This window comes from Odocoileus virginianus, chromosome 13 (genome assembly GCF_023699985.2).
Source record: "Odocoileus virginianus isolate 20LAN1187 ecotype Illinois chromosome 13, Ovbor_1.2, whole genome shotgun sequence".
Taxonomy (NCBI): Eukaryota; Metazoa; Chordata; class Mammalia; order Artiodactyla; family Cervidae; genus Odocoileus; species Odocoileus virginianus.
Window position 1 is genome coordinate 66,668,240 of NC_069686.1, and position 72,089 is coordinate 66,740,328.

Below are 72,089 nucleotides of genomic sequence, written 5' to 3' on the forward strand. Positions count from 1 at the left end.
TTAGTCTGTTGATATAGAACTTCCTTGACAGTATTTCCCTGGATAGCAGCAACCATAGACAATTCCTGAAGATAGGAAGGGCCAACGTCAGCACAAATTCTTATATAATCTGTTAAACCCTCATACTCAAAAGCCTGCTCTTCTAAATCATCTCGGTCTTCAGGGGAGAGTTCTGAATCAGAATCTTGCTCGAGAACAATAGTCTCAGCATTTTTTCTAGGACCTGGAATTATTGGGGAGTCATATATGTGCTCTGCTACCCTCTGGGGAATATTCGAACATTTCAGTGTTATAAGTTTCAAAGCTGTTTCAAGTTTCTTGCTTTCGTGTTCTGGGTTCAAACAAAGTCCATAGGGAATAAGCATCAAGAGGAACCCTATCTGGCCCATGGAGAGTATAAGCAGTTTGAATTTGTTCTCCCACCTTTGCCCAAGTTTCCAAGTTAACAGTTCCTTCCTCCAGGAACCAAGGCCAAGTTTCCTCTATGAAAGCAAGAAATCTTTCCAGTTTCCGTTTAGACACCAAAAACTCCTCTAGCTTTTAACATAATTTTTAACATAGAAACAAAGAACTATCTACTACTATTTTGCCCCATGAGTTTTACTCTCAACTATACCCTCTCCACCCGCAATCATCCACAATGCCTGAACTCGCAAATACCTCCCGCGGGAGAACCTTCGGTCTTCGGGTGGCTGTACGCTGGAATCCGCCCACGTCCCTGTGCGGGCGCCACTCTTGCCGGAGCCTGCCGGCAAACGAACTGGTCGAGAACGCAATTACCAGAGTACCTGAGAAATATAAGACTTAGACAGACTTAGAAAGACTTAGACAGACTTAGAAAGATGGGGTTGAGAGGGACAGAGTCAGCTTGCGTCTGACTCTGCCAACTTTATTGAAGAATACCACACCTATATATATGCTAACAGGAGTTACTAATAGATCAAAGGTTTGCATATGTGCAGAGCTACAGGCACAGGTGTTTTAAATTCCTCCACTTAAGGACAGTAAAGCATCACCTTAGCACCCAACTGAAATCAATAGAACATTAACTGGATAGAAAACAGGCTTCAATCATGACGAGTTTATCAGCAACAGGTGAAAGATCACTACAGCAATTTCCTTGAGGGAGGTGAGAAAGGCCAACCTGTGCTTTAATAAATCAGGGGTGGCGGGACAGAGAGGGACCTCTTGATCTCTCTCAGAGCCAAGAAGGAGCCTGAGCAGTCAGGCTGGCTCCCCGCACTAAGTGTTTATTCATTCGATTATGCCTCTTCTTTCTAGCATTTTCAGTACCTTCTCCCTCTCTTTCTCTCTCTCTCTCTTTTATTTTATTTTATTTTTTATTTTAAGCTCAGGACACCCTAGTCTTGATTCAATGGTAAAAATCATAATTTGTATTTCATTGGTTATTTTATCAACCAATACAATTTTCAACTTGCCTCTTTTAAAGGCATCCAGAATTCTCAAATGTTTATTCTGAAAATAATTTTCTGAATAGTCCAATATCTTCAATACAAATATCTTTAACTGACATTACAACAAAAGAATCTCAGTGTTCATAGAAGTAGTTAGTCAAGCTGGTTTCACATCAGTGTCAATAAAACTATAGCTTTATTTATGTATTTTCTCTATTTCATCAATATTTTATTTCTTAGTAAGCATTGTATATGTTACATTGTTACTAAACATATAGATTTTAACACTGCAAATATTACACTAAATGCTTTAGATTTCAATCATCAAGACTATCAAAATTAAATAGGATATTAGGTAAAGCAGCTAAAGGTGTGCACATAGTAAGGTCTTAGTAAATAGTTGCTATTTTAATTAATATCATTATTTCCTCAAATACAATTATACAATAATGTTCTCAAGAGACTCTTGTTAACTGTTTCATGAACTATGCAGGGAAGTTTAGCCCCAAATTGAATGGATTCCAACATTGGAGGAAACAGTCTTAAATAAAATAGATACCATACTTAAAACAATTGTTCACCATTAACACTTGAAGATCTAATAAGAAGGAAGCAGAAATGAAAGTAAAAGAGAAACTCATGGATAGGCATTTTTCCTGGGGGTTTCCTCATTATTTTCTGCTATCACTGAATTGGTGAAATTTTGTTCTATTTTTACAGATGTTAAAATTGAGACTCAGATATAATAGGTGAGTGATACAGTGAGAAACTGAACTAAGACTCAAACAGAAAGCTCTTATGCCCAAATTCAAAATCATAACAGCCTCTAAGCCAGAACCCACATTTAGCTTGGCAGGGTGACAGCGAGACGAATCTGCGCAAACACTTGCTCAGATCTAGAACAAGAGCAGACGTTTTCAAGATTGACATTTTCTGTCAATCTTCTCCACCTCGGCCCAAATTTCCGCGAGCCAACACACAGGGCGCTGCTAACTGGTGTTCAGCGAAGGGTTTGCTGAGTCTCCAGCGGCAGATGGACAGTCAGTGGGGACAAATGATCAGTATTGGTAATCCCTTTGGAATATAGATTTCTGATTGGAGTCAATGGCAATCACAGTTTCAACTAAACAAAGATCACTCACATTGAACAATGAAACACACTCACTCTGGAAAAAAAAAACAAAACAAAACACTTCAGGACTGTAGATCATTAAGCTGAATGATTAAAATACTAGCTTAACATCACATGTAAAGTCTCTTGGCTCATGATTACTTAATTGTATACATCACTCTATACCATGTAGAGTCCTATGGGCTTTCAGTGGGCACATAGTCATGTTTTCTCACAATGAAACTAGCATTTTAGTAGGTGACTGTGCATGATGTGTATAAATTTTCAGACTTTTATGGCAGAAACCCTTATTAATCATAATTAGGGAATTTATATTCTATTTTTGGAGATAGGGACACCCTTCTACATTTTTTTTATTCTACAGATAAATTTTATTTCTTTTTTTTTTCCTTTTTTACAGTAGGTCTTTGTTGGTTATCTATTGTACATATAGTAGTGTGTACATGGCGTTCCCAAACTCCCAATCTATCTCTCCCCTGGCCTTTCCCCCAGTAATAGTAAGTAAGTTCATTCTCTATGTCTGTTTCTGTTTGGTAAATACGTTCATTTGTATCATTTTTTTAGATCCACATATAGGTAATATCATACAATATGTGTCTTTCTCTGTCTTACTCCACTTAGTATGAAATACATAATCTCCAAATCCATCCACATTGCTGCAAATAACATTATCTCATTCTTTTAAATGGCTGAGTAATATTCCACTGAATATATGTACTGTATCATTTTTATCCATTTCTCCCTTGATGGACACAAGTTATTTCCATGTCCTGGCTATTGTAAACAGTGCTGCAAAGAACAGTGGGGTTCATGTCTCCTTTTAATTCATGTTTTCCCCTGGATATATGCTCAGGAGTGAGATTGCTGGATCATATGATAACTCTCTATTTGACTTAAATGTTTTGATATTTAAATCCTTTATTCTTGTTACAATTATGCTGTGTTTGGATACTATCTTATCAGCGTATTCCAGGAACAGTGTATCCAGGAATCAGTTTATTCCAATTTGAATCTGTCCTGGAGGTGTTTAGTCTGAATAATTTTAGGCTATTTCAAATCAAAATGGAAAGACACAAAGACAGTCAAAGTAAATGAAGTTATCAAAGTTGCAAATCTAAGAGGGACTGAGCTGAAGTTAGATTGAGAATAGAAAGGTAGAACAAATAATCAGAACTATAGTCACAGGAAGCAGACAAATGATCACTGAATCTTTTTGACTGCACATCTTAGAAAGACAAATGCAAGCATCTCCAACAAATACATACTACTGTCAAGTAAGTTATATTATCTGTATTATAAAACATATAAAATCAAAATGGTTTAAATTTGAGCTAAATATTAAATTAGTAACACATATTTTAAAATTTTACAAGTCAATTTTACTTTCTATTATCATTTGCTAACTGTTTCAGGCACAAAATATACCCAAAGCACACTTTGTTCTTCATAACAGTGAATACAAACTTGTATTTCAAACATTCTTCTAGATAATTTTGTCACTTGATAATCAAGTAGCAGTTAATGAGATTACATCAGGAAATGGAAGCATATTCTTCTGGACACTAGAGAGAGGGCAGTCCTGCCGATACCACAATTCCGGATGTCTGACCTCATGAACTGTGAGAAAATAATAGTCCATGTGTTAAGCCAAATTTGAGGCATTTTGTTATGGCAGTCACAGGAAACTAATACTGGGGTCAAGTGTAAAGTGAAAGTCCACTATTTAGAAACCAGAACAAGTAAATGTGGGAAGTAGTGAGCCTGACTGAATGACTTTTCAGTGAGTGGTGAGACTAGACTTCATGAAAGTCTGACAAAAATGAATCGGTTCCCGAAAAGTTCAAGGATAAGCTTTCACATCCTGGGATGAAGTAGATACAAAGGCAACTTGTGTATGCTGAAAATCTTACCAGAGGTAATTCACATTCTTATCATTTTATTTCCTTCTCATGAAAGGTGTCTGAGGTTTAATATACACTTCCCTTCTTACAAGAGGGAAATTGAGGCTCACATATAACAAATAATGATTATGATCCAAGAGCTTGTGAATTGCAAGGTCAATCATGTCCTAGGTCTTCTGACCCCAGGTCATATTTATATGGCATGGCTCACTAGCCTTTGGTTTCTTCTTCTCTAGAGCCGTAACATGAATTACATGTTTTTGCAGGCCCATTGCATATTCATTCTGTTACTGACCTGGGTTTTTGACCTTCCTTAATCAATAGAAATTGGTAAGAGGCCGGGCAGGAAATTCAGGCAGGGTTTTATTGGGTTCCTGCTGTAGCAGGAGGGAGCAAAAGGTAAGAATTTCCCTTGTTCACTTGGCGGCAGGGGTGGATAGGCAGTTCCTTACGTGAGGTGAGCCCGGGGGCAGACGCAGGGTGAGGCTGGAGGGATGGCTTAAGTGGTCTGTGCCCTTGGGTTGTGCTGAGTGCAGGATGCATGCACGGTGCACTGTTTGCTCCTGGGTTTTCAGAAGTGGCAGCTGGGCTTTCAGTCCTCTCACGTTCTCTTGCATAATTTGCTGCAACCGTACATGCATGTGGTCATACTTAGCGCCTTATAGCTTTTTCTTCTTCCTATCATTTTTTCGCTCAAGGAGACATTTATCCAGATGCAAGCACTTCAACAATGGCCCAGGTCTCAGGCGCCAGTCTGTCTTAATCTTATAGACTATACAGATGTGGTGGTAAATGGGAAGATGTTCTTTCACCCTGAGTGGCAGTTTCCCTTGTATACATAGAAAGTGAGAATGATTGGCATTAATCTTATAATTCCCTACACTTAAATGAATCAAGCCTGTGTCACTACTTCTGTCCCCATAGAAGAAAATTTCACACAATCTCTAAAAAAACTAAACAAATATCTTTCAAGATTGCATTGTAATATAAAATGTTTAAAACTGACCCTTAACATTCCCAAAAGTTAAACATCTTTCTTCAAATCCTAAAAGTTTCACATACTATTTTCACCTTTGATATACTTTTCAGGGATGGATTTATGTGATCCCATTAACTAGTGCCAGGCTGTATTGTGAAATTCTGGACTGGGCTGGAAAAATCACAAGCTGGAATCAAGATCGCTGGGAGAAATATCAACAACCTCAGATATGCAAATGGTAACACTCTAAGGGCAGAAAATGAAGGGAAACTAAAGAGCCTTTTGTCAGGATGAAAGATGAGAGTGAAAATGCGGCTTAAAACTCAACATTCAAAAAATGAAGATCATGGCATCTGGTCCCATCACTTCATGGCATATAGATGGGGAGACAATGGAAACAGTGACAGACTTTATTTTGGGGGCTCCAAAATCACTGTGGACCATGACTGGAGCCATGAAATTACAAGATGTTTCCTCCTTGGACAAACATAGACAGCTTATTAAAAAGCAGAGACATTGCTTTGCCTACAAAGATCTATATATTCAAAGCTATGGCTTTTCCAGTAGTCATGTATGGATATGAGAGTTGGGCTATAAAGAAGGCTGACAACTGAAAAACTGATGCTGGGATAGAGTCAAAAAATATCCATCAGAGACCCAGGAAGTGCCACAGCTTTTATCAAATTTCAGAAATCAGCAAGATGTGCAGGTTACATCAGGCACGTTGGAAAGTCACCCAGTGGGAGCACTAGATTTGTGTGCCGGGGGCAGAAGATGCCTATGGAGCCTCTTGAGAGTGAACATACAGGGAAACTGTGATTCAGTGTAATGGTATCTCAGCATCAGGTAGTATGGGCTGGCCATGAGGAGCTTGGTGCAAGGTTATTCTGGCCCATCAAAAGGTGGAAGACCCAGCAAAGATTCAAGAAGTTTCTGATAAAGTGGTAACTACTCAGCTTTTTTGTGTGGAGTTCAGGATTAAGACTTTGAACCTAAAAAAACAACAAATAGACCTTCTAGGAACAACCCAGAGACTCTGTCATAGCTGATCCAAAGAACTTGTAGAAAGATGAGGGCTAAAATACCCTTCTTGGGGCTTGGTTACATTGAAAAGGACCAAAAAGCAAAACACAAAGATGAGGTTAACAGAACAAGCAAGCCCAGTGGGTAGCAAGGAAGACAGTGGTAACGTTCCAAGTTGCTGGACCTCGTTCCCTTCCTTTGTGCCTTGCAGAAGCTGGGCAGAGCTCTGCACCCAAGGAGGATGACTCCGGGTAGTTAGAGAGTGGGACTCCAGGGCAGGGGAAAAGGGTGGATATTATAAAGGTGATCACAAGTTAGAGAGCAGAGAGCTGAGTCCAACAGGACAGCGTCAGGGGCAAGGCATGCTACCATTCAGGGCAGCACTGAACAGCCTATCGAGGGCTGAGGCCTCAGTGGGGCACATCCAGTAGTAGGTATGAGTTATCTAACACCTGAACATAAGAATAATGAACTGATTCACAGAGTATTCATTTGTACCAGGACTAGAGGGTGCAAACACAGAGGCAGATTTCAAGGCATGGACAATAATTTCCCTGAATTTTATTTTCACAGGCCTTCAGACTGATTTTGCCACTCCATCCAAATCAGTGGAACAGAGCATCATCTCCTGTCTCTCCCTGAGTTTCTTCTTTATTCTTAGCCCATTAACCGAGGGAGGAGTGTTTGAGTGCTTCCTTTAACCAATGACTCAGGAATGTGTCTTTGTACCATCACCCCCTCCTGTTTTTAATAAGGCCATTGATTTGGACCAAAAGATTCAACAGGGTCGGTCTCCATGGATTCCTTTCAACTTAAACTTTATATTTTTAAAAAGCTTAATTGTGATCTTTTGAAGTGCTCAATTAAAGATTTGAAGAAATAATGAAGATTTTGAGATGTCTGTCTGCCCTAGATTTCTTTGCAAATGAGAGAACTAGGCTTTTCTTCTTAGCCGCGGGAATACCTGCAACGCTGCTTTTGCTCTTATCCCTGCTCTTCCTCCTCTCCTGTGGCTTCCATATTCCTTCCTCCTCATCCTCTGCTCTCTCACTCCCCAGCTCTGAAGCCTGCTCTGACACCCTCTGACGCCTTGCTTTCTTCTTCACTTGTTCAGTAAGAGCACTGATCCTTTGTAGTAAAAGCAAATCAAAAAATGAAATTCTGTAGTCCATAGATGCTCCAGGTCCTGCAGAGAGAAGGCGCATGTGGTTGACACTGAGCTGACTTGGGAGCCCTTTCAGAGAGAGTTGAAGTCGCCATCGTCTTTGAAGTGGTTCACCTTAAGTGTTACCCTTCCAATGCAAAATTTCCATCCAGAGAGACTGTAGGGACTAAAATACACATCTGTGTGAAATCTTAATGATAGCCACGTCTCAGCACAGGGTGGGCTCACTGTGCCAAAACCATTTGGTGCCCTTTCTTTGCCCGCAGACAGCTCCGTGGTGATTCATCACAGCCTCTATTCCCTATTTCCTGCCACAAAGCAAGTCCCTTAAGATCAGGGGCTCTGCCATTCATGCATTCATTCAATTTTACACTCAACAAACACTCACAAAGTGTTCTCAATGCCTGATATTCTATCAGCAGCTGGGGATGTAGTTATCACTAAACCATAGGCAGTTCTTGGCTATTGGAAACTGTACAGTCTTCTTGGGAAGACAGACATTTAATCAATGATAATATGAATAAATATTTAACTATGGAACTGTGAGCACATAGAGCTATGTGTATAATCTGATGTATTCAGAGAGATTAAGATTTTCCAGTATAGTAGAAAGTTATCTGAGGTCCAAAGTTTAAGTAGAAATTACCTTGGTAAAAAGAGACAGGAAAGGTAACAGCATTGGAGGAACAAGTAGGCAGCCTGTGGTGACATGGCTCATGCACTTCAAATCTGTTCATCAACACAGCTCGTACTGTGCAAGATTGTTGCTTGCAATGAACAATATTTGGAATTTCTGATCTTCATACACTAAAGGCCCAAATCCAAGGCTCAAACCCACCATGATAGTCAAATGCTCCTCCACATTCAGAATCATCTGCAAGGCAGCTCAACATCTCCCACTAAAGCAGCCCCACAGAAATTTTATAAGTCTCCTGTGTTTAAATGCAATGGACAGGTCAGTGGAGTAGACATTGGTATCAAGTGAGCTTGAAAAAGATGGTAATGCCATAGCTTTCAACCTCTGGGGGAAAGAGGGAAAAACATTCCCTAGATATTGATTCCCAGAGTGAATTCTCACAAATCAATGTGCTGAGTGGTCATTCATCTATTGAATATTTATTCTCACCCCATCTTTCTGTTTGTCCTTCATTATGTATTTACGTCTGTGGGTTTTCCCACAGAACAGTTCTGTAGAACTGTGCAACAATTATTTTGGGGCTATAAACAACAGCTTACAAAAACGTAGGGACAAGGATGGCAGAGGAATCCATCTCTCTCCACAGATACATCAGGAATACACCTTCAGACAAAAGTGCGTGCAGAACACCAGTTCAGAGCAGACAGGAGGACCTGACCAAAGGAAAAGAGTGTATAGAACCATGCAGAACCCGGTAGGACGAAGGAACTGGGTGGGGGGGCGGGGATGAGAATGTTCATAGGACTGGACCTGCCTTCAGTGGGTGGGGGGGACTGAAGCAGGGATCCAATCCCAACATGGGGCAACTGTCCGAGTCGGAGGAGAAACATTTAAGTCTGAGAGTGAAGCAGCTGATCTGTGGCAGCCTAAGTGGAATGAGAATCAGACAGTCCTTGCCGCAGCCATACATACCCCAGACAGGGACGCAGGTTCCCTGGAAGGCATAGTAGTTAGGAGCTGGAGCAATCCCAGGATGAGGGCTGCTGTTGACTGCCAAGAGGCAGATCAAGGGGATGTGAGGGAGGAGGCTGTGGTGGGAAATGCCTGTGGAGGAAAGCCAGGCGGTCCTGGAAGCAAGAGGGTGGAGCCATCTCCATAGCCTTTCCCTCCCCATGTGCCAGCATTGGCAGCTGAACAATAGAGCGGCTGGCCCATCAAATGTCTGATGACTGAATACAGAGTAGGACCCCACCCAGGTGCCCCTTTAAGTGACTGATGCCCTAATCTACAGAGTAGGACCCCAGGCAAGGGAGGCTTCTGTGTGCCTGAACAGGTGCAGCTACAGACAAAGACTGGCCAAAGAGGCCTTCTGATTGCAAGCTACAAGAGGTCATAAAAAGACTAATAAGTCCATAACTCTCGGGTTGGAGGCAGTCCATGTCCTGGCACACAGCGCTGCCGGGGTCACCACAAGCCAAGCAACTGTGCCACCGTCAGACTCAACTCTTACTGGGCCCGAGCTGTCACAGCCGGGAAAAAAAAAAAAATTATATATATATATTGTGTCTATGCGTTCAGAGTCGCTTCGGTCGTGTCCAACTCTTTGCGGCCCTGTAGACTATGTCCTTCCCTTCAGGGGGTTCTCCAGGCAAGAATACTGGCGTGCACTGGCCAGTACCGTTCGCCGTATCCTTCTAGAGCATACCCTGCTGCCCTAGCCACCAGCTCCCCTGAGTGCCTGGTGTGGCCAGAACCCCTGCGGCCCAAGCACCGCCTCCACACCCGGCCCTCGCAGGGCAAGCCCCAGCCCTCCAGGGCAGCCTCGGGAGCAATCCCCAGTGCACGACCCACACACAGAGGTGGAAATAAAACCGCAGTTGAAACCCAGGGGCAGGGTGGTTAAGGAACGGGACCCAAAACCTTCCCACCAGCTGTGCGAGCTGCAGGCTAAATCCACGCGGTCAACTAGGCAGATGGTGTCTATGGAAAATATGAAAGGCCGCTGAGAGCGCCCACAAAAGAAAGCGCACTCGTTCTGATCGCCGTGGGCATTGGAGGCGAGGACACACAGGAGTGGGGCCGAATGAGACTCTGAGCCGCCCCCAGAGCAGGTCCAGAGACCCGCGCAGTGTCGGAGGGCATCCCAGGGAGGCGAGCTGGGCTGGGACCCCCAGCGAGGGAAAGGACTCTGACAGCAGAGACTCAGGGAAAGCATTTATTCTTCTTATGTTTACACTTGTTCTATAGAGTTTCTTGGAGAAGGCAGTGGCACCCCACTCCAGTCCTCTTGCCTGGAAAATCCCATGGATGGAGGAGCCTGGTGGGCTGCAGTGCCTGGGGTCGCTAAGAGTCGGACACGACTGAGCGACTTCACTCTCACTTTTCACTTTCATGCATTGGAGAAGGAAACGGCAGCCCACTCCAGTGTTCTTGCCTGGAGAATCCCAGGGACGGGAGCCTGGTGGGCTGCCGTCTGTGGGGTCGCACAGAGTCGGACACGACTGAAGCGACTTAGCAGCAGCGGCAGCATCATAGAGTTTCTTAGACATTTTTATTTTCCTTTTCTTCCCCCTATTCTGTTGTAGTTGTTGATTTTATTGGCACTATGAATTCTAATTAAGCTTTTGAGGTTTTTATTTTTTCCTCAGTCATATTTTTTATTGTTGTTATAAACCTCTGTCTCCATGTTGGCCTTTTACCATTCTGTGGAGTTTTCCTTTTTTTCTCGTTCTTTCTTTTCTCTTTTTTTAATTTTAATTTTTAACTTTTAAACCTATTATTATTTTTTCCTACATTTATTCCCTTGTTTACTTTTCCTACTGCTCCCCTTGCAGTTACTCTTCAATGCTTATGTCTTCTTTATCTACCTCTAACTTTGCATATCTATTCTTTCTTTTCTTTCTTTCCTTTCCTCTCAAAATATTTGTTAGTTTTATTTTCATTGCTTTATTCCCCAATTGGCACCTTGCTTTAGTTTTGTTTTCCAGTTTGTGCTTTAGTTAGTTTTGTTCTTAACTGGTAGACATAATTTTTGGTTTCCTTTGTTTGCTGGATCAATCTATTGTACTTTATTTTTGTTGGACTGTTTTGGTTTTGCTTATGGGTGTTTATGTATATGTATATATTCAGTTACACTTTTTATTATTGTTACAGACCTCTGCCTCTATGTTGGGTTTTTACAGTTCTGTGGAGTTTTCCTTTCTCTCTCTCTTTCTTTTCTTTAATTTTATTTTTTAGCTTATTATTTTTTCTACATTTATTCTTTGCTTTGCTTTTCCTCCTGTTCGTTTCCCCTTGAAGCTACCTTTAATATGTATAACTCTTCTCTCTCTACCTTTATTTAACTTTGCATATCTATTCTTTCTTTCTTTTCCTCTCTACATATTTGTTACTTTAATTTTCATTGCTTTATTCCACAAATAGCAAATTGGCACTTTGTTTTAATTTTGTTTTCCAATTTGTGCATTAGTTAATTTTGTTTTTAACTGGTAGATGTAATCTTTGGTTTCCTTTGTTCACCAGATAAATCTATTGTACTTTAATTTTGTTAGACTGTTTTGATTTTGCTTATGGGTGTATATGTATATTTGTATAACCAGTTACACTTTTTATTTTTGTTACAAATCTCTGCCTCTATGTTGGGCTTTTGCAATTCTGAGGAGTTTTCCTTTTCTCTCTCTCTCTCTCTTATATTTTAAAATGTTTGTAACCTATTACATCTTTTCTTTATTCTTTTGTTTGCCTTTCCTGTTGTTCTTTTCCCCTTGCAGTTAATCATATATATATTTTTTTTTTCTTCACCTACCTCTATTTAACTTTGCATATCTATTCTTTTATTTCTTTCCTTTCCTCTCAACATATTTGTTAGTTTTGTTTTCATTGCTTTATTCCCTACTTGGCACCTTGCTTTAGTTAGTTGTTATTGTTGTTGTTGTTTTCCCCCAAGTTTGTTTTTTAGTTGGTTTTGTTCTTAAATGGTAAACATATTTTTTTTTAATTTCCTTTGTTCACCAGGTCAATCTACTGTATTTTATTTTAGTGGGACTGTTTTGACTTTGCTTATGGGTGTAATGGATATGTGTATATTCCATTATTTTAATTATCATTTGCCTGATTTTATAACTTCCATTTGTTTGGGGTTCATCTTTGGTTTCTCATTTTTGGGTATTTGTTTTAATCTCACTCAATGCCATAACAAACCACTTGTGGAATCTTCATTCCTGACCAGAATGAACCAGGTCAGAAATAGGCTGAACCAGGAAGAAATAGAAGTTATGAACAAGTCAAGTACAAGCACTGAAATTGAAGCAGTGATCAAAAATCCCCCCAAAAACAAAAGCCCAGGAACAGGTGACTTCACAGGAGAATTCCACCAAACATTTAGAGAAGAGCTAATGCCTCTCCTTCTAAAACTCTTTTAAAAAGTGCAGAGGAAGGAACACTTCCAAACTCATTCTCTGAGGCCACCCATCACCCTGATACCAAAACTGGAAAAGACAACACACAAAAAAGAAAACCTCAGGCTAGTACCACTGATGAACACAGATGCAAAAGTCCTCAACAAAATATTAGCAAACAGTATTCAGCAACACATCAAAAAGCTCATACACCATGATTAAGTTGGCTTTATTCTAGGGATGCAAGGATTCTTCAATATACACAAATTAATCAGTGTGATACACCTTATTAACAAATTAAAAGATAAAAGCCATATGATAATCTCAATAGATGCAGAAAAATCTTTGACAAAATTCACCATCCATTTATGATTAAAACTCTTCAAAAAATGGGCATACAAGGAATCTACCTCAACATAGTAAAGGCCATATATTATAAGTCTACTGCAAACATTATTCTCAATGGTGAAAAAGTGAAAACATTCCCCCTAAGATCAGGAACAAAACAAGGGTGCCCACTTTCCCCTCTATCATTCAACATAGTTCTGGAAGTCCTAGCTATGACAATCAAAGAAGAAAAATAAATAAAAGGAATTCAGGTTGGAAAAGAAGAAGTAAGACTCTCACTGTTTGCAGATGACATGATACTGTACATAAAAAACCCTAAAGATAGTATCGGAAAACTACTAGAGCTAATCAGTGAATTTAGCAAAGTTGCAGGATACAAAATTAATACACATAAATCACTTGCATTTCTATACAATAACAATGAAAAATAAGATAAAGAAATGAAAGAATCAATCCCATTCACCATTGCACCAAAAAGAATTAAATATCTAGGAATAAACTTACCTAAGGAGACAAAAAGAACTGTACATAGGAAATTATAAGACACTAGTGAAGAAATCAAAGGCCATGTAAACAGATGGAGAGATATTCCATGTTCCTGGGTAAGAAGAATCAATATTGTGAAGATGACTCTACTACCAAATGCAGTCTACAGATTCAACTCAATCCCTATCAAGTTACCAATGATTTTTCACAGAACTAGAAAAAAAAAATTCACAATTCAAATGAAAACACAAAAGACCCCGAATGGCCAAAGCAGTCTTGAGAAAGAAGAATGGGGCTGGAGGAACTGACTTCCCTGACTTAAGATTATACTACAAAGTTCCAGTCATCAAGACAGTGTGGTACTGGAACAAAAACAGAGACGTAGAACAATGGAACAAAATAGAAAGTCCAGAAATAAATCCAGGCACCTATGGGCACCTTATTTTTGACAAAAGAAGCAAGACTATACAATGGAGCAAAGACAGCCTCTTCAATAAATGATGCTGGGAAAATCTGACAGCTACATGTAAAAGAATGAAATTAGAACACTTCCTAACACCATACACAAAGATAAACTCAAAATGGCTTAAAGACCTAAATGTAAGACCAGAAATTATAAAACCCTTACAGGAAAACATTGGCAGAACCCTCAATGACATAAATCAAAGCAAGATCCTCTATGAGCCACCTCCTAGAGTAACAGAAATTAAAAATAAGAAAAAGAAAAGAAAACAAGTAAACAAGTGGGACCTGATTAAACTTAAAAGATTTTTCACAGCAAAAGAAACTATAGGCAAAGTCAAAAGACAACTCTCAGGATGGGAGAAAATAATAGAAAATGAAACAATTGACAAAGGATTAATTTCCAAATTATATAAGCGGTTCACACAACTCAATACCAGAAAAACAAATAACCCAACCAAAAAGTGGGAAGAAGACCTAAACAGACATTTCTCCAAAGAAGGCATACAGATGGCTAACAAACACATGAAAAGATGCTCAGCATTGCTCATTATGCAAATCAAAACTACAATGAGATATCACCTCACACCGGTCAGAATGGCCATCATCAAAACATCTAAAAACAATAAATGCTGGAGAGGGTGTGGAGAAAAGGGAGCCCTCTTGCACTGTTGGTGGGAAGGTAAATTGATACAGCCACTATGGAAGACAGTAAGGAGATTCCTTAGAAAACTAGGAATAGAACCACCATATGACCCAGCAATCCCACTCCTAGGCATATACCCTGAGGAACCCAAAATTGAAAAACACACATGTATCCCATTGTTCATTGCAGCACTATTTATGATAGCTGGAACATGGGAGCAATCTAGATATGCCCATCCACAGATGAATGGATAAAAAAGTGTGGTACATATACACAATGGAACATTACTCAGCCATAAAAAGGAATAGGTTTGAGTGAGTTCTAATGAAGTGGATGAACCTAGAACCTATTATACAGAGTGAAGTAAGTCAGAAAGAGAAAAAGAAATATCGTATTCTAATGCATATATATGGAATCTAGAAAAATAGTACTGAAAAATTTATTTACAGGGCAGCAGTGGAGAAACATACATGGAGAATAAACATGTGGACCTGGGGAGGGGGGAGGAGAGGGTGAGATGTACTGAAAGAGTAACATGGAAACTTACATTACCATATGTAAAATACATAGCCAACAGGAATTTTCTATATGGCTCGGGAAACTCAAACAGGGGCTCTGTATCAACCTAGAGAGGTGAGGTGGGAAGGGAGATGGGAGGGAACTTCAAAAGGGAGGGAATATATGTATACCTATGTCTGATTCATGTTGAAATTTGACAGAAAACAACAAAATTATATAAAGCAGTTATCCTTCAATAAAAAAAAATAAATTAAAAAAATGCAGGGACAGATCCAAGGTCAGATACAAGAACAGGAGCTGTAGTGAAAGAAAAATACAATAGAAATGCTCATAATTCAGCAAATGACTTTTTGGTAAACTTATTTTCCAACCAATTGGCTAGAACTGCCTTGTACATCATCTTCAGTGTTATTCTGATAAATCAATGGAGAGGTGGAATTGAGGATGTTAACAGGGTAGGTGAGCAGACGGCAAACATTAAGAACAAGGAACACCAGTTAAAAGGTTATTGTAATATTTTTAGTAGTATGGATGACAAGCAATGCTGCTGCTGCTGCTAAGTCACGTCAGTCGTGTCCGACTCTGTGCGACCCCACAGACGTCAGCCGACCATGCTCCCCCATCCCTGGGATTCTCCAGGCAAAAACACTGGAGTGGGTTGCCATTTCCTTCTCCAGACAAACAATGCTAGTTTATACCAACTCGGAGGAAATGGAGATACCTTGAATGATTCAATAAACATTTAGGTGGCAAAATTGACAGAGCTTAATCATACATGAGATGTGAGAGTAACACAGATGTATAAAGCTTGGGTGTAGTTAGATGGATGAAGAGAGAGAATAGTGGAGATATAAACCTATGTAAATGGAAAGTGAAAATCACTCAGTGGTGTCCAACTCTTTGTGACCCCATGGACTTTACAGTCCATGGAATTCTCCAGGCCAGAATACTGGAGTGAGTAGCTAGCTGTTCCCTTCTCTAGGGGATCTTCCCAACCCTGCTATCAAACCCAGGTCTCCCTCATTGCAGGCCAATTCTTTTCTAGCTGAGCCACAAAGGAAGCCCAAGAATACTGGAGTGGGTAGCCTTTCCCTTCTCCAGGGGGTCTTCCTAAACCAGGAATTCAACTGGGGTCTCCTGCATCGCATGTGGATTCTTTACCAACGGAGCTATCAGGGAAACCCATTGTGAATGGAGGAGAGCATTAGTTTGGTTCTGCAGATGTGGTTTTGAAACATCCAAGAAGAGATATCTTGTATAACTAGATCACGAGCTCAGAGAAGAATCTGGTTTAGAAACATACATTTGGGTATCATCCACATATAAACAGTGTATTAGTCTTCTAGGGCTTTCATAACAGAATATTGTAGCCTGGGTGACTTAAACTACAGAATTTTATTTTCTCATAGTTGTCACATAGAAGTCACATAGTTTTGGAATACATTTTCTAAAAGGTGTTTTTCATAAATCAATTCCAAATCTTTCTGTCACTTTATCCTGAACCGTACTAAGATGGTATTTCAGAGAGTGGTGGAGGGAAGACAGGATAATGTGCGAATTGCTGTCTGCAATGAAAGAGAAAATAAGTCAAAAATGTTTAAATAGATGTTGGGAGTGAGATTGAGAGTCACTTCTCAGCTATTTGTTTGTTTATCTGATCTTGCCTCATACTCTCTGTCATTCCTCTTCAAGACAGACCTCTACAAAGGTCAAAATTTAGTCCATTGGCTATACAAAATATTACCATATAGAACCAGTCCTCAAGGAATAAGGGATAACTGCATCAGGAGATTAAAGGGTGAACCACACAGATCAGAACTACTGATTGGCTGCAGGTCTATGAAATATAAAAAGAAAGCAATCACATTTTAGGTGCTCAGCTCCTAAAAGGTGATCTACCTCCAACGAAGCACAGCTTCAATGACAGAAATCTCCTTCTTCTATGTCTCCTTTGTATTCCTCTTTTAAGTCAGTCTGAATGCAGGGGCTGTGACGTTTAGGAAATATGAATAGTCCTAGTCCTGCCACATAATGGGCTTTTGTTAATATTTATTGAAGTGACTACAATAATGGAGTCACTGGGGACAAGTCTTCCTGGGACTCGAGATAAGTCTCTTCCTTGATTTGAATCTCCATTTGCCTATCTTTAACAGGTTATATGAAGAGATAATGAGCTAACCTCTAAAATTCCATCCAAATCTAAGATTTTATGACCCATAGGTGCTACAAGTCTGCCCACACTGAAAGAGTTAGCTGTTGTCTGTGAGCAATTTTCCTGTGGTGACCAAGAAAGGTCCTGAAGATAATTCCAGGAATATCCTCACCATGACAACCATTGATTGCAATGTGGTTGATGAGCTGATTTCCTAGGCAAGTGAACTTAGGGCATTTGAGAAATTAGGTGATAAGCCAAAGTAGACACAGAAATCGACCACTTCTCTTTTTTGTCAGGAGCCCTGGTGGTTTAAGTGCTTTTTAAGTCTCCTTGCTGTCGTTACAAAAAATGTGAACCCCTCTTTCTTCTAGCCCTACTCTTACTTTTCCCAAACTAAGAAAACAACTGTAGTATATAAAGTTACCTTGGTTCTAATGCCATCTTTGTTGATAATAAACTTATCTTATTTAATTAGGACACCCTGAAGTCTATGTTTAAAAAAATGCAAAATAACCAAGATTTTCAACATACAGTGTCACCCAAATAGCTCAACACTGATTTCTCTTGCATGTAAACTGATTACACACAGGCTTAAATGCTCAGAGGTCCATGGAAATACAGCTCCCTTTTTGCCTCTAACCATTTTCTCTCAGTTATGGATGTGCTATTTTAGTAAATTAGCTGAAAAATGTTGTGCTTGCAGTTTCTTCAAACCTGTTTCACAGCCTTTCTTTTTCAACTTTGGTTGGAAGATATCCAAGTGGTTAGGGAAACAAGCAAAATAAATAAAATCCCCAAACAATGAACAAACAGAAAACAAAACACAAATTAGCAAGCTGGAAATGGGGGATGATTCCTCAATAACCACATAGCTTTTTATACACCTTGCCTTTGTATTATTCTGATTTCACATTTCTTCAACGAGTTTTTAGATTCTGTTTTAATATCTGTAAAAAATACCATTATGCATGTGCTTCCCCGTGTATTTGTAAACAGTGCTACAGCAGACATGGGGGTACATGTATCCTTCTGAACCGACGTGTTCTCCAGATATATGCCCAGGAGTGAAACTGTTGAATCATGAGGTAGCTCTATTTTTAGTTTCTTAAGGAACCTACATGCTGTTTTCTGTGGTGGCTGCACTAATTTACATCCCCGCAGAAAGTGTAGGAGTCTTTCCTTTAGTCCACACTCTCTCCAACATTTATTGTCTGTAGACTTTTGATGATAACTATTCTGACTGGTTTGAGGTGGTAAGTCACTGTAGTTTTGATTTGCAGTTCTCCAGTGATCAGCGATGCTGAGCATCTTTTCATGTGCCTCTTGGCCATCTGCACATCTTCTTTGGGGAAATGTCTGTTAAGGTCCATCATTTTCTGCCATATAACTGCTACCAGTTGAAAGAGAAATAGCATCGTATATGTCCATGTATAAATAAATTCATAGATTTATAGGTAAAATAAGCTGAAACTCTTATTTTCCTTCTCTGTCTTTAGATTGTTTTTCCTGCCTCTGCTATTCACTGTTATGGCAAAAAGTGAAAGTTAAGTTGCTCAGTCATATCCAACTCTGCAACCCCATAGACTATAGCTTACCAAGTTCCTCCCATGGGATTTTCCAGGCAAGAATATTGGAGTGGGTTGCCATTTCCTTCTCCAGGAGATCTTTCTAACCCAGGGATTGAACCCAGGTCTCCCACATTGTAAGCTGATGCTTCACCCTCTGAGCCACCAGGGAAGCCACTGTTATGGCAAAATCCACACATTAAACCATTAAGCAATGAACCCACAGCGTGTGTTAGATTTCAACCTAAGTCAACTACATGTTTTATGAGCACAAGCTTTACAAACGCTGTTTTAAACCCTTATTTGGCAGCTTCAGGTTATGTCCAATTCAATATCCTACTGGTATTTATGATAGGCAGATTGGGACCGTATTTGTACCTAGACTTCACTGGTGGCTCAGTAGGTAAAAGCGTCTGTCTATGATGCAGGAGACCCAGGTTCGATCCCTGGTTCAGGAAGATTCCCTGGAGAAGGAAATGGCAACCCATTCCAGTACTCTTGCCTGGAGAATCCCATGAATGGAAGAACCTGATAGGCTACAATCCATGGTGTCACAAAGAGTCAGATACGACTGAGTGACTTCATCTTGACCCACCATTATCAACTATTCCACCTATACCTGTAATGTGCTTCCTGAAATTGTTCCAATTTGATCATTCAGCACGTTTTGTGTGATGCCTCAGAAATTACAGACACTTCATTATTTGGGTTTCCCTCAATGTATAAAAATCTGATTATCCAAGGATTATACTGTGGGCATCTATCATCTATTTTGATTGATTGAATGATGGTCTTTAAATAAGTGATTTGATGTACATTGATTTTTAGATTCCAGGTTTATGGGTAGATTAAGATATATCAGTGAACAGTACATGATCTGCTTAAACAGCCTGACAACTCTTGATTGACTCACAATCTGGATACTGCAGGAGGCAGAAAAGGACCCCTAAATGAATAGGTGGTCAGCAGAAAGGTATACCTGGTCATGAGAAGGAGAAAAAAGTTACCCAAGCCAATGATACAGACAAATGCACTTCAAAAAGCTGCAACGAATGTGGAAAGGGAAGAAGAGAGGAGCAGATGCCCATGGTTGAGTCTGATGCAAGGAATTCCTGATATGGAGAATCAGACTACTTCCCGCTCTGATGATTACGAATAGAAATAGAGATTATAAATGTATATTTCCTTAATTAGGCAGGAGAATGCTAGTCAATCATGTGTCATTCTCCAGTCATAGACAAAGATCAGAGAAAAATAAAACTACTCTTGTGAAGGTTATTCTGTGAAAAAATCTCCCAGCTCATATCCCACTAGACAAAAAGTATTTCTCTGGGTATCCTCATGCTCCATTGAAAGCTGTTACCAAGGACATTGGAAGAGAGAAAGCTTGTACTATTTGATGAGATCCACTGGGCACAGGAGCCCAATCAAGTTTGAACTTTGTTGTGTAGCGTTTTTGAAGAATGTGATTCCTAAAGACAGCCATAATACACAATTTAATGAACCAAATGTGTGTCCTTCAAGTACTTCATTTGAAACGTAATATTATATCTTCTTGACTCTGATAAGATCCGCTTCCTTTGGTCATGACCAATTAGTTTCATGAAGGAAATCTTTCATTGTGTTGAATAGCAGCGTGAAATGCTGCCATCATTCAAACATTATTTTTTTATGTACCGGATCAATAATTGTAACAGGAAAGGGCATGTTAGGGTAACTGCTTTGAGGGAAAGAGTGAGTGAAGATCTGGGAGAAAGAGATCATAAACTCTTCTTTTCTCCTTCTCTGCTGCTTACCTGACAGGTGTCTGCAGGGAAAAGGCTAAATCCCACTTGCCTTTAGGTGACTCCTGGAGAGTCACAGATAATAGAGCATGCCCTTTACCATTCTTTTATTACTAGACTTGTTAAACATGTCAGTGTACTTCTGGACACATAGTATTTTCTACACACTTCTCTTATTATTGGGGAACATGAGGCATGGAAGATTCCAGCATACCAAATCCTGAGCTTATATTTTAAGGCAAAAATAAGCCAAAGTTTCTTAAAGACATTTTTTATTTCCTGGAAAATATGAAACAAAGGCTGAATCCTTTTGAGAGGGGAAGTATTGGTGCCTATGTGTATGCATATTTTCAATAGAGGAGGAGTTGAATGTCTTCACCTTTCAGTCTGACCTCAGAGATAAAAAAAATTCTACAACATGGAATTTATTTAGCATCCGGACAATGAATGCAATCATTGTAAGTGCGGGACACAAAAAGCTAGTAAATTGAGTAAATCTTTTCTGGGAAACCATTATGTATTGTGTATTAAAAAGAAAAAAAAAACACCTTTCAAATAGTTTGGAGATTTCATTCAGTAATCCTCAAGGAATAATTGTATATGAAAATTAAAATGTAACCACAAAAGTTAATTGTGAGGAAAATAGTGCATTCGAAAGCTACTCCTTTCCTTCAGGGTAAAGTGACTACTTGAAACACAGTTATATCATATAGTTTTGTTTGGGTTAAATTTTAGGTTTTTTGTCTTCCTATCTTTGTCAATTTCATCTTATATTTGAAAATATGAGACATGTTAACCAGTTTCCTAAGTTAAAACTATACAAAATATATATAATCAAAGAGACATCTTTCCTCCAACCTCAATATTTATACCCCACTCATATTCACCCTTTATAATTCATCAATCTCATTAACTTGTGGTTTGTTTTTAATGTTTTTTCAGCAAAAATAAGTTCACCACAAATTTCACTTTCAATATTTTCTTACACAAATAATATACTTTTTTAATTTGCAGTTTTTCTTAGTAATTTTATTTCATAACAGATGGACGAGCCAGTTTATTCAGCCAATCTCTTTAAATGAGTATTAAAATCATTTCCAATATTTTATTATGAGGGAAATTGAAGCAATAAATAATTTTGTGTGCATGTAGATTTATAGTTTTGGTGGTGTATCTTCAGAGACATGGCAACGAAGCTAATTTTTCTTTCATTTTCTTATGTCTCTCCAGATTTTCCCTTATAATGGTCATGCTAATCTGTACACCTGGCATATGACTTATACTAGTATGTATTTCCCCAAAGTCACATTACTGAAAATATGTGAGGTGTTAGCATTAGTGTTTTCTAGACTTTTTATTACTGAAGTGGAAGATGTGAGATTCCAGAAGAGCTCATCTCACTGAATTAATCAGGAGTTTTTATACTGAATAGAGTGCTGGGGACTTTTCACAACTTTGACTTTCCTATAGCAATATCTATACATTCTCCTCAGTAGATCTTAAATACATCAAAAGAAGAAAAGCAGAAGCTGTTTGAATTTTACCCAGTGTTTATAGTTAGCTCTCAAAAAGTACTTATTTAGCTACTTCATTGTAAAGAGATAGGCAATAAATGAAATATGAAGGCAAAGTGAAAGGAAAATACATATAAAGTCATATTTTACCCCTTCTGGACTGTATTTACACTTAATCTGATTGCACCACAACTTTCTTTCTTGTTTTATCTGGAAAAGCAAATTGAAGTTGAAACCTAATTAAGAGGTTACTTAGTGAAGGACACTGAAAAACCCCATGAGAAATTACCAGGCCACCTGATGAGAGATTTTGGTTGGAAAATGAACCCTTGATGAGCCTGCAATACAGTATGTCTCTTTTTCTGTGCTCTCCATTTCCTGCTGCCATTTCTTACATCAAGCCCTAACACAGGAGAGTTTCTTGGGGAATTTAAACTGACAGTTTTGTGCTGATTAGAAGCCTTAGGACAAGGCATCTCTGAAATGAGATCAATGTCAGTGCTTTTGCCGGCAGCAGTCATGAGAGGAGAAAAAAATAAAATCAACAAATACTTCACAACACTCTTTATTAGAAGAAAATATGCCTCAGAAGCATGGAGGAGGAAAAGGAAAGGGTTTCACATTGTGTCCTTAAAAGACTTTCAGCCATGCCAATGAGAACAAACTTTCTTTCCTCTAAAGAGTATGAATAAAGGCCTAGATACACACATAAAATGTGCTACAACTAAACATTTCAGATATTCTGAAGGATCTAGGATATATTCAGCTGCCTTCTTTTATAAGACTCAAGGTTTAGGTTTAAAATAAAATTGAGAGGAAGGTACAGAGATTTCCCATATATTCCCTACTCCAACACATGCATAGCTTTCCCTGATATGTTATTAGCATTTCACACCAGAGGGGTGCATTTATTGCATTTGTTCTGTCAACATTGATGTATCATGATCATTCAAAGTCCAGACTTTATATTAAATTTCACTGTTAGTGTTGAACATTCTATGGGTTAGGACAAATGTATAATAACATATGTACATCAACATAATCTCATATAGAGTATACTTCCTGCCCTAAAAATATCCTGTGTAAGGCCCATCTAGTAAAGCTGTGGATTTTCCAGTAGTCATGTATGGATGTGAGAGTTGGACCATAAAGAAATCTGAGCACATAAAAATTGATGCTTTTGAGCAGTGGTGTTGAAGATTCTTGAGAGTCCCTTGGATTGCAAGGAGATCCAACCAGTCCATCCTAAAGGAAATCAGTCCTGAATATTCATTGGAAGGACTGATGCTGAAGCTGAAACTCTAATACTTTGGCCACCTGATGCAAAGAACTGACTCATTAGAAAAGACCCTGATGCTGGGAAAGACTGAAGGCAGGAGAAGGGGATGACAGAGAATGAGGTGGTTGGATGGCATCCACAACTCAATGGACATGAGTTTGAGTAAAATCCGGGAGTCGGCAATGGACAGGGAGACCTGGCGTGCTGCAGTTCATGGGGTCACAAAGAGTCGGACACGACTGAGCAACTGAACTGAACTTAACTGAAAAATATCCTGGGCTGTGCTTGTTTATCATCCCCCTTCTCCCCGTCAATCATTGACCTTTTTACTGTATCCATTGTGTTCCTTTTTCCAGAATTTCATATACTTGAAATCAACAGTATGCTAGCCTTTTAAGATTGGCTTATTTCACTTTAAAATACACATGTAAGATTTCTCATGGTCTTTTCATAGCTTAATAGCTCATTTTGTTTTAGCCCTGAACATTGCTTCATTTCCTAGGTGTACCACAGCATATATTTATCCATTTATCTATTGAAAGGCACCTTGGTTGCTTCCAAATTTGGGCAATTATAAATATAGCTGTTATCAACATTTTTGCCTGGAGTTTTATTCAAACACAAATTTTCAACTCCTTGAGTAAACACCAAAGAATGCAATTGCTGCATTACATGGTAAGAGAATAACTGGTTTCCTAAGAAATGCTAAACTATTTTCGAAAGTATGTGTACTAATCTACTTTCCCATCAGCAGTGTATGAGAGCTCCTATTGTTCCACATCTTCATGGACATTTGGTGTTGTCAGTATGTCAGATTTAGATTATTCTACTAAGTGTTATTTATTTGATAATAAATAATAAATGAAATATTACTAATAGGTAATAGCTCTATGTTGTTTAATTTGAATTCCCCTAATAAATATGATGTTGAGAACATTTTTGTGTGCTTATTTGCCATCTGTACATCTTTGTAGAGTGTTGGTTAAGGTCTTTGGTCTATTATTTAATTGGATTGTTTGTTTTGTTGTTTTGATGTTGAACTTTGTATATTTTGGATAACATTTTTCATATTGAATGTGTCTTTTGAAATTATATTTTCACAGTGGTTTATCTTCTAATTTTCTTGATATTGTTGCTCAAAGAGAAGTTTTAAAATGTTAACTGACTTCAGCTTATCAATTATTTCTTTTATAGATAATGTTCTTGATATTCTATCTTAAAGGATATTATTATTCCAAAGATCATGTAGGTTTTCTCCTATTCTCCTCTAGAATAATGCAATTAGGTCTGTGATCCATTTTGAATTTTATAATTAGTTCTGTGATCCATTTTGAGTTAATTTTTGTGAAGAGTATAAAGTGTGTGTCTAGATTCACTTTTTGCAGATGGATGTCCAGTTTTTTCAGCATCATTTGTTGAAAAGACTATCTTTATAGTTTTGTATTGCCTTTGCTCCTTTGTCAAAGATCCATTGCCTATATTTACATGTGTCTATTTCTGTGCTGTCTGCTCTGTTCCATTGATCTGTTAGTCTAAACTTGTTTCAATATCAAATTATTAATTATTGAGGCTTTAAAGTAAGTCTTGAGTTGGACATGACTTAGCAACTAAACAACAAAAGAAATTAATCCTTAAAGTTAAGTGTTATCAGTCCTCCAACTTCTTCTCTTTAATATTTTGAAGACTATTCTGGATCTTTTGAACTTCCCCATAAACTTTAGAGTCATCTTATTAATATCCATAAAATGCTTTGCCAGGATTATGATTAAGATTGTATTAAATCTACAAATTAAGTTGGGAAGAACTGGCATCTTGATAATATAGAGTCACCTTTTCCATGAACATGATATCTTTCTCCATTTATTTAGTTCTTTGATTTCATTTATTACAATTTTGTGTTTGCCTCATATACATTTTATATTTATTTTGTTAGATTCACCTAAGCATTTCACTTTTCAGGGTCAGTCAGTTCAGTTCAGTCGCTCAGTCGTGTCTGACTCTTTGCAACCCCATGAATCACAGCCTCCCTGTCCATCACCAGCTCCTGGAGTTCACCCAAACTCATGTCCATTGAGTCAGTGATGCCATCCAACCATCTCATCCTCTGTCGTCCCCTTCTCCTCCTGCCCCCAATCTTTCCCAGTGTCAGGGTATTTCCAATGAGTCAACTTTTTGCATGAGGTGGCCAAAGTATTGGAATTTCAGCTTCAACATCAGTCCTTCCAATGAACACCCAGGATTGATCTCCTTTAGGATGGACTGGTTGGATCTTCTTGCAGTCCAAGGGACTCTCAAGAGTCTTCTCCAACACCACACTTCGAAAGTATCAATTCTTCGGTAATCAGCTTTCTTCACAGTCCAACTCTCACATCCATAAATGACTACTGGAAAGACCATAGCCTTGATGATTAGATGGACCTTTGTTGGCAAAGTAATGTCTCTGCTTTTAAATATGCTCTCTAGGTTGGTCATAACTTTCCTTCCAAGGAGTAAGTGTCTTTTAATTTCATGGCTGCAATCACCATCTGCAGGGGTTGTTAATAAATATGATACAGTGATCTTAATTTAAAATTCTTCTTGTTTATTGCTGCTATATGAGAAAGAAATTGGTATTTGTATATTAACCATGTATGTGGTGATATTGCTATGATAATTTGTCTCAGGACTTTTTTGCTTTATTCTTTCAGATTTTCTACATAGATGATTGCATCATCTGCCAGAAAAATAAAAGAAATAAAAAACAACTTCATGTTGCTCTTCACAATCTGTATATCTTTTGTTTTGTTTTCTTGTTGTTTTGTATTTGCAAGGACTTTCAGTATGATGTTAAAAGGCAGTGGTGAGAGGAGACATCCTTACCTTCTACCTTATCAGAATTTGAAAGTTTCAAGTTTCTCACCAGTAAGCATGGTATTGTTGCTGTTGTTGCTTAGTCACTAAAACATGTTCGACTCTTTTGTGCCCCCATGGACTGCAGCCTGCTATATTCCTATCTTGCCTGGGATTTCCCAGGCAAGAATACCAGAGTGAGTTGCCATTTCCTTCTCCAGGGATCTTCTCAACCCAGGGATTGAATTTATGCCTGCTGCTGGGGAGGTGAATTCTTTATTACTGAGGCAACTGAGAAGCCCAAGTATGGTACTAGCTGAAGCTTTCTGGAGATAGTCTTTATCCAGTTGAGAAAATTCTCTATTCATAGTTTGCTGAGAGTTTTTCTCATGAGTAGCTGTTGGATTTTTTTCAAATGCTTTTTATGTGTATGTGTTAATTGATATAATCCTGAGGGTTATTTTTGTTTGTTTGTTTTTTAGACTGTTGATGTGATGAATTATCTTAATTAATTTTCAAATGTTGAATGAGACTTACATACCTGGCATAAATCCCACTTAGCCATGGTATATAATTCATTATTATCATTTTTGGATGGTTTACTAATATTTGTTGAGATTTTTGAATCTATGTTCGTAAGAGATATTGACTTGTATTCATTTTTTTTTCTCCCCCCTTGGGATGTCTTTATCTGGTTTTGTTGTTAAAATATTGCTGGTCTTAGAATGAGTTAGGCTTCCCAGGTGGCGCTAGTGGTAAAGAACCCATTTGCCAATATAGGAGATGTAAAAGATGCCCATTCGATCCCTGCATGAAGCAAATCTCCTGGAAGAGGGCACGGCAACACATTCCAGTATTCTTGCCTGGAAAATCCCGTGCACAGAGGAGCCTGATGGGCTACAGTTCCTGGGGTCGCAAAGAGCGGGACATGACTAAAGCAGCTGAGCAGTAGAATGAGTTAGAAAGTATTTCCTTTGCTTTTGTCTTCTGAAAAAGATTGTAGATAATTGGTATAATTTTATTCACAACTATTTCGTGAAATCCACCATTGTACTCATCTGAGCTTAATGTTCTGTTTTGAAAGGTTATTAATTATTGAGTCAATTTATTTAATAGACATAGGCCTATTTAGATTGTTTCATTTTTGTGTGGGTTTTGGCAGTATTGTCTTTCAAGGAATTGGTCTATTTTATCTAGGTTATTTTATTCCTTTGTTATCCTTTTAATTATCATGTGATATGTAGTGATATCCCTCTTTCATTTCTGTTTCTAGCAATTTGTGTTATCATTTTTTCTTATTAAATCTAACTAGAGGCTTATTGATTTTATAGATATTTTCAAATAACTTTTGCTTTTTTGTTATCTCTTTGGTTTTATTTTTTCAATTTTATTCATTTGTGTTTTAATCCTTTTTATCATGTTTCTTCTTATTATTTTAGAAGTTTTTCTAGTTTCCTAACGTGGAAACTTATTATTTGCTTTAGATATTTTTTCCTCTTTTTTAATATTTGCATTCAATGATATGTGGTTAGATTTTTGAAATTGTTTTTGATTCATTTTCTTCACAGTAGAACCCACTTGCTTAAATTCTTGAGGAAGAAGCTTGGAGTATCATCATATTGCTGCTTGCATGTTCAAGAAAAAAAAAAATGGGCTTTTTACACCTGGTTAGCCAAGCTGTAGGAAAATTGTTTTAATATTTTCTGGTCAAATGGAAAAATGACTGCTAGAACCTAAATTAAAGATGATGCATGCCTATTTCTGCTTCTTATTTCTTTATATTAATATCACTCCATGCAAACTTAAAGTTCTCAAAAAGGGTGGGAAGCAAAGTGCTGGTTTTTTGTTTTTTTTTTTCCTTGTATCTGTTTTCCTAAAGCTCAGTAGAGTATTCTGGTGGTCTTAAGGTTCTAAGAAATTTACAAGTACGAAAATGTAAACCAATACTAAATAATTTAGTGATATGGGCATCTTTTTGAGTGAAATGGGGACATTTATTTAGGAAGCTTTGTCTTGTGAGGAGGAAATGTTAATACCATCACAAATACAGGCTAATAATACTAACATTGAGTATTCAACATTCCAGACTGATTCAACATCACCTTCTCCAGAAAGCCTTTATGACTTCTCTAAAGAATTGAGTACTTGATTCCCTTGTTCCAGAAATTATGTATTCTTTGAATATAAATTTAGAAAATATAAGGCATTCTGCATAATATTTAGAGACACACAGAAAACATAAAATGGTGTACATGTGAAAGAAAAACAGGAAGGGGCACATTTGTATGAGAAGATAATGACTGCAGCCATGAAATTAAAAGATGCTTACTCCTTGGAAGGAAAGTTATGACCAACTTAGATAGCATATTTAAAAGCAGAGACATTACTTTGCCAACAAATCTCCCTCTAGTCAAGGCTATGGTTTTTCCAGTGGTCATGTATGGATATGACAGTTGGACAGTGAAGAAAGCTGAGCACAGAAGAATTGACGCTTTTGAAGTGTGGTGTTGGAGAAGACTCTTGAGAGTCCCTTGGAGTGCAAGGAGATCCAACCAGTCCATCCTAAAGGAGATCAGTCCTGGGTGTTCCTTGGAAGGACTGATGTTGAAGCTGAAACTCCAATACTTTGGCCACCTCATGTGAAGAGTTGACTCATTGGAAAAGACCCTAATGCTGGGAAGGATTGGGGGCAGGAGGAGAAGGGGACGACAGAGGATGCAATGGCTGGATGGCATCACCGACTTGATGGACAGTTTGGGTGAACTCCAGGAGTTGGTGATGGACAGTGAGGCCTGGCGCTGTGATTCATGGGGTCACAAAGAGTCAGACACAACTGAGCAAGTGAGCTGAACTGATGGCTTTTACTAGGTATTTGTTAATAATTCACATTATACTGTAAATATGTATTCATTTGTTATTCCCTTCCTTTTATGAGATTAGAAGGAAAAGGAGATTATAATATTTCTCTCTGAACTGTCAAGACTGAACTCCAAGCCTCACCTAATTTATGTGTTCAAAAACAATTATCACATGAATGAGTAAGAGATGGACTGAATGTGTGAATACACGTATGACAAGGATTTGAGCAAGGCTGAGCCTGAGTGTAGTATTTCACACTCTAACCTGCTTTTCACGCATCCTGATGCCTGCCAACTCAGTAAGGTAATTTTCTCCTTTTCATTGAGCATTTTGGTAATTGCTAAAACAAAGAAATGTGTACATGTGTGTGTGTGTGAATGTATTTGGAATTCTAAATACTTTTTGTGCTGAATATAATGTTGGTGCATTTTTAGAACAGATTTGAGTAGAAAAAAATCTGAAGGTGTTTCCAAAACTTGACCTCTGTCCACCAGTACTTAATAGAAACACAGAGATACAGTTTTGGGTGAAGCAGTAAAGAATAGCTTTATTTCCTTGCCAGGTACAGTGGGCTAATACCCTCAAAGCCGTGTGTCTCACCCTGGAGTGGGTATTGAGGAATCTTATAGTATTCAAGGATCAGGGCATGCCCAGCTCATGGATATTTTTCTGATTGATTGGTGATGGGGTAGTTGGGAGTCAGCATTATCAGCCTTCTGATTCCAACCTGGAGTCCACATGTTTATGGGCAGCATACATTTAACTTCTCCCACATCATAGTTGTTTCAGCATCTGCAAAACAGTTCAAAGGATTTGACTCAGAATATTATCCATAGTTCCTGAGGAAGAGCTAAATGTCTTTGACTTAGTTAATGGATAAAGTTTTATTATTTTGTTTTGCTCAACTGTTTTCCTTTCTTTCTGCACTTCATCACTTCTCTAATTAAATTTATTCTTTGACTAAATTTTTTCTACAGACAAAAGGCAGGCAGAAAATACGGGTAGTAGCCTATTCTGGGAAGTCCTCATAAAGTCCTGCTTGGTTATGATGATACTGAAGTTTAAAATGAGAAGGAGAAGTTATTGCCTCCAATAAGTCACAGATTAATTTGGGCAATGAGTATAAGCTGATGTCTTTTAGAGCTGGACAGGAAGCACTGCTAGGGCAACAGGGTGAAGGGCTGTGAAGTAGATGGTCCCGAACTGATAATTATATCTAGTATAATGAAAGTACTTTGAGAACATTATTTTAACAACTTCATTGGAATATAATGGAATACAATACATTTGTACACACATAAAGTATATAAATTTATGCTTTTAATGTATGTATAATACCTGTGAAATCATCACCATTGTTAATAAACATATCCTGTAAATTCCCAGAGTTTTCCCATGTTCCTTAGTAATTCCCCACACCAGCCTCTATCCATGGTCTGCTTTCCAATATATAAATTAATTTACATAAGTGGGATCATACAGTATATATTTTTCTTAGTATGACTCTTTTCATTTTGTATATTTTGAATGTAAATTTTGTAACTAGTGACACAAGTGACAATAATCAATGAGCTATATAGATATTGTTATCTAATTAATTTCATCTACAAAATTAAATTATTAAAAGGGTTTTTAAAATGGTCCTTATGGAAATTGATTTGTTTCTGGCAAAGGCAATCATTCCATTTGCAGAGGCTAATTATTTTACTCACATAGTAATAGAAGAAACAATGTATTATTATTGCACAACTAAAAGATGATTACAATAAAATGATGATTAGTAATTCATTAGTTTTTAAAGGAAGAGCACTTTCTCCTTATTTTTTGTAATTCTCAGTTTCAGAAGTAGAAAAGAAACACTCTAGCGTTAAAATTCTGTTCAGTTCAGTTCAGTCGCTCAGTCGTGTCCGACTCTTTGCGACCCCATGAATCGCAGAAGGCCAGGCCTCCCTGTCCATCACCAACTCCCGGAGTTTATTCAAACTCATGCCCATGGAGTCAGTGATGCCATCCAGCCATCTCATCCTCTGTCGCCCCCTTCTCCTCCTGCCCCCAATCCCTCCCAGCATCACATTCTTTTCCAGTGAGTCAACTCTTCGCATGAGGCACCCAATGTATTGGAGTTTCAGCTTCAGTATCAGTCCTTCCAATGAACACCCAGGACTGATCTCCTTTAGGAAGGACTGGTTGTGTCTCCTTGCAGTCCAAGGCAATCTCAAGAGTCTTCTCCAGCACCACAGTTCAAAAGCATCAATTTTTTGGCGCTCAGCTTTCTTCACAGTTGAACTCTCACATCCATACATGACCACTGGGAAAACCATAGCCTTGACCAGATGGACCTTTGTTGGCAAAGTAATGTCTTTGCTTTTTAATATGCTATCTAGGTTGGTCATAACTTTCCTTCCAAGGAGTAAGTGTCTTTTAATTTCATGGCTGCAGTCACCATCTGCAGTGAACTTGGAGCCCAAAAAATAAAGTCTGACACAGTTTCTACTGTCTACCCATCTATTTGCCATGACGTGATGGGACCAGATGCCATGATCTTAGTTTTCTGAATGTTGAGCTTTAAGCCAACTTTTCACTCTCCTCTTTCACTTTCATCAAGAAGCTCTTTAGTTCCTCTTCACTCTCTGCCATAAGGGTGGTGTCATCTGCATATATGAGGTTATTGATATTTCTCCCAGCAATCTTGATTCCAGCTTGTGCTTCTTCCAGCCCAGCGTTCCTCATGATGTTCTCTGCATATAAGTTAAATAAGCAGGGTGACAATATACAGCCTTGATGTACTCCTTTTCCTATTTGGAACCAGTCTGCTGTTCCATGTCCAGTTCTAACTGTTGCTTCCTGACCTGCATACAGGTTTCTCAAGAGGCACGACAGGTGATCTGGTATTCCCATCTCTTTCAGAATTTTCCACAGTTTATTGTGATCCACACAGTTGAAGGTTTTGGCGTAGTCAATAAATTAGAAATAGATGTTTTTCTGGAACTCTCTTGCTTTTCCAATGATCCAGTGGATGTTGGCAATTTGATCTGTGGTTCCTCTGTCTTTTCTAAAACCAGCTTGAACATCTGGAAGTTCTCGGTTCACGTATTCTGTAATGAGCATCAAGTCTGAAAATGTATGTTTGATGAGGCAGCTTCCTCAGTGGCTTTATACTTTGAAAGGTCTCACAAGCCTCTGCAAACCCACACACTGGCTTCACATCCAATTTAAACAATACTATTACAAGAAAAACATGAGATTTTCCTTTTTAATCTCTTAGCTGCAAGGAAGACAATATATATCTTCAAGGGCTGATAGAGTTTTTAGAAAGCAGTATTTTTTAAAAACAGTCAATCTATAATATTATAAAAGTTTCAGGTATGCAAAATAGTGATTACCAAATTTTAAAGGTTATATTCATTGGTAGTATTATAAAATATTGGCTATATTCCTTGTGATGAACAGTATAGCCTTGCAGCTTGTTTATTTTATATATAATAGTTTGCATCTCTTAGTCTTCTACTCCTACCTTACTGCTCCATGCTTCCTCTTCCCACTGGTAGAGACTTGTTCTCTGCATCTGTGAGTTTGTTTCTTTTTGTCATATTCAGTAGTTTGCTTTATTTTTTAGATTCCACATATAAGCGATAACATTAAGTATTTGTCTTCCTCTGTTTGACTTATTTCACTAAGCATAATGCCCTCCATGGCATTCTTCTCCATGGATGAGTGATACTCTGTGTGTGTGTGTGCTTGTACGACATCTTTATCCATTCATCTGTTTATGAACAGCTAGATTGCTTTCATATCATGGTTATGTAAACAATACTGCGATGAACATTGGGACACATGTTTCTTTTCAAATATGTGTTTTTGCTCTTTTTGTTTTGTTCTTTTCAGATTCATACTCAGGAGTGAAATTGCTGGATCACATGGTAGTACTATTTTTAGTATTTTAAGGAAACTCCATACTGTTTTTCACATTAGGTGCTCCAATTTACATCCCCACAGTGTGTAAAGAATTTTCTGTTATCCACATCCTCACCAATATCTGTTGATCGTGATCATTTGAATGAAAGCCATTCTGACTGGTATGAGGTGATATCTTGTAGTGTAATTTACATTTCTCTGATAATTAGCAAGGTTGAACATCTTTTCATGTGCCTATGTGTCTTCTGTGGGGGGAAAAAAAATTTTATTCAGGTCTTCCACCCATTTCTTAATTGCGTTGTTTATTTTTTCTTACATTGATTTATTTAAGTTGTTTATATATTTTAGATATTAACCACTTAGTAGCTGTAAGACTTGCAAATATTTCTGCCATTCAGTAGATTGTCTTTTCATTGTATCACTGGTTTTCTTTGCTGAGTAAAACCTTTATAGTGATATTTTAACAAAAGGAGTAAATATGCCTTTCACATGCTGCTAAGAGGAATCAGCCAGGGTGGGATTAATATAACTCTATTTCAGTGAAAGGACAGTCATTTTGACAAATTCCATTTTATAATTATTTTACTTTCTTCATTGTGATAAAAAAACAGTCTCATCTGTAACTGTAAGTTTGAAAGATAAACCACACACACACACACACAAAGTTTCTGAGATTTCTACCTAGTACACTGTCAGTGAATGATATCTGTTTCCTATAAGCTTATCACCAAGACACTGCATGAGGTGATAGGAGTGATGAAACAGCATTTAAGGCACAGTTCCTCCCTTCAAGAAGATAATTGATACTGAGCTAGGAGTAAAACATACATATAATAGATAACTTGGATTTCATAGTGATGGACAAACATCTTGCAAATCCACAGAGTTTAAGTGACCTGAGTGATCAGAGGAGAGAGCCTGTGGAAGTAGAGTGGTCCTGAGATCCCCAGAGTGGAGAACTGTAGATCACTTTTGAGGTGAGTAGGATTCAGGCCAGAAGAGTATTTGGGTTGGGGGCAGGAGAAAGTTTCTGGATGGAGGAATAGGGATCACTAAAATGAACAAGACAAAATATAATCTCAGAGGACAGCAACAGCATGTGGGAATGAGGATGATGAACAAAAGAGTGTAACATGTCAACGTGGATGAGGTTTGGAGAACACAGAAGGGCCTATTGCCTGGGGCTCAGGATAGATATGTTCATTGTATTCTTCAGATTATTCTATAATTTTCCTACATTCTTATCCTTTCCAAAAGCACTGTAAAAGTCCCATGCTACTATTTGTAAAAAGAGAATAAAACATTGATAGGAGTTGCAGGGATCAATTGCACCTGACCAGAACACAGCCCACTGAGGTGTCGGGGGATTGGAAAACTAACCTCTAGCAGCCACATAGAAAGCCCTAGAATACCCACTCTTTTGTTCATCTGGCCAGTGCTCTAGGGATAGGTGGAATGGTTATTGCTGTCTATGTACTTAAGTCTCACATCTAAGACCACAGAGCTAATAGGTCTAGCAACCAGACCTCATGCTCTTGACTATTACTCAAGGTTCTTTTCAGTAAATGAAGCAGCTATTGGATGCTAAATGTTTTGAAGATCGACAGAAGTTGAATAGTAAATCTGGAATTCAATCACTATGAACTAACGTTGGTGACCTTCAGACAACAATGTTCTGCAGTGTCTTTTAGAATTATGTCATTTGTACATAACACCTGTTCATCCTTCTTTTTTATGAATCCTAAAATGTTAACACTGAATTTGTTATATATTTTAAAAATAATTTAAAAATAATTAAACTGAGACTTTAACTTTTCTATGTTACTGTTTTCTTTGCTACTACCTTACAGAATCTTTTACTCTTCTGGTCAGTCACTGTAAAAGCATCAAACATATCTAGTTCCACCACAGATATGCCGTGATATGCACTTTTGTTGTGTCTCCACAGCAGGGCAGTGCCTGCTCTAATAGGAATATAGTCAGTAACATTTGAGGATAAATAAGAACACATAAGTGAGTATTTGAACTCCATGATGAAAAAAAAAAAATTCTTCCAAATTCTGCAATCCTAGAGTCCTGCAGAATTGTAACTACTCATGATCGTGTTCTAATCCTGATTTTTCATCTTTCAGCAAAAATTAAGAAATTCACCAACTGCAGTGAAAAAAAGGCATCAAATGAGATTGCTATGCTGATTATTTCTTGGCAAATGGTGTGTTAGGGACTCACTAGCAGCATGTTTTCTCAAAGAAACAAAAGAGTTTCATAGTCCATTTCCTCTCCATTACCTTGTGATATTTCTATTTCCTTTTGCTGATATCTCAGTGAATAAATTTAATACTGGACATCATTTTATCTCACTTCTGTGGAAATGAACTTATGGGTAAGAAATTATGATTTCATTTGGGTTGAACAGTAGGTTATACTTGTTAGTTTTATCTGTGGTTGGCAAATATGCCATTTTGTTATGAGAAGTTCATTATTCCACCATGTTACTTTGGCTATTTTTCTCTCTTCCTGTTTTATTTTTTAAATTATGAAAGTATGATAATATTTCCAAGAGGCTTGGAAAATACAGAACAAAGTTAAACATAGCTCTACTATATATTACAATTATTTTTAAGTAGATAAATTAAGATTTTTGGTTGGAATTTCAATATCAAACTCCCAAAAATTAATGCAATGAATATACAGAAAAGCAGAAGCATATAGTAGACCTGAAAAGCACCATAAACTTATTCAATATTATTAAGAATTTTACAATACTCACACAACAGTAGGATACAAATTCAGTTCACACTGCAATAGATTATAAACTAGGAGACACTGGAACACATCCAAGGGCATAAAACAAGGTGCAGAAATTTCATGGCCTAAAGATATTAAAATCATACAGAGTCTGTTCTCTCATCACTGTGGAATTATGTTAGAAATGAATATCAAAAGATATTTGAAAGTAACACATGTATTTTCAAGTGCAGTGTGACATTTACCAGGGAGATCTTTGACTTAGCCATTGAAAGCCTCAATAAGGTAAGAAGACTGAAAAACACAGAGGGTGATTACAGAAAGTATTAATGAGAAATTAATATCAAAATGAGAAATTAATATCAAAGATACTTAAAAACATACCTTGCAAATTAAATGTCCGTTTTATTAATAAATGATGGGTGTATCTAAGAAGTCATAACAAGGAAGATTAGGAAAAATTTGTTAACAGAATAAAAATGAAAAGAGAATTTACCAGAATTTGTTGCATATAGCTGAAACTGCTCAATGCAGCTAAATGTAATGTGGAATCTTGAATAAGGTATGAAAATAAATAATGGACACTAGCATAAAATTCTTTGAAATTTGAATAAAATCTAAACTTTATTTAATAATATTGTATCACATGTTAATCTCCTGTTTTATTTTTTATACAGCATAGTATTTCTTTACATTTTCAGAATTGGATTAGAAGTTTCAAACCTCATTCAAATTTTGTTTAAATCACTAAGATAATAAACATCCTAGTCTTTCAGTCATAATATTAGATGCCAAAATACATGGAACCATATCAAAGTTTTGAGTGAATATAAATTTGAATGTATGTAACATTCTATTCAAACTAAATCAAACAAGCAGAATCCAAATGTCATCAAGTGGAATCAAAATGTCATACATTTTTTAACTATGCAAAAATTGGTAAGTTTTCTCAAATATGAATATTATATTACACATACTATATATATATATATAAAATACATGTGTGCGTGTGCACAAAAGTGTTTCTACTACACTTGATAAAGGCTTGAGAAAGAACAACAGCAACAACAACAAAGAGAGAAACTGGAGCACGTGAGCTACATGAAATGGAAGCACTGCATATGAAATAGAAAAAGGGAAACAAACTAGATAAAAGTAAAATATCTTCATATGGTTCAATTGTTTTTAAACATGGATGCTCATAAGAAACACATCTGGAGCTTTGGAGAAAAATAACAATATCTGGACATTTGCATTTTTCAAAAAAATTACAAGGTAATTCTGATATAGTCTACCATGTTTCCTAATGTGGAATTGACTATTCTTTTAATGTACAAGTGTCTGTGATGAATACCAAATATCCTTTCCAACAAGTAAATAAAATATCCATTCCTTCTATAAAGTTTTCAGAAGATATTGCTTTTCGATGAAGTAGAGGACTTATGTTTTAGATTCTTCAGTTTGAATGCAAAGCAAATGTAGTTTGACTTTAGGGAGCCATTGAATAGATGTGGTCACACACCTTTGAAAACTTGTGCACGATGACCAGTTATCACTCTTTCAAGCAAAAATCCAGCTTTTGCTGTTGTTGTTTTGTTGTGCTTAGTTTTACCTCCACAAATTCCTGGGTTGCACTGAGACAACGAAGCCTAAGCGCAGCTTCCATTGCATCTCATCTTTGCCGCCCATGTGGGGCTCCCTTCCGTCGTTGTTTCACCCCAGGAAGCACCAGCATTCTTGTGCCTTCGCTTCACTGCAGACACTATTCACTCTGTGGATATCGTTTTCTCATTTAATGGCCAAGACATGGAAACAACTTAAGTGCCCATAACGGATGAAGGGATAAAGAAGATGGGGTACATATGCACACTAGAATATTACTCACACACAGGAAGGAATGCAATAGCATCATCTGCGGCAACATGGATGGACCTGCAGATCATCACAGGAAGAGAAGTGAGCCAGACAGAGAAAGTCAGACGTCATATAATGTCACTTATAAAAAAGATACAAGGAAGCTTATTTACAAAATAGAAACAGACTCACAGAAACAAAAAAACAAGCTAATGGTTACCAAAGAGCAAAGGGTGGAGAAGAGAGGTAAATTAGGAGTTTAGGATTAATATACACACTACTATATATAAAGTAGATAACCAACCAGGACCTCCAGTGTAACACAGGGAACTCTACTCAATATCTTGTAATAATCTATAATGGAAAATAATCTAAATATGTATATGCATGAACCAATATACTGTACCCACAAAACTAACACAATATTATAAATCAAGTGCACTTCAATAAATGTGATCCCAATAAAATTTAAAAAAAATTAATGAATCTTTGAAGCACACATCCATACTATAAGCCACCAGATTTTTTTCTGCTCCTCTGTGTGAGATTCCAGCCTGACCTATGGAGCTGCAGAGGTGGAAGGCCTGGAGTCTGCCCTGAGGCAGGGGGTGTACAGGTAAGCAGCTGCAGAACAATGGAAGTCACCTGGGTGAGTTGGGTGGAGCTCAACAGAGAAGTCTGGGTTCAGAGAGATGCAGAGAGGGAGACTTTCCTGATGAGTGGGGAAGTTAGTTAGACAGGGTTGTGAGAAAAGGAGAGGTAATTGGAGGATTCTTGTACAAAGCACACGATATCTAAGCTGAGTCTGAAATTATAATAAGGCTATGCCCAATGTCCGAATCCCTGAGCGGGAGGAGAGAAGGCCTCCAAGACAATGCAACTCTCAAAAAGGGAAATTTATTGCTGACTCGAGTCAGGGCTCCTGCCACATCCAACACAGTGGAGTGGGGTCAGAGAGCCCCGAGCCCAAGTTGTTACACAAATTTATAGGGTGAGCACATGCCATTGGTAGTTGGTTTAAGCGGATTGGTTACAAGTTTGCAAAGCAATTTCATTGGTCAAACACACTCAAAACTTTCACGTGCACGGGACTTCCCCGGGGGTTTCCGCCTCGTTCCTAATTGGCAAACAGTGGTCAGTGTTAAGCTGATTGGTTGTATTCAGGTGGCCTGATAATCTTACCACCCAGAAGTAGGAAGGCCTACTCCTAATCTAAGCTGCCTGCCATGGCGTTACTTCTGCTTACCTCGCAATAAGCATAGCCAAGAAGGCATGTCAAGTAGAGACTATACAGAATATGACAAAACTTCAAAAGGTGCTTTGCTTAATTGGAAAACTAGTCTAGAGATGGTTAGAGCACCACATGTGCATCAGTGAAAAGCAGATGAGACATGGGAGCTTGGTGAGGGATACAGTCAACACAGACAACTTTTGGATTCTCTGTCTTCATAGTACTATGTTAGTTGTTCAGTCATGCCCAACTCTTTGTGACTGCATGGACTTCAGCCCACCAGCCTCCTCCAACCATGGGATTTTCCAGGCAAGGATGCTGGAGTGCGTTGCCATTTCCTTCTCCTGGAAATCTTTCTGACTGGGGGATAGAACCCAGGAGTCCTGGACCGCAGACAGATTCTTTACCAAGTGAGCTATGAGGGAAACTGTCTTCATGGTGAGAGGCTATTCTTAGGCAAATGTACATGGCGTCTGCCCTTGGAGAAGCCTCTGAGAATCTCCTGTGAAAGAAGTAGGAATGAAGAAGAAGGGATGAAATGGTAGGGAAGCAAAGAGAATGGAAACCTGATCTCTTAGAGCAGAAGAATCAGAAAAAGACTGTAGGAGAAAGAGAATACTTTTTAATCTGTACCCAGAAGCTTTCAGTATGTTCATACTGGGTCCAATTTTTTACTTCTTTCAAATTTTTTTAATCAAAATAGTTTACAGCGTGGTATTAGTTTCAAGTGTACAGTAAAGTGATTCATATATATATTTCAGATTTCCTTGATAGGTTATTTCAAAATATTGAGTATAGTTCCTTGTATACAGCAGTTCCTTTTGCTTATCAGTTTTATATCTAGTAATGTGCGTATATTAATCCCAAATTCCTTATTTATCCCCTTCCCTCCCTTTCCCCTTTGGTAACCATAAGCTTGTTTTCTCTACCTGTGAAGTTGTTTATGTTTTATAAATAAGATCATTTTTATAATTTTTTTTTAGATTACACATATAAGTGATATCATATGATGTTCATCTTTTTCTGTCTGACTTACTTCATTTAGTATGATAAGGCTCATTCATGTTGCTGCAAATGACATTTTATGGCTGAGTAATATTCCATTGTACTGGACTATAAATATACCATTTTTTAAAATCTATCATCTGTTGATGGACATCTAGGGTGATTCTGTATTTTGGCTATCAATTTTTACTTCTAATTTTACTGAGAAGGGTAAACCTCACAGGGAGGCTGGGGCCACATGGCTAAGTACTCCAGAGTGATTTTCTCTGACAGCCTTGTCTTCCTTGGCCTTCTGATCTTCTGTGGATCCACTATTCTAACCCTGTGTCCAGAGACAATTTTCTCCTGCTCATTTCTGAGCTCCCGAAGATCAGGGTCCATCAGTTCAGCTGCTAGTACCCAGCCTTCACACACAGAAGTCTTTCAGAAAATGCACAAAAGGAAGGACAGCAGGGGTTTGGAAACCGATTGAGAAAGCAATCTTACCTACTCAGGTCTTTTCTGACCATGTAACAGACGTAACTGGAATGGATGCTAGGCAGCAGTGAGCCAGAAAGCATGGAGGAGATGAAACAAAGAGAAACGAACGATTTGAAAAACTGAAGCAAGGCAGAGTAGACAAGCATTTGACATCTGGAATAATATATGTGGGAAATGGTGTGGAGGAAACATTTCTACGGGATATGGAATGAGCAGAGTATATTGTAGAACTAAGAGAGACAAAGAGAAGCAGGTGAGGTTTCTTGCAGGGGTGAAGGGGAAGAAATACATGGAAATCCAGGGGTGGAGCCGAGAATCCACCCCCTCAGCCCCTGCAAAGACTACAGGAGAAAGGTCAGCTTCCAAAATCCACATTTCCCTGGGGTTTGAATAATTTGGAGCTCTGAGGTCAGCCCCTGGGGGGTTGTGGGGGGACATTAGAATGATCCTGTCAGCTGAATGAAGCATTTTGCTAACTGGAGCCACTGCCCTGCCCGTCTTTGTGCTGCCTGGAGCGGTTGCGGTCACGGTAGCTAAGCCCTATTCTTATGGTGGCAATAGTTAACTTAGAGGCAGAGTATTTGAGTTCTTTCTCTGGTTTCTCTATCTACTGTAGGTATGAATAGAGCTTTATAAGATGACATCATAAATCCTGTGATCAAATTTAAAAATGTTTGTTCTTCACAGGCGTTAAATATGCTGACAAAATATGAGCAGAAGCTCTAAAGAAAAACCGTATCATAAACTCCATGCTTTTAAAAGTGGTTAATTTTCAAGAAGAGTTATATATCAAGCTGTTTAAAACATTTCTTTTATGTCCCCAATTTTTTTTTTTTTTTGGTTTCCTGATTTTTGTGCAAAATATAACAGAATGGATCATCAAACTCTCAAAAAGCACCATCAAGTAAAACATAAAAAAGGAGTTTATCAGATTTAGTACTGAAAGATTATATATTTGTATAAATATATTCACAGTCTGAAAAGAATCTATCTTGAGTATATCAGGATTACCATTCTGTGTCTTCTGACAGTCCCTTCCTTCCACTGGTTAAATAATTTATTTTCTTTGACATCACTGATAGGACTACTAGAACTGTAAACTTTAACTGAAGAAAAACCTAGCATTTATTTTGATCAACCACTAAAATAGGATAATAAAAATGTACACACTTTAACAACAAGTCTGATTATCTCACCTCGCATTTGAGGGGTAGAGAATATCCAAACACTCTCTAAATACTACTGCAAGGAAATGGCCAGATCTGTGCAACATCACCTCTATGCAAAGAGATGAAGTAAATATGATTGCAAACACATTAACCTTTATCAAATCACTGGGTTTCTGCTTGTGTACTGTTGAGAGTTTCTACTTCAAAGTGGGAAAGATAAGTGAAGCCAGCATAGCATGGAAAAGATAAATAGAAAGCTTATTGTTGGAGACCAATTTTGATTCCTGGATTGGGAAGATCCCTTAGAGGAGGGAATGGCAACCTGCTCCAGTATTCTTGCCTGGAGAATCTCACAGACAGAGCCTGGCAAGCTACACTGCATGGGGTTACAAAGAGTCAGACATGTCTGAAGTGACTAAGCATGCAAGTATTGTTGAAAGGCAGTAAATCAATCATCAGGAGACATTAAAATGTTTATAGTTAGCTATCCCATGGTAAATACTACATTTCAGACTTATTATGACTTGATGGCATTGAGGCAGACCGTCAGTGATGACCAGAGCACCAGTGCCTAGAAAGTATTAGACACCCTGTAAATTGAATACACTTCTCCCCTCCACTTTCACTGAAGGAAGGGAAAAACTGAATAAAAAGTAATACACCAAAATTAGCTAGACATCTGCTGTTTTTAGGTAAAACACTGAGTAGTGATATTTAGTTTTAGAACATATATGAATATTTTGTGTTCTAAATATAAAAAGCATTAAACACATTGCAAGACTACTTACCAATTGACAAATATTTGATGGCCATGTGTATCAAGCATTATAATAAAAGCTGTAGATCATTCATTCAAGAACAAGGAAAGCAGAGATCCTTTCCTTGAAGTAAGAAAAGATGGTTGAATATTATGCATATGCTACCATACCTCTAAAGCAGTGGTTTATGCTTTAATGTTCATAAAAATCTTACTAAGGTGTTTGGAAACATGGAGATTCTTCACTACCAGCATCCTCCAGGCAATCTGATTCAGCATATCCAAGGTTAGTCCCAGCAATCTACATCTGTTTACAACGGATGCCCTAAAGGAAGGTAAAATAAAAGTTCATAACTTGGGAAGCAGTTATCAAACCTATCTGCATATTAAAATTCCTTTATGATCTTTCTAAAAATTCCAATGCCTATTCCTCACACCCAACATTCTAACTGAATTGCTTTTGGTGTAGTATTTTTGAAAGATCTGCAAGTTATGCTAAGGCACACTCAGGACTGAGGAACACTGCCTTAGAGAACCAGAACAATGAGGTCAAAAACCCTGGCAGATATTTTACGTTGTGTGGGTCATAGCTTTTCTGACGTGACCCCGCTTCTTAGATGCTTACTAGCTAATCATCATATCGTCATTGTTGAAACAATCAGCAGTAGAATAGTTACATTTTATTTTACTTTTGCTTTTAATATTTCAGACACTCTTGTGCTTTACATATGGATAATTATATTTAATCTTCCTAATAATAGTCTCTGCAGAGGGACAGACAAATCTGCATTCTAGATAATTTATTATACATATTAACTTTTAGACCCACTACCCCTTCATGATTTCTTTAAAATTTAGATCTGTGGATAGATTACCTTTCTTGAAGCAATCAGAAACTCCTCCTTACCCTTAGGCAGATTGATTTGTCCTGTCCTCAGATATTATGATTGCTAGGAATAAAAGAGAACAGTTGTATGTGAAGCAACTTGACGGTCTACCGCTGCCGCTGCGGCTAAGTCGCTTCAGTCGTGTCCGACCCTGTGCGACCCCATAGACGGCAGCCCACCAGGCTCCCCCGTCCCTGGGATTCTCCAGGCAAGAACACTGAGTGGGTTGCCGTTTCCTTCTCTAATGCATGAAAGTGAAAAGTGAAAGTGAAGTCGCTCAGTCGTGTCCGACTCTTAGCGACCCCATGGGCTGCAGCCCACCAGGCTCGCCCGTCCATGGGATTCTCCAGGCTAGAGCACTGGAGTGGGATGCCAGTGCCTTCTCCGAATTTGACGGTCTAGAATCCAGTAAATATAAAATCTCATCTCCAGATACACACACACACAGACGTATATGCTCACAAGAGTGGGTTGCCATTTCCTGCTCCGGGGGATCTTCCCAACGTAGGAATTAAGCCCACTTCTCCTGCGTCCCCTGCACCGGCAGGGGGATTCTTCACCGCTGCGCCACCTGGGAAGTGCTATATGTGTGTGTGTGTGTGTGTTTCATAGACTTTTCACTTGCAGGTTACAATAAAATATTGAGTGTTATTCCCTGTGCTATACAGTAGGCCCTTCCTTGTTGGCTATCTACTATAGTTAATAGTTTGTATCTGTTAAGCCAACACTCCTGATTTATCCTTCCCTCCCTTCCCCTTTGGAAGCCGTAAATTTGCTTTCTACGCCTGTGAGTCTCTTTCCTCTTTGTAAGTAAGTCCATCTGTATCGTGTTTTAGATTCCACATGTAAGTGATATCATATGATGTTTGTCTTTCTCTGTCTGACTGACTTCACCTAGTTTGCTCGTCTCCAGGCCCTGCCATGTTCTATAAAATCTCTTCGCTGTGCACCCGAAACTGACGCACATCGCAGATTAACCACTGAAAGCGAAAGCGCAGCCCATCAGCGTGCCCAGTCTGCAGCCCTCTGGGCCGTAGGCTTTGTGCCCCTCTGTCCGTGGGATTCTCCAGGCAAGAATTCCGGACTAGGGTGCCATTCCCTTCTCCACGGGATCCTCTTGACCCAAGGATCAAACCCAGGTCTCCCGCACTGCAGGTAGATTCTTTACTGTCTGAGCCACCCTATACTTCAATCTAAAAGAAAGAAAAATACCTTAGGAAAAGAAACAAAACAAAATCTGACCCTCCAAAAACCAATTCACCTCTCTAGCAAAAGGTAATGGCTTTACCATCATCCTCCTCTTTACAAACATACACAAGCTCTAAACTGTTTGCAGAACCACATACACCCTCTGAGGCATTAAATCTTATAAGTTGTTTCTCCCTCTTCTTTAAAGCCTTTCTCATTCTGCCCGTCAACTTGCTCTCTGTCTGGTTTCAGTTTAGCTGTCTGGAAGCCATGATGTTTTTAATATACACTGGACATCCTGGCCAGTTCTTGATCCTGGAAAATGGTGTCCTGGATGGTCTAAGTGCATAATAGGTTATGACCATTTAAATTCAAAGGTGAAGACGTGTGCGTGTGTGTCTGTGCGTGCATGCTACAGAGAAAGAGAGAGAGCGAGAATTGTCAGTGAAAGGCACAGATTGTTAAAGGTGAAAAGCCTGTCTCAGGAGATGATTGATTTTCTACCAGTTGATCTAATGGTGTTGACGTATATCTGTTGGTAAACAAATCCTTTAATCTGACAATTGCTGCTTTCAAAATCTGTATGTTAGTTTAGAACATAAATAATGCAGCTTCTCAGTAGCTTAGTGGTGTTTTTGTTTTTCCACTGAAAAATTCCACTCCTGATTCTGCAACGATAGTGCATTCCGAGTTCCCAAGTGCATTCTCTTCAGGGCTAGTGCTAATGAAAACTGAGCAACCTGGTCAATGTAGGGTTGCATAATTAGAGATAAGTTGAAAAAAATCTTTGGGACCATCAAAGCAACCCCATTCTTGTAGAGATGAAGAACCTGTTCCATGGCGCTAATATTCTCTCATAAGTAGGTCACCAGCATTCTGTATTCCCATCTGAATAAGAAACAGTTTTGTCTGGAAAGGAGTTTTTATTGAAGAAGAAAGCTGCAAAAGTTACATTTGATCATGGGCCAATAATGTCAAAAGAAAGACTGAGTGTTACCAAATTCAAAAAGATTTCAAGGATCTGGAATGGTCAAGGGAGGCTAAAGGATTAAAATTAATTTTAACTTGTTCAGAGTGTGCCCTAGTTTTGTCAACCATGTTTGGGTTAAATTTTTTTTTTCCCCATTTATTTTTATTAGTTGGAGGCTAATTACTTTACAATATAGTAGTGGTTTTTGGGCCAAATATTTAAAGAAAGTTTTCTCCCTTCTCTCTGTATTCTGAATTGTTTTCTCTAGTAGTCATAGAAAATGCATTTTCTTTCACCCTTTTCTTACTGGCTAATTAAGCTAGACTATCACTATTTTATAAATGTGGCTTTATTCCTTGAAATAGTCTAGAAAATAAAATAAAAATAAACATACAGTTAAGAAAGTAAAGGTCGCTCAGTCGTGGCTGACTCTTTGCGACCCCATGGATTATATAGGCCATGAAATTCTCCAGGCCAGAATACTGAAGTGGGTAGCCTTTCCCTTCTCCAGCAGATCTTCCCGACCCAAGAATCAAACTAGGGTCTCTTGCATTGAAGGTGGATTCTTTATCAACTGAGCTATGAAGGAAGCCCTATACAGTCAAGCAAGTAAACAAGAATTACAAAAGATATAGGAGTAAAATAATTTTAATTTGTGACACAGGTCAAGCTGTTCAATAATCAGAAGTCTGAGTTTTCATTGTTTAGAGGGAGCTGTGAAAGTTACACCATGCTGCAGTGACCCTGAAAATAATACGGGGGGCGTTAGGGCTGGGGAATGTAAGTAGGGAGAAATGTGAGTTATTGACAATGTATATGGGGGTTCTTCTGAGGGTGAAAATGTTTTTAAATTGTAATATTATAGTAAGGTCTGCACAACTCTGTATTACTAAAGGCTATTGAGTTATATATTTATAACTATATAATGGGTGAATTGTATGGCAGGTGGATTATACCTTAATAAAGCTATCTTTGTTTTTTTAATGAAGGTTTTCAAGTTTATGTACACAGAAACCAAAAGGATTAGATAGAAACAGATACTGATAATCTCTAGGAATTTTATTTCAACATAGTCATTTCAGTAACTATTAATTACTATAGACCATATCTCATCTGAGAGGCTGCCTCCATCAAGTAATTGACTTTATTTAGCTGTGGTTCTTTGCTGTGGAAAGTAATTACGTATAATATGCATTCCCTCATGTTCAAGATATGAAGCCTATAGCAAGAAGTGATTGCATATAATGGGAGCAGTTGTTTCTAACAGTTGATGTACAGTTTCTCATTTGTTAGGGGGAGAGAGTTTCATCTACTTCCACATGTGAATGTTATCTTTTAACCAAATTTATACTGTAGTTGCAATAATACCATTTACTATCATTTCAAAATTATAGATTGATTATTAAAACCAGCAGCTTTTAATGAGCCCATATAAATAACAGCTAGCCTTGCCATTAATTAAATGTTGCTAAATTATTTTCTTTCTTTGTGTATGCTTGCCTTATCATGCCAATAGATGGTAATCTACTGTTTATTAAATGACAGTAAATGCATAAAAGGGATGGTGATAAATAGCTTTATAGAAATTTTCAATATTGTACTGTCATTCCTATGTGACTCATGTGATTTTGAATGAATAATGAATATGGTGAAATGGGATTTGTTTCTCCACATTTTAATTAAACATAAAATGAAGGAACACAGAGAAGAGTGTCAGATAATTTGCATTACTGGTCTTTTGTACCATATGACTTGAGAGGAGGTGTGGTCTGCTTTTGTTTTAGTGTCTGACATGTGTTAGTATGAAGCCACGTATTATCCAAGCTGTTTAATGAAGGGCAAGTTAATTAACCTCTCTGAGACAGTTTCCAAATGTGTAATAACAGGGATAAGGCACTAATCTGCTGGAGTTTTGTGAAGATTACATTAAAAAGCTTCTATAAAGCACCTACTACAATATAAATATAAAGTATCAAAATATTAGTTTCATTTAATTTCCTTTGAAAGATATTCCTAAGAGTGCTGTGTGAGGTCTCTTTCATAACCTATAATGTTTTTAAAAGTCCACCATTAAATCTGATTTTTTTTAGGGTTTTTAAGTCATTTTAGCCATGAATACTAAGCAAAATTTGGGGAATTATACACATTAATACACTGCTGCTTTACACAGTGTTGTTGACTGTGTGAATTGAAATGCATTTCTGGAAGTGATTTGGACATAAATGTGTTCAGATCTTCTGAGTTAGATGCTCACTTTTAAATGAACATCTAGTTTTAAATACTATCCTAGGTTATAACAAGACATGTGGGCCAAGATTTAGGTACAAATATATTAACCACAACATTATTTATAATATAAAACAATAGGATTATCTGAGTTTCCAACTTTAGGGGAATTAAATAATTTTTGATAGATCTTTTAACAGCTATACTGCTCTCCAGTTCTATCCCCACCTTCATACTGTGAACTAAAGCCAAAAAAGGGATGTGTGTAGGAAGCCACACCTGCCACTGAATGAACAAGCATATCATCATAAATCAACAAGTTCTTAGCTCCAGGAAGAAAATCCTTCTAATAGTTATTACCAAGAATACTATCTCTCCAGTAGAACTGCAGAAACTCTGTTTTTCCTCTCTCTCTCTCCGTATCTATATCTATCTATCATCTATCTTTATATATATATATATACATATATATATATATACACACACACATATAGGTACATATATATATATATATATGTATATATAGTCTTTTGATGAGAAAATGTAAACATTTAAGTTTGAAACAATGATAAATAAGGAAGGAAGACAGCAAGAGAGGAAAAATTGAACAAGAAAGCTACAAAACAGCCAGTAAAACTATATAGAAGATAAATAGATATAAATAGATAAATAGGGCCTTTCAGATGGTGAAGTGGTGAAGATTCTGCCTGCCAGTGCCAAAGAGGCAAGAGGTGGGTTCAATCCCTGGGTGGGAAAGATCCTCTGGAGGAAAAAACGGCAACCCACTCAAGTATTCCTCCCCGAAAATTCCATGAACAGAGGACCCTGGAAGGTTACAGTCCATGGGATCACAAAGACTTAGACATGACCAAGTGGCTGAGCATGTGCACGAGTGAGCGCTCACACACACACACACACACACACACACACGCACACACACGCACACATGCATCCACACACACGCACACACACGCATGCACACACACATGCACACACGCGCACACATGCACACACGCGTGCACACACGCGCACACACGCATGCAAACACGCGCGCACACGCGCACGCACGCACACACGCATGCACACACACATGCACACACACACACACATAGAGAGAGAGAGAGGACTCCAAGAGACTTATAGGAGACTCCAGAGACTCTAGGAGAAAACTGCTCTGAATTTTGAAACAGGCTTTCATATCGAGGTCTTACTTGATGTTTTGCGACCGCAGAGAAGACCTATGATGCAGCTTCTCAGAAGAGGACCATCTACATGCCGTCCATTCCAAAGGTGTGACTGTTGCTCCAAAGCTGCTGCTAAACAGTCACCACATATACAGGAAACTCACTTAAGTTCCACTATGATGAGAACCCGACTCTCCGATCAGTCTGACAAAAAGCCATTTTTTTCCTGTGGATTTTCTGTAATATATATTTACTCCTTTAGGTTTAATTGTACTTAAATATAAGGTTACAAATGGAAAGAGAAAGGTATGAAATCAGGAATTATTTTCTGCTGTGGCATTTTCATTCAAATTTAACTTTAAATATATATGTGGGCACATAAAGCTGTCTAGCCATCAGAACCTTTCTGAGAATAGATTTTAGAAATTTAGCTTTATGACAGCTATAAATAAACATCAAATATTCTGGGCAACTACTTTATTGACAGCAACTGAATATTGCTTTGCTGTTAATCTATATTATAGAATTGGTTCTACCAATTCACTACACTTTTATAACTGTGTTGTCCTGAAGGAAGGTTACTATTTAAAATCTGTTGTGTATTATTCCTATACTTTTCTTATTAAAATACATCAATCTATTCATATGGCATATTATGAACATATGAAACTGGGCATCATAATTCAAAAGGGAATTCTTATTTTGTGTAATAGAATGTAAATAAAAACAAGATATATCATGATTAGGCTGAAAATTATTATAAGTAAACATACCAGAATAATTAGTAGTTGTTAGGTCTTTGTGATGAAATCATATTTTTATCTTTATATCATTACATTTTCTTTGTTTTCTATGATTCTGATAATGAACATGTGGCAATAAAAGCTGTGTAAAATATCAATACCAGTTTCTTGCTTTAATTTTGTGTAAGAACTAAGTAAAATTTCACACAAGAAAATATCCCTATGGTGCAATGCTCATCAAATGATGAAGCTCAGTAGATGTTCATTTCCTCAACTTATATTGGAAGACCATCAGAATAGTTTCTTCTCTCAAAATATCTCTTCTACAGTCATTAATTGTTTTTGAAATTTTACCATTACCAATTTTTCCATTTGAGACTTGAAGTTTTTTTGTTACAAAGAATTCAGTGATAATTTTGATAGTCCTCAGAGGAACCAAGAATGGGGAAAGTATATCTAGCAATTTCTAGTTAATTCTTTGTCATCAAGAATGAGTTCCTAGTTGCTTGGGGAAAGGGTCTGACCAGATGCTCTTCCTTTCTGTAGGCTGTCAGAACTCAGTATAGACTCTATTTGACTGACTCTGAACCATTTAATGATTGCCTTTCTCCTAAATGTATCTCTCAAACTAGACTGAAAGAAATTCCAAATTTCAAATGATTACAAGAAAACAGTTTTCTGTTTTGTATATGGTATATGTATATGTTAGTTTGACTTTATCCCTTCTCATCTGTGCTGATTTGTATGCAGAAGAGGAAAGAGAGTTTTTATTTTTCAAAGTAAAGTCAGGTATTTAAGTTAGCGAATCCTAGCATAAACACTACATTCTTATCATAAATACACATTTATGTATGTGTATGCCTTCATATTTCTTTGTCTTTTGCTTTATCTATATCTACTTTGCTTTCTTTAGTAATTCCATATCTAAACCTGCTATTAGATAAAGTCAGCTGTTGTGATTAAGACTCTGAACGCAAATAACATGTGTTTGAATTCCAGATCTACCACTTATAAGCTGTATACTTAAAACATTGTCTATAACATAGCAAATGGGTTGTAGATATTATTATTGTTGTTGTTAGCTTTGCTATTATTAATGTTTATATTTTTCTAAGTTAGCAGACATCATTCCACACCATCTTTAAATATTTAAAAACAAACATCGCTGTTTACACCTGTCTTAAGCAGGAGGCAGAGAGGCTTATGTGAAAATTAATTGGTCTTGAGAAACAAAGAGTACGTTTCTGAACAAAAAATTAGGAAGTATTCTTGAATCTACTAGTTGTTTCCTCCTTTCACTATGTGTTTTTTATATCTCAGTTTCAACTATTAAGAGTCAGCGACCTGTCTCTGAAGAACTTTTTGGAGGGACCAGATATGAATAGCATATATGTGATAGTTTCCTTCATAGCTCAGTTGGTAAAGAATCAGCCTGCAATGCAGGATACCCCAGTTTGATTCCTGGGTAGGGAAGATCTGCTGCAGAAGGAATAAGCTACCCACTCCAGTATTCTTGGGCTTCCCTTGTGACTCAGCTGGTAAAGAATCTGCCTGCAATGTGGGAGATGTGGGTTCAATTCCTGGGTTGGGAAGATCCCCTGGAGAAGGGAAAGGCTACCCACTCCAGTATTCTGGCCTAGAGAATTCCATGGACTATATAGTCCATGGCGTCACAAAGAGCAGGACACAACTGAGAGACTTTCACCTTCACTTTCATAGGTGATGGCCAACTAAAAATTGACACTTGCCATCTACCTGTCATCTACCTCTACAAAGATTAAATTAAAAGCTGCTGCAGTCTCTGACCTTCAACACCCCCCTGAAAGGAGTTTGGGAGATCAGGAATAAGAGATTCTAGACTCTGAGAAACTCATAGAGCAGGCTTTCACATAGTTAGATATATTCATGAAAAGGTTTTCTGCGTCCAATTCTTTCATCTCCTCATATCTTGAAGAGCACTAAAATCACTAATGGTAACAGCTCCTTGTGACTAACATCAACCTTGTGCAAAAATGTGTGCTTGACTGCATGTACTCCCCCTTCACTAAAATCACACATATACTGACCTTTCCCCCTACTCTTCAGAGCAGTTTCTCATAACTATTTGAAATGGTGTCTCCCAGGCTATAGTCCTCATTTTGCTCCAATAAAACTAAACACAACTATCACAGTGTACATATTTTTTCAGTTGACAAGAAGTGTCCTGCCCTGCAAGGCAGGTCAACCAAACATACTCTCCACATCTGTTGAAATCTACTCTTTAATCAGAAGACTATTAATCACTCAGAAGGATGTGCTACAAGATGCCATGAAGTATCCACAAATATTGCCCACAAATGCTTGTACAGATCTTTTACAACAGAATGGCTCTAATGTAGTATTTCCACCTACAAATTAAATACTAGCAAAGAAAAGATGATATTACAAGTTAAAAAAAATGTGTTAACTAAAATAAAATAAAACAAAACAAAAAATGACCCAAAATAAAATAAAGGTAGTCAGAACAAGGGGAATCTTTCATCTTTCCCTTGCTGTTCTAGTTAAATTCTCCACAGCCAAACCCTATTTACCCTCTCTCTACTTAGTTTATTACTTTTATCTTCTTTATATTTTACTCACTATTCACTCACTTGGAACTTGGGACTTTTTTCCTTTAAAATGTGCATTTTTATGAGATCTATCACACACACTAAAGACTTATATAGATGTGCTTATATATATTATTTATATGTATGTAAAATATATGATAAATTATTAATAATAAAATCATTTGACTGCACAATTTGTTATGATTGTGTAGCAAATACATCAAGACCTAGTAGAGGGAAATGGTCATTTAATTCTTCTCACGATTCTGTGAGTGAGAACTTGGACCCAAATTGGGATGTCTTGGTGCCCAATATCCTACTGGATAAGAGTGGAAAGATAACTTCAGAAACATATACGAGAGAGAGCCAAAGTGAAAACAACACCTAGTTGTGGATGTGACTGATGATGGAAGTAAACCCAATGCTGTAAAGAACAATACTGCATAGGAACCTGGAATGTTAGGTCCATGAATCAAGGTAAATTGGAAATGCTCAAACAGGAGATGGCAAGAGTGAACATCATCATTTCAGGAATCACTAAACTAAAATGGACTGGAATGGGTGAACTTAACTCAGATGACCAATATATCTACTACTGTGGGCAGGGATCCCTTAGAAGAAATGGAGTAGCCATCATAGTCAACAAAAGAGTCTGAAATGTAGTACTTGGATGCAATCTCAAAAGTGACAGGATGATCTCTACATTTCCAAGGCAAACCATTCAGTATCACAATAATCCAAGTTTATGCCCCAACCACCATTGCCAAAGAAGCTGAACTCAAATAATTCTATGATGACCTACAAGACCTTCTAGAACTAACACCAAAAAAAGATGCCTTTTTCATCATAGGGGACAGGAATGCAAAAGTAGAAAGTCAAGAAATACCTGGAGTAACAGGGAAATTTGGCCTAGGAGTACGGAATTAAGCAAAGCAAAGGTTAACAGAGTTTTGCCAAGAGAACACATGGGTTATACCAAACACCCTCTTCCGATAACACAAGAGATGACTCTATACATGGACATCACCAGATGGGCAGTAATGAAATCAGATTGATTATATTATTTGCAACCAAAGATGGAGAAGTTTTATACAGTCAGAAAAGTCCAGACCAAAAGCTGACTGTGGCTCAGATCATGAGTTTCTTATGCCAAATTCAGACTTAAATTGAAGAAAGTAGGGAAAACTACTAGACCATTCAGGTATCCCCTAAGTTAAATCCCTTATGATTATACAGACATAGTGACAAACAGATTCAATGGATTACATCTGATAGACAGAGTGACATAAGAACTGTAGATGAAGGTTTGTAAAGGAGATGATGATCAAAACCATCCACAAGGGGGCGGGGGGAAAGGCAAAATTTTTGTCTGAAGAGGTCTTACAGATATCTGAGAAGAGAAAAGACGCTAATGGCAAAGGATCAAAGGAAAGATATACCCGTCTGAATTCAGGGTTTCAAAGAATAGCAAGAAAGATAAGAAAGCCTTCCTAAATGATGGATGGAAAGAAATAGAGGAAAACAATAGAATGGGAAAGACTAGAGATTTTTTCAATAAAATTAGAGATACCAAGGAAATATTTCATGCAATGATGGGCACAATAAAGGTCAGAAACAGTATGGATCTAACTGAAGAAGGAGATATTAAGAAGAGGGGGCAAGAATACACAGAACTATCCAAAAAAGATCTAATAACCCAGATAGCCACGATGGTGTGATCACTCACCTAGAGTCTGACATCCTGGAATGTGAAGTCAAGTGGCCTTAGGAAGCATCACTATGAACAAAGCTAGTGGAGATTATGGAGTTCCAGCTGAGCAATTTCAAATCATAAAAGATGATGTTGTGAAAGTGCTGCGCTCAATATGTCGGCAAATTTGGAACTCAGCAGTGGCCACAGGACTGAAAAAAGTCATTTTTCATTCCACTCCAAAGAAAGGCAATGCCAAAGCAAGTTCAAACCACCACACAATTGCACTCATCTCGCATGCTAGTAGAGTAATGCTCAACATTCTTCAAGTTAGGTTTCAACATTATGTGAACTGAGAAATTCTGGATACTCAAGCTGGGTTTAGAAAAGGCAGAGGAACCAGAGATCAAATTGCCAACCATGAATTAAAAGATGCTTTCTCCTTGGGAGAACAGCTACAGCTGACCTAGACAGCATATTAAAAAGAAGAAACATCATTTTGCCAGCAAAGGTCCGTCTAGTCAAAGCTATGGTTTTTCCAGTAGTCATGTGTGGATGTGCAAGTTGGAACATAAAGAAAGCTGAGCAACAATGAATTGATGCTTCTTTTGAACTGTGGTGTTAGAGAAGATGCTTGAGAGTCCCTTGGGCTGCAAGGAGTTCAAACCAATCAGTTCTAAAGGAAATCAGTCCTGAATATTCATTGGACGGACTGATACTGATGCTGAAGCTCCAATACTTGGCCACCTGATGTGAAGACCTGACTGATTAGAAAGACCCCGATGCTGCATAAGATTGAAGGCAGGAGAACAGAGGATGAGAACAGGGATGGCAGAGGATGAGATGGTTGGATGGCATCACCAAACCGACGGACATGAGCTTGAGCAAGCTGTAGGAGTTGATGGACAGGGAAGCCTTGTGTGCTGCAGTCCATGGGTCTCAAAGATTTGGACACAACTGAGTGGCTGGACTGAACTGGGGATGGCTTATCCTTGTGTTGTAATATCTGGAGCCTCATCTGGGAAGATTCAAAGCCTGGTACTGATTACACAACTTGGGTCTAGACTCATCAGAATGATCAGTAATTTTAAAGACAGTGTCTAGGCTTTGACACCTCCAAGAAAGAACTTCTAAATTGAGTACTTCATATATTTCAGCTTCCTGACATCATGGCAGCCTCACGGTAATCAGAATTCAGGGATCCAAGAACAAATCTTCTAGTGAATAGGAAACAGGCTGCTGCACATTTTCCAACCACTTTCAAAACTTTTAAGAAATATATTGATTGAAGTAGTGACAAGTTCACCAAACTTCAAGGGTGGGAGATCTGGAACCCATGTCTTTACATGAGGAGTAGCCAGGTGAGATGTATTTGCCAGATGGCAGACATTGTTGCAAACATCTTTGGAAAATACCCACCATCAGTATTAAAAGCAGACCAACATTACTGCCTCTGAGTCTTGCCACGGTTACTTTCTCTCCCACCTAGAAAGGTAACAATTTTTGTGAATCTGCCTCAGCTGTTTGTTGTCCATAAATAATATATTATTTTACTTTATCAGTTATTAATTTTTGTGTCAACTCTGTAAACATGATGGATAGGGTGTTTCTAAAATATATCTGCAAATTCTTTGCCATTAGCATAGAAATAAAGAGCTAGAATCTAATCCTTGGCCTTTGAAAAATGAGCTCATTTAGTGATTGATTCTAATAAATAGAATGCAGCAGAATGGGCAGTATGATTTCTGAGGCAGCTTCATAAAATACTATGCAACTTCTACCTGGCTTTCTCTTGAGGCCTACGTTTTGAAGTCCAAAATTGCCATGTAAGAAGTTCAGTTCTGCTTCATGCATCAAACTTGCACTGATCATCCATTTTACATATGATAATGTACATGTTTCAAGACTGTTCTCTCACATAATCCCACCCTCGCCTTTTCCCGCTGAGCCCAAAAGTCTGCTCTTTACGTCTCTGTCTCCTCTGCTGCCCCGCATGTAGGACCATTGGTAAATTGGTAAATTCTAAATTCTATATGCATGCTTTAATCTACGGTATTTGTCTTTTTCTTTCTGACTCACTTCATTCTGTATAATAGGCTCCAGGTCTACCCACCTCTTTAGAACTGACTCAAATGCACTCTGGGAGAACTCAGAGTGATAGGGTTGGGGGGGGGGAGTTCAGGATGGGGGGACACATGTATACCTGTGGCCAATTCATGCTGATATATGACAAAAACCATCACAATATTGTAAAGTAATTATCCTGCAATTAAAATGAATTAATTAATTGAAAATTTAAAAAATAAATTTAAAAAAAGGGAAGTTCTATTTTGAACCACCAGGTTGAAGGTAACATGTAGAGAGGCCACATGGAGTTAAGAGAGAGATGTCTGAGAAAACCAGCTGTTTGGATTCTCAGCTGTTTGAGTCTTCCAAGTCCAGGCACCAGATATGTGAATAAGGATGCCTTTGAGTTGACTTAATATCCTCTAGTCAGTTGATGACTGCAACATTATACTTTGAGCAAGAGGCATTAAACCCAGGCAATCATCTGCACTGTGAGAGATAATATTAACCGATGCTAACATAATGTTTGGTAAAAGTTCTCCTGCAAAAAATCATTTGGAATTGATGAAATGGAAACCAATATATAAATATCTGAATATCAATACATTTCAATATATCAATATATATCTACCTATCAATTGGTAGGTATATTTTTAACCATGTTCTATATTCTATACTAACTCATCTTTGTATTTTATGTCATTCTTATGGTTAATTATGTAAAATATTATCCATGTATTTTTTTACTTCATCAAGACTTTTGAACTTATTAGCAAAGAGCTGTCCAAATTAAATTTATTCTGTATTTAGAATTACCTGTGATCTGTCATGTCATAATGCTGTTTATTGTTGCTTTCTTTCCATTCTTTAATGTAATTGGTGATTTGGCTTTTACAAATTATTTTGAAGTGCTTTACTAAGATTTATTTATACACTATGTATTTTTGTATTCTTCCTCATTAATATTTCCTTATATTTTTTCAATTTTCTATCTTCTCATTTTGTAGGCTAAGGTTTCACTATTGTCTAATTTTTAGTGTTTCTGGCACTTGTTTTCACCTGTACTGAGATACGTACATGATGCTTAGTTATTTCTCCTGGTGACAGCTTTAGGTGTATGCCACAGATTGCAGGCCATGCAATCAATTTCACAATTTTCAAAATGTGTATTTTCATTCTGTAGTTTCATTTTCATAGATAGAGGTTTAGTATTATTTCAAGGTACATGGTCTTTTAGAAAATGCCTTTATGTTCTAATTTAAATCAGTAGTACTATTTTCTAGTAGCACTATTATTTTGAAGTACCATTGTCTAATGGACAATCTATTTGAATTATTTTTATTCTTTGGTATATATACAAGTTTTCTTTATCATCTTATATATCATCAGTTTACATAAATGTTTATTTTGACCTTGAAAAAATATATCATTTATAATTGGGATTCTAGTTTTCACATATATGTACAAGAGCTAACATTTTTGTTTATCAACATGTATACACTTCCCTTAATAAAATATATTTCTATATGTTTATTTTTGTGTCATGTAATTGCTACAGTATGAAAGTTATTTTTATATCTTCCAAAAAATAAATGTTAATGAACTTTTTGCATTCACTGGGACACTGTACCATTCCAAAATGTCCTTCTTTGCCTCTACTAATGCTTTCTTTTTTTTTTTTTTTCCATTTATTTTTATTAGTTGGAGGCTAATTACTTTACATCATTACAGTAGTTTTCGTCATACATTGAAATGAATTAGCCATGGATTTACATGTATTCCCCATCCCAGTCCCCCCTCCCACCTCCCTCTCCACCCGATCCCTCTGGGTCTTCCCAGTGCACCAGGCCCGAGCACTTGTCTCATGCACCCAACCTGGGCTGGTGATCTGTCTCACCCTAGATAATATATGCTTTCATTTGAATTCTTTTGTTGCGCATCCAGACTGAAATGCTGCTTTTTTTTTGTTTTTGCTGCCTTATACAGCTTTGTTTTTAACTATTCTCAGTCTCTTTGCTTTATATTCATTTTTTGTGTAGTTTTTGATTATACGTTCTAAGCAAATCTGAAAAATTAAGAATTTTCAGTTAGTGTTTCTGAATCATTTACATTTACTAGTATGGTTGATATACCCTCTTCCCATTATTTTCTCATTTTATATCATATTCACTACAAAATATTTATATAAGCAGACATACAGAGATATGCACAATATACACGCATTCTGTGCTACCTATGGATGCTCAAGCCTGGAAGTGATTCCTGTCATTTTGCTCACATTGCTTTTGGTTTTGGTTGTTTAGTCACTAAGTCATTTCAGACTCTTTGCAACCCCGTGAACTGTAGACCCACCAGGCTTCTCTGTCCATGGGATTTGCCAGGCAGGAATACTGGAGTGGGTTGCCATTTTCTTCCCCAGTGATCTTCTCAATCCAGGGATCGAACTCACGTCTTCTGCCTTGGCAGGCAGATTCTCTACTGCTGAACCACAAGGGGGACCCCCACAGGCATTCTTGCACTATGTAATCTACATTGTTTACTCCCTGGCATTTATTTTTTACATTTAAAAAGTTAGAACTATACCTGTATTCATATGTAATTTTCCTTCTGATTATCTTTATACTAATATCATCAGACCTTGCTTCCTTTAAATGGGGTCTAAAGATTTCCTATCATGAGTAACACTGAAATGAGTATTGAAATTCCTCTTACTCTACTTCTCTCCTAGCATCTATTTGAGACACTGCATTTCTCCTCCAGTAAATACCTATAAGGAATACATAGCTTATTTTACTACCAAAATGGGGCTAGATTTCTATGAGTATGTGATCCTTTATGTTTTCTCAATAAGTATTTTTTCTTGGTTTTGAGATGAATTCTCCCTTCCACATTCCAAATTTTTAAGCCAGTTGTAGTGAAAGGCATATAATAGGATGGACAATAAATTGTGCCACATGGGTTGAAAAGTAGCACTAACTAAAGCATTTCAGATTTTTGGCAAGTCTTTTTCACTGGCTTTGCATCTGTTCTCTCCACAGTGCGAATCAAAACACCAGTAATCTCCATTAATGTTATCCAAATTGGTTTTTATAGTCTGTTTTTACACATTATTTTAATTATTGTGTTGTGAAAAATAAACTTGATGTTAAACCCCCAGGGAGGATGAGAGGGTGTTTTTATTTTAAGATCCTTCAGGATCTTAAATAGACTAAAGTGCATAGGGAACCTCCAAGAGGAGGGTTTAGCATCCAGTATGCCTCAGTGGTATGGGACTATGAATCCTCTTTGCTCAGAGTACTCACTAAACTCTCCTGAACTAAACTCTTGAAAATGTAATTTTAAAGGTGCTTTTCTCTATCAAGAGATTTAAGCGGTATTATGAGTAAGGCACTATTCTCTATCCCAGCCGAGAAAGTGCAGAACTAAGCCACTTTATTGAAAGGAGTTAAAAACAATATTCTACTTTTTTTCCATTTATTTTTATTAGTTGGAGACTAATTACTCCACAACATTGCAGTGGGTTTTGTCATACATTGAAATGAATTAGCCATGGATTTACATGTATTCCCCATCCCAGTCCCTCCTCCCACCTCCCTCTCCACCCGATCCCTCTGGGTTTTCCCAGTGCACCAGGCCCGAGCACTTGTCTCATGCATCCAACCTGGGCTGGTGATCTGTTTCACCCTAGATAATATACATGTTTTGATGCTGTTCTCTCGAAACATCCCACCCTCGCCTTCTCCCACAGAGTCCACAAGTCTGTTCTATACATCTGAGTCTCTTTTTCTGTTTTGCATATAGGGTTATCGTTACCATCTTTCTAAAGTCCATATGTATGTGTTAGTATACTGTAATGGTCTTTATCTTTCTGGCTTACTTCGCTCTGTATAATGGGCTCCAGTTTCATCCATCTCATTAGAACTGATTCAAATGAATTCTTTTTAATGGCTGAGTAATATTCCATGGTGTATATGTACCACAGCTTCCTCATCCATTTGTCTGCTGATGGGCATCTGGGTTGCTTCCATGTCCTGGCTATTATAAACAGTGCTGCGATGAACATTGGGGTGCACGTGTCTCTTTCAGATCTGGTTTCCTTGGTGTGTATGCCCAGAAGTGGGATTGCTGGGTCATATGGCAGTTCTATTTCCAGCTTTTTAAGAAATCTCCACACTGTTTTCCATAGCGGCTGTACTAGTTTGCATTCCCACCAACAGTGTAAGAGGGTTCCGTTTTCTCCACACCCTCTCCAGCATTTATTGCTTGTAGACCTTTGGATAGCAGCCATCCTGACTGGCGTGTAATGGTACCTCATTGTGGTTTTGATTTGCATTTCTCTGATAATGAGTGATGTTGAGCATCTTTTCATGTGTTTTTTTGCCATCTGTATGTCTTCTTTGGAGAAATGTCTGTTTAGTTCTTTGGCCCATTTTTTGATTGGATCATTTATTTTTCTGGAGTTGAGCTGGAGGAGTTGCTTGTATATTTTTGAGATTAATCCTTTGTCAGTTGCTCATTTGCCATTATTTTCTCCCAATCTGAGGGCTGTCTTTTCACCTTGCTTATAGTTTCCTTTGTTGTGCAAAACTTTTAAGTTTCATTAGGTCCCATTTGTTTATTCTTGCTTTTGTTTCTAAAATTCTGGGATGTGGGTCATAGAGGATCCTGCTGTGATTTATGTCGGAGAGTGTTTTGCCTATGTTCTCCTCTAGGAGTTTTATAGTTTCTGGTCTTAAAAAAAATCATACACCATGACCAAGTGGGCTTTATCCTAGGAATGCAAGGATTCTTTAATATCCGCAAATCAATCAATGTAATACACCACATTAACAAATTGAAAGATAAAAACCATATGATTATCTCAATAGATGCAGAAAAAGCCTTTGACAAAATTCAATATCCATTTATGATTAAAAACAATATTCTAAATTTGAAACAGTCACTTGCCTCTGTTGATTAATATTGGGTTTAGTAGCTTCCTGAAATGTAAGAATGTTTAAATCTTATTTACATGTAAAGTAATAATGTATCAGTCAAGATTTTGATTCAGGCAAGATAAACAGACTTTGATTACATTAAAACCAAGAGATTTGTTTTAAAATATTATCAGTTCAGTTCAGTCAGTCAGTCATGTCTGACTCTTTCTGACCCCATGGACTGTGGCACGCCAGACTTGCCTGTCCATCACCAACTCCCGGAGTTTGTTCAAATGCATGTCTATCGAGTTGGTGATGCCATCCAACCATCTCATCCTTGTATTTCCCTTGTTCTCCCGCCTTCAATTTTTCCCAGTATCAGGGTCTTTTTTTAATGATTCAGTCTTTGCATCAGGTGGCCAAAGTATTGGAGTTTCAGCTCCAGCATCAGTCCTTCCAATAAATATTCAAGACCGATTTCCTTTAGGATGGACTGGTTGGATCTCCTTACAGTCCAAGGGACTCTCAAGTCTTCTCCAATACCAAAGTTCAAAAGAATCAATTCTTAAGTACTCAGCTTTCTTTATGGTCCAATTCTCACATTCATACATGACTACTGAAAAAATCATAGCTTTGACTAGACCTTTGTCAGCAAAGTTATGTCTCTGCTTTTTAATATGCTGCCTGGGTTGGTCATAGCTTTTCTTCCAAAGAGCAAGCATCTTTTAATTTCATGGTTGCAGTCGCCATCTGCAGTGTATTTGGAGTCCCCCAAAATGAAGTCTCTTCCTTTTTCCATTGTTTCCCTATCCATTTGTCATGAAGTGATGGGACTAGTGCCATGATCTGAGCTTTTTGAATGTTGAGTTTTAAGCCAACTTTTTCCACTCTCCTCTTTCACTTTCATCAAGAGGCTCTTTAGTTCCTCTTTGCTTTTTACCATAAGGGTGGTTTCATCTGCATATCTGAGGTTATTGATATTTCTCCCAACAATCTCTCTCCTAGAAATATCATAGCTCAGAACATTGAAGGGAATCTGGACAATAAGTTTAGTTGGCAGGCAGACACCATGGAAGACTAGGGTAATTTAAAAAAAAAATTACGGAATACCCAGCTTTTATTAGATATTATGTAGACAATACTCTGGCTTCTCTGGTGATGGTAAAGAATCTGCCTGCAGTGAGGGAAACCCAGCTTCAGTCCCTGAGTCAGGAAGGTCCCCTGGAGAAGAGAATGGCTCCCCACTCCAGTATCAATGCCTGGAGAAGCCTATGGACAGAGGAATCTAGCAGGCTACAGTCCATAGCGTCACAAAGAGCTGGACATGGACAAGTGACTAAGCACACAGACACCACTCCACCACCTGCACAGTGATGCCGCAATGAGTTATTGAGTGGATTCTAATCACCACAGCCTCAGTTACTCCAGGTTTAACTGTGCTTGTGTGACTATACAACTGGTAAAACCTAATACATAGAGCCTTGTATTTTGCCTTTGTGGGCAGAACTAACAAGAGAAAGAAGACCTGGTTTCCAGGGTTTCCTGGTGGTCAAGGTGAATACCTGTCTTATGGGTGGATTTCCTCAAAACTTTCCATTTGAAGACTCAAATGCTAAGCAACTTAACAAATAAATGAGTCAGTTTTCCTGTGGATTATGGTAATTGTATCTGAAGGATATGGGCAGACCTGACAGAGGACTTAGAATAAAAAGGGCAAGGAAAACCCACAGAGAAGCTTCACTATGAAATAATAAATATCATAAAATCACCAAATGCTTAAAGTATACATTGGAGATTTCTCTTGAAAATATTTGTGTTGGAAGTGCCATAAAAAATTAGACCATGTAATTGAGCAAGAGGCAGTTTGGAGTTATTGAGATTTGGAAGTGCATATTAATACAACCATTTATGGAGCCAAGGCTGTGAAATATAAAACAGTTTTCAGTATATTTATCCAATCATTAATTCCCTCATTTATTTATTGACCTGGTAACCCAATTATTCAATGTGGGACTATTGTCTTGAAGATAAAAGTCTATCTTTGAGGAGTTTGAGAGAGTTGACATGAAAGCATATCATTACAGAACAGGATGACATATTGAATGTATTCAACAAACATTTATTGAACACTGATTATGTGCTATGTATCCGGGGGATACAGATATTCAATGCTTTTGATGACTCTCAAAGAACTCCAGTTAATGATGAAAATAAATGCATAATAAATGCAGTAATTAAAGTTCTGTGTGATAAGTGCAATAATAGGAACATAGACAATGATGTCACGGTCATGATTTAATGGACTCGAATGCACACTAGAGCAAGGACGTGGCAATTATTAAGTGCACTGGATGAAAATAGTAATACTATTTTCTAATTTGTCAGGTGAAAAAATTTACTGATTCTAATTTTCCTCTCAAAGCAAATTGTCCCTTTACTGAAAAGTATCTCTGGCTTCATTCCCTGTATTGTGAAACACTTTACCATTAAACAGACTTAAGTCAGCAACCTGAGATAACTCCAAGTTACGATGGGAGAAGGAATTTCACTTGAGATTTGCCATTTATATCTGCATGGAATAGAAGAGGGGCCAATGAGTGTATTTAGGAGAAAAATATGCTATGTTATATTATCCTCGTTACTTATATTTTCAACTTTAGACATTAAAGTCTAATTATGTTCCAGTATCAATTAGCTTATCTTCTTACATACCTGGATTCATTTGTTTATTCCAACAAATATTTCAAGAACAGCAACTCTGTGCCAGACCTATACTGGGTACCTATATCGTGAAGAATAATTTGACACAGATTTAGTTTTGAGGTTCTAAGAAAATTTTTGGTTAGTAGCTAAGTTGTGTTCAACCCTATGCGACCCTGTGGACTGCAGCAGGCCAGGCTCCTCTGCTCCATTGTATTCTAGAGTTTAGTTTGCTCAAACTCATATCCATTGAGTCCATGATGTTATGTACCTATCTCATCCTTTGCCACCTACCTCTCCTTTTGCTTCAGTCTTTTCCAGCATCTGGGTCTTTTTCAATGAGTTGGCTCTTTGCATCTGGTGGCCAAAGTACTGGGGCTTCAGTTTTAGCAAAGTCCTTCCAGTGAATATTTAGGGTTGATTTCCTTTAGGATTGACTGGTTTAATCTCCTTGCTGTCCAAGGGACTCTCAGGAATCTTCTCCAGCACCAACCTTCAAAAGCATCAATTGTTCAGCACTCAGCCTTCTTTATGGCCCAACTCTCACATTAGTACATGATTACTGGAAGCACCGTAGCTTTGACTATACGGACCTTTGTAGGCAAAGTGATGTCTTTACTTTTTTAAGATGCTGTCTAGGTTTGCCATAACTTTCCTTCCAAGCAGTAAGTGTATTTTAATTTTATGGCTGCAGTTACCATCAGTAGTAATTTTGGAGCCCAAGAAAATAAAATCTGTCACTGCTTCCACTTTTTCACCTTCTATTTTCCTTGAAGTGATGGGGTTAGATGCCATGATCTTGGTTTCTTTAAGAAACTTTTTCACTCTCTTCTTTGACCCTCATCAAGAGCCTCTTTAGTTCCTCTTCACTTCCTGCCTTTAAAGAGGTATCATCTGCATAACTAAGAAAATTACTGAAATATTATTAGGTGATTAAGTACAAGAACAATTATTCATTCTAAAAATGTGCAGAGGAGAGTACAATGTTGCCTGGAAGATCAGAGGAGACCACAATTCATTTGTAGGTTCACAGCAGCAGAGAAATGCCAATAATGACTCCTTATGGGAGAAATCAGGAAAGAAAGAAGATGTTAAGAAACAGTGTGTGAAGAGCTCGCTGTGTGCTTCTGCTAATGAAACAATCACTGACTTGCTGGAAAATGCTTTAAAAAACTAGCAAACAAAACAAAAACAACTATTCAATGTCTGGGAATTTTCCTAAGCATGCAGAAATGGAAAACATATATTTAAGAAAATGTATTAAATCTCAGTAATAGAACAGTGAGTCTGTGGGGTGATGACTGCTATTTCCTCCCAGCTCAGTGTCAAGCGAGCTCAATTTTGGATGAGCTTGGCCAGGAACACAGGGTTTCCATTCACATCCACTGCCTTTCTAATATGATAGCTTCACCTAGTGGAGACAGGCCAATTGTATCGCTCACCTTCTGCTCAGGTCTGTCTTGTGACTCCTTCATTATTTCAGAGAAACGTGGCCATGAAGACTGGGGTTCCCTAAATATTCTGAACGTGGCAATACTCCTTAAGTTGAATAAAATGTTAAACATAGCCCTTATCAAAATCCCAGCTTCCTCCTTTACAAAAATTGTCAAACCGACCCTAAAACTCATGTGGAAATTCAAAAGATGCATCAGAGCCAATATAATCATGAAAGGGAAAACCAAGGCTGGGAGATTCACAATAACTGATTTCTTTTTCTCCTCTGCTTTACCAAGGCATAATTGACAAAGCTGCAATATATTCTAAAAGCGCAATATGATGGTTTGACATACCTGTTTATTACGGAAGGGTTTTTACAAACATTTAATCAGCATACCTATCATCTCACAGAGTTATTATTTTCCTCTTTTCTTTCCTTTATTTGTTTCTATTTCTTTTCTGTAATACTTAATATCTACTCTTTTAGAAGTTTCAATTACACAATACAGAATTACTGACTATATTCATTATGCTATGTATTAGATCCTCAGAACATATTCACCATAACACTGAAGACTGCACCTTTTTTCCCAAGCTCTCCTCATTTCTCCCAGCACATAAGCCTTGGTAACCATCAATCTACTCTCTGTTTCTACGATTTTGATTTTTTTTTTTTACTTTTATTTTTTTTCCATTTATTTTCATTAGTTGGAGGCTAATTACTTTACAATATTGTAGTGATTTCTGCCATACATTGACATTAATCAGCCATGGATTTACATGTATTTCCCATCCTAATTCCCCCCTCCTGCCTCCCTCCCCACCCCATCCAACTGGGTCTTCCCAGTGCACCAGCCCCAAGCACTTGCCTCATAATTTTGATTTTTTAAAAATATGCATATTTCACACATAAGTGAAACATGTAATATTTGTCTTTCTCTCTCTGCCTTATTTCATTATATGTTATCCAAGTTGATCCATGTCACAAATGCAGAATCTCCTTCTTTTTTTAAGGCTAAATCATATTCTACCATATTACATTTCTTATTTCAAAACCCCCTACAAAGTTGCAGTATTCAAAACACTATGGTTTGTGTGTGTGTGTCTGTTGCTCAGTCATGTCCAACTTTTTGCAACCCCGTGGACTGTAGCCCACCAGACTCCTCTGTCCATAGATTTCTCCAGGCAAGAATACTGGAGTGTAGTGGATAACCATATCCTTCTCCAGGTGATCTTCCAGACCCAAGGATTGAACCCAGGTCTCCTGCATTGCAGGTGGATTCTTTGCTGGCTGAGCCACAGGGAAGCCTAAATACTATGGTACTGGCATGTAAATACGCATATAGATCAGGGAATAGAGCATAAAGACCAGAAACAAAGCAATTCATTTATGGTCAACTGATTTTTGACAATCATGCCAAAGCCATTCACTTGGAATGTGAGTATTCTTCACAGCAAATGGTTCTGGGCCACCTGGATACCTAAATGCAAGAGAATTAAGTTGGTCTCATTCCTCAACTCATGAAGAAAAATTAACTCAAAATAAATCAGAGACCAAAATATAAAAGCTAAAATAAAAGAAATCTTAAAAAATAGAAGTACATTTTCACAACATTGGTTTGGGCTTTATTTATTTATTCTGATAGGACACCAAAATAAAAAACAACAAAAGAAAAAAGAAATTAATTGGAATGCAAAAAGACAAACCACAGATATACAGAAAACATTTTAATATCATCCATCTGATAAGGGGACTCTGAGTACATACTAAAAACCTGAAAGTTTAAGTGGGTGAATTGTGTGGTAAATGAATTATAGCTTAATAAAACAGTATTTCAAAAAAGGAAACAGTTCCTATGCATTGTAACTTATGTTAGACACTTTACTCTGTGTGTGTATATACCGCCTAAATTTACTGTACTTTCTGAGATGCGTAGAGATGTTGGGGCTCATTATCAGCTGCAACCGAGGTCTTCATGACTTTCGTCCTCTCTTGTTCAAGTAGGGCCATGTAACTGCAGAGTCCCCTTCCTGGGTAGGACTTTCGGGCTCCTTCCGCAGATGCGCTCGTAGAGTTCTCCTTACCGGCATCCTCGCTGCAGCGCCCTGAGCAGGGCGTTTCTCCTTTCCCGCTGCCCCTCCTCAGAGCTCCGCTGTTCCTGCATTCTGCTGCCGGCCGCACTCGTCAGCTTGAGGGCAGCTGCTGCGGATACCCCGGCTGCACCACACCCTCTGAAGTCCTTCTGATGCTCTCATTGTCTTTCTCGCCCTGCTGGGTGCCGCTAACCATGCTTGTGGCCACTTCTGGGACACTGGCACCTCCTTAGGCTCCCTCGGCACAGGCAAATTCTAAGCCCCACCGTGGTATGTTGCTCCACAAAGTGAGCACTGAGGTTTAAAACAAAAACTAGAGAAAGTCTCTCCCTTTCAAATTCTACTAATATTCCATTTGAAGAATTATCAGTGTAAGAGCTCTAAATGTTTACAGCCATCCCTTTTCCCATACACATATCCAGAGAGCTGGGCAGAGCAAGTAACCACTTCCACCCTGCAGAATTCACAGTCCTCCTAACAAGGCTATCGTTATTATGCATTATTCCAAAGATTCACTTTGTCTTGATCCTTCTTTTAGTAGCTGCCTCTTTCTTTTAATTCAAGCTCTCTTGTTAAAGCCAGCATCCAGACTTTGTTTACCTCATTAGTTTATATTCATCCCACAGCTGAATTGCAACAGTAAATATGATTTGAGTTTTCCAAAAGGCTACTCAGTCCCCCTGCAAATAGATCCTTACCTCTCTTCTCCTGTATCCTTTGTTAGGCACTCCTGTCTTAGCATGGGCCACAGAACACTGTGACTTTTAATCTACTTCCATATCTTAGTCTTTGGTAACTCTCTGCAGATCCTAAGAGCAGGAGCAATGCATTATTCAACTTCTGTTCTTAGCACCAACATCTATCCTTGTGTTAGAGATCGAGTAAACACTCTGCATACATGTCCTGAATTAATGGATTAAGTCATACTCCATCTGTTTGTTTTCTTTCCAGTCTTGCTTATTATGATCCTTGAACTAAAGGTATGTTATTCATCACATTGTGCCAACAAACTAAAAGAGTTGGGTCCATTCTATTGACAGAAATTTATTAAAAATTTGCTGAATTTTGTGGCATTCATAAATGTGTGGGACTGATTCATACAACTATTGATAATGATTGTCAATGCAGTATTAATTGATTATAATACCAGCCCTCTAAACCACTGTTACAGGTCCTATCACATGTCAGGCAATGTTTTGCTTTTTAAATGAATTGGAAAAAGATAGCATTTGATTACTCTGAGAGTAGACTTCCCACCAAAGGCATTTAGATATAAGCTGGAATGAAATAGACAGATGCGTTTCATTTACAGTGTGAGTTAAAACTTCTGTTTGATATTCACTCCTTTGTGTGGAGAAAGCCTTTCTACTTTTCTGAATTCCAGCAATTGTCTTATTTGTAGTCCCTTGATGCAGACCTTTGCCTCCTGCCAACTGCTTGCCAGACGTGGTCTCAATGCTAAGGAAGGGAGAGGTTCCCAGAGAGCAAAAGATATATATTGAAATCAAACACTCTTCTAAAACGATTGTTTTCAGATTTCCACTAAATCATCCTTCTGGTGACCCTTTCTTCTCAGTGGATTTCAAAACATTTAGTGAAAGAATAACTAAAATAAAAACTCATTATTCACAGATGCTCTGCACACCTAAAGGGTAAAGTTAGTTTTCCTTGTGTGTGTTATTTATATCAGCAATGCAGTACTCCCCCTCCACCCACCCCTTTCTGGATCCACTTTGATTTCTCCTGCTTAGCTGTGGTAAAGCAATTTAATTTAAATATCAGAGAATCGCTGCCTCTGAGGTGCCTAAACTTAGGGTCAAAATAAAAGATTAGAAAACAGAATGGGGACATCAAGCCTGCTTCTGGATGTTAGAATAGGTATCTTTATCTTATAATATAGTATCTCTATCATAGAATGGGGACATAAAGGTTCCTTCTCTATCTTAGAATAAAACCAAGTCCAATAAATTCTTGAATTTATGGGACATATTTTAAAACCTCTGTCTCCTGATTACTCCCTCTATGACCTTGGCAAAATTACTCAGTCCCTCTATTCTATGGTTTTCTAGTCTGTGAAAAAGAAAAAGAAAATGAGTTTTAGGTATAATGCCTATGCTACAGTCTTATTGTAAGAATTGATTTGGGGGACTACCTTGGTGGTCCAGTGGTTAAGGACCCACCTTCCAATGCAGGGTATGCTGGTTCGATCCCTGGCCAGTGAACTACTATCCCACATGGCATAGGACCACTAAACCCATGCGCTTAAGTGAAATACCCCACATGTTGCAAAGAAGATACCATGTGCTGCAACTCAGACCCTACGTAGCCAAAAAATAAATAAATATTTTTAAAAATAGAATTAATTTGGAAGTGACACCAGCAAGATGGCAGACTAGAAAACTCCACCCTCTCATTCCCCAGTGGAAACATTAAATACACAACTATATACTGGCTAAAATAACTTCACTGAAGTTCTGGAAATCAGTCAACTACCTCCAGCAATCAAGTGAAAAACCAACCAAGAAAAAAATTCAAACAGTAAATTTCTTTATTTTTTCAGCTGCTTTTGTCCACACCTTATCCAGCATGATGTGTCTTAGTTTGACAGAAGGATGAAAACCCAGCACCACTTGGATCTCACACTTGTAACAATAGTGAGAAGCAGCAGGTAAGGTTAATGGACCCCATGAGTAAACTAGAGACCTGCTTGTGCCTGGGTCAAGTGGCTACTGATTAGGACAGAATAGCACACTGAAGGCCAAATGAGAAGCAGCAGTGAGAGTCTCAGAGAAAATAAGGCATTAAAGCAAAAAACTGTGTGTAGGGTGAACCAGGGAGATCGTGAGGGACAGCGTGGCCTGGTGTGCTGCCATCCATGGGGTTGTGAAGAATCAGACATGACCAGGTGACTGAACAATAACAACAGGGTGAAACAGAAAACAAAATGCAGAAGTGTGTGCCTGCATGCGCACACACACACACAGTGGCCCACTCCCCAAAACGCTGACAAGACCTTAAGCCTTCACGTTGGGTTGGTTTGAATGCTCAGAACATGCTACTAAAGGTCTTCCATTTATAGCACTAATGAGATGAACAAATCACTAGAATCACACAACCTAACAACATTGAATCATGAATAAAGAGAAAATTTGAGTAGAAATGCAAATGTTAAGGAGATTGAATCAAGACTCAAAATATCTCCTAAAAAGAAAAGCCCAGGACAAGATTGCTTTATGGGTTAATTCAACCAAACATTTAATAGACTTAGTGTCAGTCCTTTTTAGTATCTCCCAAAAGGTTGAAGAGGAAAGAATACTTCCAAACTCATTCTGAAGCCAGCATTATCTCAGTACCAAAGGTGAACAAAGACACTGCTCAGTAAGAAAATTTAGACTAACATCCTTTAAGAATATTGATGCAAAAATCCTCAATGAAACCAAAGTAGTAAACCAAATTCAGTAATTCAACAACATTAAATGATTATATACCATGACTATATGGGAATTATGTCTGAAATTCAAGGATAATTCCACATCTGAAAATCAATCATTGTAACATGTTAACAGAATGAAGGAAAGCACACATACTCCATTGATGCAGGAAAAGAGTTTGAAAAAATTCAACACCCTTTCATGATGTAACCGCTTAATAAACTAAGAAAACAAAAAGCACCTCAACATACAAGAGCCCATATATGAAAATCCCACAGACAGCATCATACTCAGTGGTGAAAAGCAAACCTTTTCCCCTAGGATCAGGAGCTGGACAAGGATATTGCTTTTATCACTCCTATTCAAAACAGCCCCAGTCAGAACAGTTAGGTAAGGGCAGAAACACATACAAATTGAAATGCAAAAAGTAAAAATCATTGCAATTCACAGACAACATGATCTTATATTTTGAAATTCATGGGTGGTACTTTCCTGGCCCATCTTGATAAAAGCAGCCAGTTTTCCAGGAAAGTTTATAATAAACAATTCACAGTGGTAAAGAATTTGCCTGTCGATGCAGGAAACATGAGATGTGGATTCAGTCTCTGAGTGGGGAAGATTTCCTGGAGCAGGAAATGGCAACCTACTCCAGAATTCTCGCCTAGAAACTACCCATGCACTGGGCAGTCTGCTGAGCCAAAGTCCATGGAGTCACAAGGATAAGGTCACGACTGAGTGACTGAGTGCACACACACAGACGATCCTAAATGGAGAAAATCTAGTGATTCTACAAGAAGGGTTAGAACTGATAAACTGATTTAGTTAAGTTTTGGGATACAACTTTAACACAGAGAAATCAGTATGTTTTTATATACCAATAATAAATAACCTGTAAGGAAATTAAGAATACAATTTTATTTTTAATATAATCAAATATAAAAAAAAATAATTCTTAGGAATACACCTCACTAATGAAGTGGAAGACTTGTGCACTGAAAACTAAAAAAAAGTTCCTAAATGAAATTAAAGAAGACACAAATAAATAAGAAGCCATCGTATTCATGAACTGGAAGACTTAATATTGCTAAAGATATCAATGAAGGGCAATGTGGTCTACAGACTTAATATAATTGCTATCTAAAAAAAAAACACTAATCTTTTTTGTCAGAGTAGAAAATTTGAATCCTAAAATTTATATGGAATTTCAATAAACCCTGAGTTGTCAAAATAATAATACAAAAGAAGAACAAAGTAAGATGTCTCACACTTTCTTACTTGAATTCTTACTGCAAAGCAGTAGTAATCAAAACTGTCTGGTATTGACATAAAGACAAACATACGGACCAGTGGAATGAGGTTCAGTTCAGTTCAGTCTCTCAGTCCTCTCTGACTCTTTGCAACTACATGGACTGCAGTACACAAGGCTTCCCTGTCTTTCATCAACCCCTGGAGGTTACTCAAGCTAATATCCATCCAGTCGGTGATGCCATCCAACCATATCATCCAGTGTTGTCCCCTTCTCCTCCTGCCTTCAATCTTTCCCAGCATCAGGGTATTTCCAGAGAGTCAGTTCTTTGCATCAGGTGGCCAAAGTATTGGAGCTTCAGCTTCAACATCAGTCCTTGCAATGAATATTCAGGACTGATTTCCTTTAGGATGGACTGGTTGGATCTCCTTGCAGACCAAGGGACTCTCAAGAGTCTTCTCCAACACT